The sequence below is a fragment of the Miscanthus floridulus genome, chromosome 6 (assembly GCF_019320115.1).
Source record: "Miscanthus floridulus cultivar M001 chromosome 6, ASM1932011v1, whole genome shotgun sequence".
In the NCBI taxonomy this organism is placed as follows: domain Eukaryota; kingdom Viridiplantae; phylum Streptophyta; class Magnoliopsida; order Poales; family Poaceae; genus Miscanthus; species Miscanthus floridulus.
The window spans coordinates 22,134,201-22,206,289 of record NC_089585.1 but is presented as its reverse complement, the minus strand read 5'-3'; the positions used below and the strand labels follow the sequence as shown (position 1 = coordinate 22,206,289).

Below are 72,089 nucleotides of genomic sequence, written 5' to 3'. Positions count from 1 at the left end.
AAATACGAAAATACCCGTCAAGCCCTCAACGCACACGCCCTCAATATTTAGTCATCACCAACACCCACTATTCCATCTATTTTTCCTTTCTCCCCATACTTTCGTCGCCGAGGGCCGAGGACGCACCTCCCTCTTGTCTCGTCTTCGTCTCCTCGCCTCCTCCCTTCCCCTCGCCACGTCCCACACGCTCCTCTCTACGCCGCCGCCAAGGGTTGCTCCCGCATCGGAGCGCGTCGCAGCCACGTCGCCCACGGCCATGGTAATCTCGGCCGAGCCGCCCCCGCCGCCTCCCCCGGATCCCGTCGCCGACGCCGCGGCGGCGGCCACGGCCACGTCGAACGCCAGCCAGGCCGCCGCGTTCTCCTCGTTCCCGTCGCTCAAGGCGTGGGGGAGCCACCGGGCCCTGCGCTGCGCCCACGTCAACCGCGCTGGTGACGCCACCGCCACCGCCAGGCGCTCCCCGGGTAAGCTCGCCGTGGTCGAGGAGAAGGCGCTGAGCCATCTCCACGAGGTGGAAGCAGAGAGCAGCGACGCGGACCACGTGGCGGCGGCGGAGGAGGCCCCCGCCCCCGCCTTGCCACCGTGGAAGCTGCGCACCCGGCGGCGCTCCAAGGTGGCGGCGCCGTCCGCGAGCATGTCGCCGCCGCCGCCGCACGAGCGGAGGCCGTCGCGGGCCTGCGCGGAGGCCCTGGACCGGGCGCGGTTCTCCGTGACGCTCACGAGCGAGGAGATCGAGGAGGACATCTACTCCGTGACGGGCGCGCGGCCGCGCCGCCGCCCTAGGCGGCGGCCTCGCCGCGTGCAGAAGCAGCTCGATGTGAGTCCCCGCTCCCTCCCTCCGGCCTCCTCCGCTCCGTCCCTTTGCCCTGTTCCAGGGACCCGTTTGTAATTTCGTAAAACCTTGCGTCCCCAGATGCTATTCCCTGGCTCGTGGCTGTCGGAGATCACCGCCGAGACCTACCGGGTGCCGGATGACCAGTGAGAGACTGCGTCGCCAACCCATGAATCAAGCACCGTGGAACCGCCGTCCTCCCGTCGACGAGGGCGCAGGAACCTGAAGAAAGGCAAAATGGCCAATCACAATCCGGTGCTGTTGATTCTTTCTTTAACTCGTCTTCTGCTGGTGATGTTACCATGAGCTAATCAGCAACTAGTAGCTGTAATTAATTGTTATTAATTGATTGGATAGGATGCTAGCAGCAGTCGCAGGAAGCAGCAAGTGACTGTAGTACCAGCTTGGTAACTTTTGTATGGTGCGCGCTGCTATTGCCCTCGATGGTACGGTACCTTTGTTACCATCTGGATTCTAGTAAAATGCTAATGCTAATCTTTCTCCTCACACATCGCTGTTTCGTGCCCATGAAATTGCAACGTTGCATGCGCGAAAACTGACTCATACTTGCTATATATGTTCATCAGTGATGTTGATGCTCCTACATTGATTCATAGTTTTCTGTAGTTTTGCTGGAGATGATTAATATGACAGTGGCGGTTTTTGGTCATATACCGGGTGAGCTTTTACCGGCAACGGCTAGGGTGGTATGGGTACAGCTTTCGTTTCGTCGTAAACGATCGTAGATTATTTATTGTTGACTAGTTTGGTGTGAGAAAAAATACTATTTTAATTTATAATTCACGATCGTATACGAGCAAGCGATCAGGCTGTACGTTGTTGACGGGCCAGCCACATGGTCATGGACTACTCAAGGCACGGCCCCTTTGAGAGTTTGAGCACGAGGAGTTAACGGCCGTTCGGCTGACACGCGGGCCCGACCAGCGCCGGGAACCGAACAGTTTGGTGAAAATCCTGGCGCCGCTCGCCCAGTGGGCAGGGCCTTTTCGTTGGCTGTTTGTTTTTAGCCACCGGGGAGGGCCCGCGCGTCAGGGAGCCAGAGTTAGTTGACACATAGTGGTCCCGGCCGTGGACCGTCCAAGCCTCCCCGGTTTGTACGCTTGCTCTCGGCCGTGCGGTGGCCTGGGCCCCCCCTGGCCAGTCCGGTCCATGGACCCGGTCCACGCGCCCCCCATGCGGTTGCGGTTGAGGTTACGTCGTGCGGGTGGGGCTGTCATGTGTTAAACGAGCTGTTAATGGTAAGATAAGAAATTGTTTTGGGCTGGGCGTCTTTTTTGTCAAGAAGAAAAGAAGTTTTTTCTTGGGGGTTGGGTGGCCACGGTTTTGGACCAAACTGTTCGTGAACTTGCTGGATCACTGACAGTGAGGGCTGGTATATTGGTATTGTCTCGTAGTTAGTCTTATGCAGTGCCACATAATTATGAGATGATTTAAAAGGCAACAAGTACAATGGATTGTCTTTTAAGTTGTCTCGTAGTAATTATAGAGTCCTTAATTTGTGGAAACAACAATAGAATATTTGTGAGTTGCATGGCAACGACAACTCATACAATGGTGTGTAAGCTGTCTCATGGTCCTAAAATTTAGCTCATGAGATGGTTGTTTCGCGAAATAACGACCTCTTTCTCTCACACCTCTATCTTTCCTCCGCATAAGCAAAAATCCTATGTGACACTGCATAAGACAGCATACGAGACAACTGACATGTAGCAATGTACCTGCCCTCGAATTCCATGTACGTACCCTTAAATGATGGACCGTGATCGATCCTCCGTCGCCGTCCGATCAGGGCTTGTTTGGATTGAAGGAATCTCACAGAAAAATTGAAGGAATTAGAAACGGAGGAAAGGAAACTGATTCGAGCGTTTGGAACAAAGGATTCGCTCAAACCCTTTCCTCTAGAGTACTGTAGCCAGCAAGCAACTCCACAGGAAAGAAAAAATCTAATCCAATCCATTGTTTTGTTTTCCTTTGCAGAAGCCCGAGGCAGCGCGTGTGAGAAGAGGAGGAAAAAAACGAGTTGTAGTCAGTACTCATATTTGCCTAAATCTTATGATTCAAATTCCTGCGTTCTAAACAGTCTAAACTTTCTAATCCTGTGTTTTGAAATCCTGTAGTTTTTCGCTTTTCATTCTACCTTATTCCTGTGTTTTTTTTTTCAATTCCTCTATTTTGAATTCCTTTGTTCCAAAGGACATCGCCTGTGCACGCACGGCTCCGGTCGTAAGGTGCACCTACCTGGTCTGAAAGCTCTGGACCACTTGCACGCAGATGTGGTTGGACCTTGGGACATCCGGCTGTTCGGCTGGACTAAAAAAATTATTGTTCATGCTGGTTTTTTTATGAGAGAAAAACACTGTTTCAGCTAAAAAAAACGATCAGCCAGCCGATCTATGCCAACCGAACATCTTGATCATGCCTGATGCCTAGGCGTATATATAGTGCGTGATTGGTTGCACGCAGGAGGACATCCTGAGCCCCATCCAAGCACCGCTCGGTGCACTTGGCCGTGTTTGGATGCCTGCCTCGCATCATTTTCCTACTCTGTCTCATTCATCTTCACCCCTCCGCCCCGCATGAATCTATCTTCTCGATTCCCACTTCTCTCGCGATACAGGACGACGCGATGCACCCATAATACAGAGGCCCATGTGTCATACACTCAAAACTCTCATCCATGCATGCAACCAAACAAGATCTCATCTTGTACTGGACCAACAACAAAGACAACCAAATATGACTGGGTGCACGGTTTAAACATGCATCTCACCATTCTGGACCGGCTCTCCATCCTGGTTCCCCATCACCAAAGCAACCAATCACCCCCATAGAAGAGGAGGATCCATGTTACCCGCTCTGCACAGCAACCGCTTGATCCCTTTCGGCCTCTCGGGAGTGCTGTGCGTCACAAGCCTCCCTTACTTGCTGCCTTGGCCAGAGTACGAACAGAAGTCTATCGCTGTCAGGTTAAAGTTTACTCCGTGTTTGACACATGTATAAAAAATTAAATATAGATTAAAAAAATAACTAATTACACAGATTGCGACTAATTTACGATACGAATTTTTAAGCCTAATTAGTTCATGATTTGATAATGTTGTGCTACAGTACCATGTGCTAATGACGGTAAATTCGTCTCGCGGATTACTGAAGACTTCTGTAATTTATTTTTTTATTATTATCCAAACACTCGCACGTAGCATCCTGATGTGATATTCCTAAATTTTACTCTTTGAATTTAAACACCACCGGGCAAGGCAATTTACAGCGGTGAATACCACTTGGGTCTTGTAGTAGCAGTACGACCGCAGGGTGCGTGGTTGACTTTGACATCCACAGTTCTACTGTTGCGCGTTTTTTTTAATATATACAGACAGAAAAGACTGCTTCTATGCAAAACCTTTTTTGTGCTATAATCCAGCTGAAGGAAAGGAAGGCCAAGATGGTTGAGTATGCACGGCAAAGTTCATACATCTTTTTTGTAACCCAAATCTCTTGTTTTAATTGGCTCAGAGACAGACAGTCAGACTGCGACCGAGATGACCATAAGACTGTCTCCAACGGCTTATCCGTACTTAAACCTAAAATGGATATTGGGTGGTAATGTTTCAGTCTCCAACAGATTATCTATATGCGAAATGTATTTTGGGTTGCAGCAGACTCACAATTTAAATACGAGTATTCTAAGACTTATTTGCAGAAATAATTCTCTTTTAGGTTCTGTTGTTAGAGAAAATAAAAAATAAATATTAAACCTTTTATCTGTAGCGCTACTCAAATATGAAATGAGTCTGTATTTTGGGTGACGATGATGGACGGTCTATGGATTTCGGAGACGACGGCACGTGCTAAACTCCGTCTCGTTCCATGTTGTACCGACGGTACCGTGGCGGCGGGCTGACAGATTTATATATTACTATTACACGTTGATTGGAGAGAGAGCGATTAATCAAGCGGACATGGTCAACACGCTGGATCGGGTCGGGTCGGAGGGCAGGCATGCTCGCGTCGGTCTCGTCGCTCGTCAACCAGCCATGGTTCGGGCAGCTCGGCTATTCCTAATTCCTGGCCCGCTCGCCGCGTGTGGAAATTTGGAAAATACCGGACTGTCCTGTCGTGTAGAGTAGAAAACAGTACGTACGTGCTGACCTTATACTTTCCCTTCTCGGCCTGGCCGGCAGGGCCGCAAGGGTGTCGTCGTCTTTATATGTTGGGTCGTCCATGAACGATGAATCAGTCGTTTGCAGCAAGCATCATCAAACCTACTGTACGGGGCTTCTGGCATCCCCGAATCGGCATATGGCTCAGCACCTCTCCCCGTACGTCGGCGTCCTTCCCACCAGGAGCCGTTAATGCCGGTAGATCTGACGACCATGATGCTCCCCGCGCTAGACTCTCTCTCTTAGTATTTTTAAACGTACATCTAGATAAATCTATAAGCGTACGAATACCGATATAGCTTTTATCCGGGAGTATTTTAGAGTATCGTATTTATCCATAGGGAAACAATGGTTAAGTAAGTCGATAGCTCACCATCATGTATCTACTAACTAGTTTACCAACTAAACTAAAGTGAGAGTAAGTGATGATAATGATAAGAGTTATGAATAACACACACATAAGAGAATTCCATGATAAAGTAAATGAGCAGTCTAGCTAAGTTGAGAGGACAATATGTGAGTTCAAGGTTTCTAAGTACTTCTCTATTACTTTGATTCTATAGGGTATAATTAATTCATGGATAGATATAGCAATCACACACAATAACACTTTAGAGCAATAGTACCTTTTCAAATCTCGATGGGTGAGAAAGCGTAGTTGGCGGAAGGCTGCCTAAAGCTCTACGAACACCAATCCTAACATGGTGGATTACAATGGCCTGATAGAGCTGTCACCCCTAAGGCTACCACAACTAACCATAGGATTGAGCGTAATCTCAGGTAACCTATAGTGTAGACACCACGTCTACATTATTGATTACTACTTTAGTCACATATAATAACTAAAGGACTCGATGTGAGTGGAGATCACATGCTAAGGTATGATAACTATACTAACCATACACATGAAAGACATAAAAGTAGATAGAGAAGATAACTATACTAAATCATAAGTCTTGCAAAGATAAGATACAAAGATATACCCAACCTCCAAAGATTTCTCCAGAACCTGAGCATGGCTCAACTCTCCCTTACTCTCAACCAGAGCTATTCTACTTCTACATCTTGAGAGCTGGCTCTGATCCTAATGAGGAGGATATGAATTAGAGTTTTTAGGATGCCCCTAGGGAGAGGGTAGGGGCTGCTATATATAGGCCGAGGTGGAGTAGGGGCAAGGAATCGAGGTGGAGTAGGGGGCAAGGAATCGTCACATCATCGATCCGCATCAACTCCCTCGATCACCGTTGAATGAACCGACTTAAAAGGACGGTGTAGATGCAATCTAGGAGGTGGTGAAGAACCGGCATTCGAATGGGAGGCTGACCAGGGGGCCATAGGCCGGCCGGCCTAGTGGTAGGGCCAGCCAGCCCCACCTGGCAGCCCCTCGACCTCCGCTTCGGTGGTTTGTGTCGACAAAATCTGGTCAGTAGTCTACCGAGGGATATGTCCATGATAATAGATGAATCAGTGGAGGTGCGCAGAATGAACCGGACGGTGACACATAACGCAAGAGACAACGATTAGGCAGGTTCAGACCGCCAACTTGGCGTAATACCCTACGTCATGTGTCTTTCGGTAGGTTGTATTTCGTATGATCAGATGAAAACAAGGGGGTCCCTACCCGCCTTATATAGCCCAGGGGTAGGATTATAGGTCGGTTGTTTCTATCCTGATCGATTTATAAGATAGGAAGTTACAGATATTATGAGATCTAGCATAGTCAAGCAGGTTTCCTAGATCACCGAGGATCTTCATGCAGTCTTGTGAGACACGTCGACCTACGCTGCGCTTCACACGGTGTTGTCTTGTAAGCTAGGCCTCTAGCAGTGGTGCGGCCCATGCGCGGTCTTGTGGGCTGGGCCTCCCCTAGCAGCTCGGCCCATGTATAGCCCTATGGGTATCGAGGGTCATACCCCCACAGCTAGTTCCCGAGCACCTTGCATCCTCTGAGCAACATCGTCCTGAGCTTGTCTGAGCTGACCAACACGCCGCTAATTATCAGGGACAGGCTTTCGACTTGTCTGACTAGGAGCCAAGCTGTTGAAGAAGATGTTCGAGCAATCAGTCAAGCGTTCGAGCTGTTGGAGCGAGCGTCCGAGCTGTTCAACCGAGAGCCGAGCTCAGACTTTTGCGAAGCCGAGGTTTGTTAGAAGGATGTAAGGAGCTCAAGTGGAAAAAATTTTGGAATCTCCATCTTGGATGAAGTGTGCCTGCTTAGGTTCTAGGCGCCGAAGTTGGTCGCGTGGCATCCTTGACTTAGTTATGGTGGAGGAACTTAACCGCTTTGAAGAAATCTGAGCCAAAGAAATAAGCACATTCACCGTAAGGTGAAGTGTGCCCACTTAGTCCCCGAGCCTAGCACTAGGTGAGGTAGTCTCGTAGTGCCAGGGTCCAACATAGTAGTCTTTAGGTGTTGAACTAGTTCCCAGCTTAGCTGAAAAAAATAGTATAGTCACCGCTAGATGACGTGTACACACATAGTCCCCAGGTCTGCTGGAAGATTGTGAAGGTATCTTGTAGCAGGGTCAGAGAAAGAAAAATATCTTGTCGTAAATGCCTAAAAACTCCATCGAAGCAAAGCTTAGCATTGAATTCTATTTCATCATTCCACGTTCAACGTGGTTTAACGCGGCGGCCCACCAGGCCCATTTGGCGGCCCAGCGGTGCATGGATATTTCAGGAGGGAATGCGGCTGATCAGGCGCGGTTTCCCAAAAACCCTAGAAGGCAGAAGGGCAGGGGTCGAACTGTTACAAGAGCATCGTGTCCCTGGCACACATTCCCCACTTTCTCCCTACCACTTCATCTTCTTCCTTGTGCCCACGCCATTGAAACCGACAACTGCTTCGCCGCTAGAATAGATCCAAGCAGCGAGCAACCACCGTCTCTAGATCTGTTTGATGACGCCGAAGAGGAATCACAGCAGCTCAAGGTGAATGCCGTGTGAGGTCAACTACGCCAAGGATTGGGTGCAGTCCACCAGTGATGAGAGGGCACTCAACAATTTTGTGGTGCTCAGGATTCTACCAGACAGGGCGATGGTGAGATGGCGCCCAGTAGTTGGTGAGAATTTCCCCATGCCCCATTCTAATGAACTGGTTGTTTTTGAAGATTATTTCATCCTCGGATTTGGCGTCCTGATTCATCCTTTCCTCGGTGGGCTGATTGACCATTATGGCTTCAGTCTTTGCCACCTTGGTCCGAACTCCATCCTCCACATTGCTATTTTCATCAATCTTTGTGAGTCATATCTGGGATTTTGCCCCACTTCTCAAGATGAGGGGGGGCTAGATCCAAGGTAGTAGGCAATGCTTATCTGTAGCTATGGGATGGGATGGTGAGTCAGTACATCACTGTCCTGCTAAACATGAATGTGAAGTATTAGGCCTGTAGATGGTTCTACATTAGGCAGGTGGAGCCATATGTCTAGTGTGACATTGATCAGGCACTGGTGGCCAACACAAAGTGGTCAGAGAGACCTAGCCTAGACGGAATGGAGCAAGTAAGGGAGCTCCTACGGTTGATAAATTGCAAGAGGTTTGACAGAGTCGTTGTGGCGATGAACTTCACTTTCTATTGGATCCAACCTTACAAGGAGAGGGCACACCTAGTGTTTGAGTTCCAAGGAGATACTGACGGGACCTAAGAGGTGCCCGAGGAGATTGACCAAGATGAAGTAATGCGGCGGATCAGGATGTTGTTCAATCTCACGGGTCGGCTGTCCATCAAAGACCAGCAACAACCTTTAGCATCAGGAATCTCCCCCAGCGGTGAGAGCTTTTTCTATGGTATTTTACTTGATTGTCCTCGCTTTATAATGTATTCATTTGTTTTGTTGAAGATTCATGGACAGGATCGGGCGGTATTCATTTCGGCAATCCCATCAGAGGAGTTGCCAAGGGCTGTGGACGCTTGGCCAAGTAGTCCTCAGTGTTAGCCGAGCACTGATGCGGATGAAGGGGGATCTGAGAGCCAAGAAGCTAGAGGTAATGTCATGAGGATGGAGTATGTCCGTGAAAAGCTCCATGAAAAGCAGCCGGTTGACGAGGAGCCATCCATGAAGCGGAGAAAAATAGCTCGGCCCTCTCGAGGTGAGGAGGGCCCAGTGAACATTAGGGTGCCAAATCAGCCCCGGAGGCGACAAATGGTTTTGTCGAACACTTCTTCTGAAGATGAGCCGACGGCTCCAACACCTCCGAGGGCGGCGAGGCCTCCATCGACAGTCCTAGCCGGGGTGGAGATGCAGGAGAGGTAGCGAGCTTGGGAGGTGGCAGCAGCAGTCCCTAGTAGCGCTCGGTGGACTACAACGGCTATGACTAGGGCTGGCAGGCGAGTCCTCGAGCAGTCATGAGAAATTCTGACCATGACCCCCGAGCCTACTCGAATGGCGACGCCGGCAGCGACAGAGATGAGAAGCCCAAAGACGGTAGACGGGCCAGATGCCTCTACCACATGTCAGGGGGGCTTAAGAAGGACACACCGGTTTAGGACCACTTGGCAGGAGTCTTAATTGTAAGTTCCTTTATTGTGTGCAGTATTCCATTAGTACATAGTCTTGATTTTGATGAGCTCTTTCTTTGTGGTAGTGCAGAAATGATTGAAGACCTATAGCATTTGGCTGCTAATGATGGAGGCCATGTGGTATAGATGGAAACTCCCCATGTCAATTAGGAACAAGGGAGGGTAGATCTAGTTGCTCCTACCATGGAGCAGCCGGTGGCCACGAAACTAGCCGTCCTTGCAATAGAGGAGCCATCGATTATCGGACTGACCTCGCCTGGAGGTGGGGCACATGACGAGGGTGACGTAGGCGACAAGGGGTTGTGGAGCGCAGCGGTGATGTCGGTTGATTCTACCAGAGCAGGAGCAGGGGCCATAGGGGATGCACCAAGGAACGCAGTGTAGGATCCGCCCATGGCTGCTGAGCAGGCGCTAGCGCCGGCGGCATCGAAGGTGGAGATAAGGCTTAGACAACCCATTTAAGCACAACTACGACCAAGGAGGGTAGCTCTACAGGTGTCCACTGTGGAGGTTGAAAAGATTACGTGGGAGCCCACTCCGCCCCCTAGTTCCTCCGCATAGTTATCCAGCGCGGTGAGGAGTTTGAAATGCTAGAGAAGGGGAAGCGAGTGCAGAAACTAAGAGGTTGAGGACCGACCTGACGACAATGATGGGCCCTATTGAGGTAAGGCTGGATACATCCTTTGTTGTGTCTTTTGGAGATTGCAGTCTTTTAATCCTTTGCTCTTTGCAGAATGTCATGAAGGTGTTCGAGCAGTGTCGGCGGTAGCTGGAGGAGATGACCCTAGTGCTAGAAGAAAACAAGAGTCTACAGGCAACGGTAAATGACCTCCAGGCATGCCTGCTCCAGGAGCACCACCATAGGGAGGATCTAGATGTGAAAGTGCTGGCGCTGGAAAAGGACAAGTATCTGCTAGAAGTGGAAAACTATTTGCTTAGCGAACTGCTCGACCGTAGTGGTGACCAGCAGAAAGGTATGACTCTGGGTCATGCTTTGTTAGTGTTCAATGTTTTGAGATATCTGACTATGACATACAACACTGGAGATGGAGCTTGGCCTTTCCTGGAAGGCCATCAGCCAGGTAATTGAGGAGAAGGAGAAGACCGAGAAGGCCACTAAAGATCTTCAACGTGAGTGCCTCTCATGGGTTATGACTTGTGTAGCGTTTAGGCGCATGCTTAGCATACGACTACATTGTTTGTAGAGTACCGGCACCAGGCGAAAATGTAGTTCAAGGTCTTTGGAGACCAAGTGAAGGCATGAGACGAGAAGCTTGAATTGATTACGGTGGGAATCCAACCCATGCTTGATTGCATTGGGCTTGAGCTGCCCGTGGGGTCATCTCAGCTGCTCGGCGATATGCCATATCGGTCAGTCATCGATTGTTGCCGAGTAGCCTAGTTGGACTTCAAGGAGTTCACGCGTAGTGCTGCACATGGAGCCATCGTCCACGCCCTCGCATAGCTAGGGTTGCACTACCCTTTAGTGGACCTTGAAAGGTGGTGACTAGGTATGTGCGAGGCATGGATGCAAACAAGATCGCCAGGCTGGAAGACGTGGTGGAGGAACTGGCGAAGAGGTTGGCCAAAGATATTGAACTATTTGGTGAAAGGGGGAGCAGTGCTCCGTAGATTAGACAAAACTCATATTGAATCGTTGTATAATAGCGCTTAGCAACTTTTGTTGAACACTTGTTGTTATGGTATGTTTGTGTTTATATTTGATATAAACCATCCGACCAGTAGTGTATAGCTGAGTCCCTAGCCCTAGCTAGCCTATTTACCATAACGCAGGGCACAGGGGCCGTGTGCATGTGGGAAAAATAGGGCGTCGCTAAGGAACCGTTACCGACCACCCATGACGCATTGTTTACACTAAAATTTGGGAGAAGAGTGTGGAAAAATCATAGGCTTTAAGATTGTGCCAATCAAGGAGTCGATTGAGTAAGGATTGATATCTACCGGGTCAAATACGACACTGGGATTGGTTCTCTCCAAATAACATCAGCAGATTACGATGACGAGATATGATTAGCATCGAGAATATACATATCGGACTCTACAAAAGGGAAAATATTAGAGTCCAAGTTATCTTAAAGTATGAATATTTTCTTCATACCAAAAATTGTACTAAGTCGTACTCTAGTAGGATTCGTTTTTAGGCTCCAGGTATAAATATCAAACCCCGGTTATTATAAAAGACACAATCAATCCAATATACAAGTCATTTACTTTTTCGGCTCCGGCCACCCCTTAGGAGTAGGAGTAGAGTAGATCTTGGTGAGTTCTTCAGTAAGTACAGCTGCATCGATCTGGTCGACCTCCACTACTTGTTGTAAGTACCATCATGGCTTATACCTCTATTCGTACGGCTGCATCGATCCGGTCGACCTCCACTACGACTCTGGTATAAGTTAGTTGTCGATTCTTGCCTAGTTCAAGTATGGCTGCATCGATCTGGTTGACCCCCACTGCATGAACTAGATCAAGGTCAAGTTATCGGCTCTATCTAAGAGTGGCGTTCCTTTAGATAGATTCATTAAGTTACCGATATTACTTATTGCTTCCATTATTTATTTAATTACAGCAATATCACTTCGCTCGATTAGGATTGATCTAGATCGGCCTTATATTCTTTTTAACCTATTGTTTGCTAATCTAAAACTGATCTGATATGTACTTTAAACGATGGGTTATGTTTTATCGACTGTTTTACATCAATCTTGATCGTGCATATTGTGTGGTTAAGGCATGTTTGATCTTGAGTAGATCTATTGGTTAGCAAAAACTATTCCATGGCCTGTTATCATGGCCTGTGTGATTTTGCCTCACACCCTACTGTTAGCACCGTGGAGTAGGGATTGTTATTTAGTAGATCTATTCTTGAGAGGGCATGACCTTAACTGTGCGCTTTGCCTGAATCGACAGTTTTAGCCAATATCGAGCGCTTTCACGAATAGTTCGCATCACGAGATCGTTGAAGTAGCGATATGTTGAAGGATGTGTTAGCCCATGATCTTATTATTGTATTATGGCCTGCATGATTCTGCCTCATGCCCCACTAGTCATAGCGATAGATGAGATCTAATATGTTCATTAGATTTATTTCTATTAAATGGTTGAATGATGATGAACTGTTTCGGTTACTTGTAGTCATTGGCTTAGCATGAACTAATTACTGTTGATATCTTTTTGCCAGTGACCAGTATTTGTTTAAACAACGACATTCATAATGATAACTGATTCTTCTTACACAACCCCATGAGCTTTAACCGATTTATTCTTATGAATATGCTGGAATCGGCTATTTAGTCGATCTCCTTTCATATCGGCTCTCAGAGCCACACATTCAGGACTATCTGGCAACACCGGCATGTTTTGCCCTTAATTACTGATAAGCTTTCTCTCCTTGTCTATTGCAAGGTCAAATTGACTGACATGTCTCGGGAGGAGTGCGAAGGATCGACCACCCTTGCACTGAAGCTAGGTGGATCTCTAGCTCCATTGAGCAGACCCTTTCGGCTTGCTACGTGTGTCCTCGGCACGAGACAAAATTCTATGTTGACATGCATAGAGCGGACGCTCATGCATATGCAGAGAGAAGTCAGAGACAGGGTCATCTCTGGAGGTATCCGAGCGTCAACGTGTCTGTTCAGGCATTTGCCTTAGGCGTAGTTGGCGTGTCATCTTTAAGATGTTGTACGTAGAAATAGAATCGCTTATTAGAAAAGGCACAAAGATAACAATATGGAGAAACATTAGAACAAAAACTTTATTGAATATTCGAATATGAAAGGTTCATATCTTGGAAAGGAGACCCTTCAATGGTAGAAATGCCTAAGAAGATCAATGTGCCAAGAATTTGGGACATCTCTTTCATCCATGTCACATAGCCTGTGGGAACCTAGTTAGGTGACCACCATGACGATCAAGGGGCCCTCCCAGGGTGAAGATAGCTTGTGCATTCCGTCGGTCTTCTACTTCTTACGGAGCACTATGTCTTTGACCATGAAGAATCGATTGTTGACATTGCAGTTGTAGTATCTTCGTATGCTGTCAAGGTACTTTGCTGTCCGAACACACAAAACCATGCGCTCCTCCTCTAGGCCATCCAACTCAATGAGCCAGGCTTGGTCAGAGTTTTCTTCGTTGTAGTTCTCCACTCTGGGTGCTCAGAAAGCGATGTCGGCTGGTAAAACGTCCTCGGAGCCAAAAACCATGAAGTATGGAGAGACGCCGGTGTTGTGGCTGGGCTAGGTTCTTAGTCCCCAGACCACAGCTGGCAATTCCTTGAGCCACTTTATAGGGTGTTTCTGCTCATTCATGTAGAGCCTCTTCTTCAACGCGCCGGGAATCATGCCATTGGTGCGCTGAACTTGGCCATTAGCCCTAGGTGCGTTACCGAGACATACTTAACTAAGATGCACCTTTCGTCGTAGAACTCTTAGAAATTGGCATCAGTGAACATGGACCCTAGGTCGGTGATGATGCTGTTCGGTGGGCCGAACCGGTGAATTATGTCGTCAAGCAACTTGGCTGCCTTCTTCGCTGTAGCTTGTACTAGGGGTTTATATTCGATCTACTTGGAGAATTTATCGATGCAGACGTAGACCCAGCAAAAACCTCCCTGTGCGGGTTTGAAGGGCCCGATCATATCTAGTCCCTAGCATGTGAAGGGCCAAGACACAGAAATCGTTTGCAAGGCCTAAGCCAGGACGTGGATTTGCTTAGCAAAAAACTAACAATGCTCACACCGGCTAAGGAATTCCTAAGCATCAGCAACAGCTGAAGGCCAATAAAAACCAGCTCAAAAGGCTTTGTCGACTAGTGTTCTAGAGACTGTGTGATTGCCACAAGTGCCAACATGGATCTCCTTGAGTATCTTCTCACCCTCTTCCACGGAGGCACACTTCTAGAGTAGCTCTCCCTTGGCGTTCTTGCGATATAACTTTCCTTCAACTAGGACGTAATGCTTGCTATGGTGGGCGAGGCATTATCTCTATGTGTTGTTAGTCGAGACATCTGTAGTGGTGAGGTATTTGATGAAAGGTTTCCTCCAATCACTATTTGGGCCAGAGATTGCTACGACTAACGGCTCGGCAGGTGGCTTTTCTTCAACACCTTCTTGCCCTTGCTTGATGGATGGCGTCACGAGGTCCTGGACGAACACTCCCACTAGAACTTTGGCCTAGGTCGACCCTAACTTTGATAGCTCATCGGCTGCCTAGTTGTCAGCCCGAACCACATGGTGGTACTCGATGCCATAGAACTTCTTTTCTAACTTTCTTATTGCGGTGCAGTAAGCGTCCATCTTCTCATTGGTGCGATTCCAATCCTTGTTGAGCTGATTGATCATGAATGTGGAGTCACCGTACACCTAGAGGCATTTAACGCCGAGCTTGACAGCTATACGGAGACCATGAAATGTCGCCTCGTATTCAGTGGTATTTATTGGATGCTCAGAAGTGTAGGCGGAGAACATAGCAAAGCTTATCACTCGATGGCAAGATAAAATATACATCTACCCCAGCACCATCATGGTTGAGAGATCCATCGAAGTACATGGTCTAGTGCATAGGGTGGTCGACCAAGATAGGTGTCTACATATCCGTCCACTCGGCAATGAAGTCGATGAGCACCTATGACTTGATCGTGTGGTGAGGCCTAAAATCGATGGTATAGGTGCCAAGCTCGACCACCCATTTAATGATGTGGCCACTGGCTTCCTTGTTGCAAAGGATGTCGCCGAGTGGGTACTCAGTGACTACTGCTATGTGGTAGGCATCAAAATAGTGGCGGAGCTTCTGAGATGTGATCAGGATGGCATACAGTAGCTTCTGTACCTAGGGGTAGTGAGTGTTAGACTCATTTAGGACCTTGCTGATGAAGTAGACTAGGCGTTGGACTTTGTATGCGTGTCTAGCCTCTTCTCGTTCAACAATGATGGTGGTGCTGACTACTCGATTGGTCGCTGCGATGTAGATTAGCAAGGTTTCATCCTTTTGGGGGGCGATCATGATCGGAGCTGAAGTAAGGATCCGCTTGAGCTCAGTGAATGCCTTGTCAGTGTCCTCTGACCAGACAAATTTCTCTTGAGCCTTGAGTAGCTTGAAGAAGGGGAGTCCCTTTTTGCCTAGACAGGATATGACACGGCTTCAAGCCGCCATGCATCCCATTAGTGTCGGTGTTTCGAGTAAGCACCAACTAGTAAATTTATATTTGTTGCGTGTTAGACCTAGATGGTGTGCTAAAAGACACAAGGTTTATACTAGTTCAGGAAGAATGTCCGTACGTCCAGTTTGCTGCTGCTGCTCATGGAATAGCACTAAAAGGTTCGTAGTAGGGGGTACAAATGGTTGAGAGAGGGATAGGTCCCAAGTCTTTGATGGAAAGGTCAAACGGGTGCTAAGAGCTTGGATGCTGCTTAGTTGTGTGGTGTGATATGTCTAGAATCGATCCGCCCCCTTAATGGGGTGCCCTACCCTCCCTTTTATAAACCAAGGGAGAGCAGGAATTACAGATGAGAGAAAGAGAAAAAAACTAGAGGCAGAAAAGGTCCTTCAAAGGTGCTGGGTCTTCCTTCTCCTTTAAGCCTACCCTACTAACATGGTAGACGGTGCCAGGGATGGCACGTTCGCTGATCCTGATAGGACTATGTTCTGGCTTCGTTTGGCAAGTGGTCACATCCCATCCCACTCTGATGGGCAGCGCGGCGCACTAGGGTGCCAAGCCATGACCCTATGGGGAGCAGACGGCATAGAACCCCCATGCTCCTTACTGTAGATGACATGAGTTTCCTTCTTGGACCATAGTGGTTGTCATATGTTTCCAGATGACATGAGTTTCCTTCTTGGACCATAGCAGTTGTCATATGTTTCCATCAGGATTCATGTCCGAGGGCAAATGCCAGCGCCCATAACACTGTAGGACAAATATCGGCGCCCACAACACTGTTTGGGCTCTGACATGCCTAGAAGGGCTTAAAGCGCTTGTCTGGTCATATCCTGATGGAACTTCCCTATAGGCGTGTAGGGTATGGTCCTCAATATTGCAGTTGACTTGAGTGTCCTGCCTTATCTACATGCATATTTATGAAGGAGTAGAGTATAGGCGTTGGCCGAGGCGGAGCCAGCCCTTAGACATCAGACAAGGTGGAGCTAGCCCTCAGTCATTGAGCGAGGCAGAGCCAGCCCTTAGTCGTTGGGTGAGGCGGAGCCAGCCCTCAGACATCGAGCGAGGCGGAGCCTGCCCTTAGACATCGAGTGAGGCGGAGCCAGCCCTTAGATGTCGGGTGAGGTAGAGCTAGCCTTGGACGTCGAGCGAGGTGGAACCCAGCCCTAAAATGTTGGGCGAAGCAGAGTCTGCCCCCAGACATCGGGTGAGGCAGAGTCTAGCCCTTAGGGGTCGGGCGAGGTGGAGCCAACCCTCAGGGATTGGGCGAGGCGAAGCCAATCTTCAGTCATTTGGGAAAGAGGTGTAGCTACGTTCTTATCTGTTCAAAACCATTAACATTTGACGGTTATTAACTCCTTCTTGGGTACCCCAGTATTAGGTCCCCGACAGTTAGCTTCTGGTCATCCTTAATGCAGGTCGGTGGCTTCATGTTGGTCACCGCCGCTATCTTCTCTATGTTGGCTTCAATGATGTGGCAATTGACGATGTTGCCTAGCAGGATACCAGATGGAACACCGAAAATGCACTTAGTGGGATTCAGCTTCCATTAGTATACTTTTAGGGCTTTGAAAACTTTGGTGAGGTCGGTGATGAGGGTGTCAGCAGTCTTAGACTTAACCACCATGTCATCGACATAAGCCTCGACATTCTTCTTGATCTGGTCTTTGAGGCAGCGCTGGATGGCTCTTTGATAAGTCACACCCACATTCTTGAGCCCAAAGGACATGGTCGTGTAGCAGTAGGCACCATAGGGCGTAATGAATGACATCTTGATCTAGTCTTCTTCCTTTAGCGCGATCTGGTGATAACAAAAGTAGCAATCTAAAAAGCACAGGAGCTCACAACTGGCTGTGAAATCTATGACCTCGTCAATGTGAGGTAGGTTGAAGGGGTCTTTAGGGTAGTGTTTGTTGAGATTGATGTAATCAATGCACATTCTCCATTTTTTATTCTTATAAGGACCAAGTTGGCTAACCACTCCGGATGATACACCTCTTTAATAAAACCAGTGACTAAGAGCCAGGTTATTTCTACCCTAATGGCCTCCTTTTTGTCCTATGTGAATCATCAAAGCTTCTGCTTAATTGGCTTGGCGATCGTTGAGACGTTTAAGGAGTGCTCGATCAGCTCCCGAGGCATGCCAGTCATGTTCGTAGGTTTCCACACGAACACATCGACATGCTCCCTTAGGAAGCTGATGAGCACATCTTCCTATTTAGGTTCAAGGCTGGCCCTAATCCAAGCAGTCTTAGACTGGTCGCCGAGGATGAGGGCCACTTCCTTCACCTCCTTGGACTTGGTTGATGCTCGGGCGGCCTCCATGGTTAGGATCTCTAGGTCCTTCGGAGAGATCTGCTGTGAAGTCGTGATGTAGTCCTGCATGTAGATGGAGATGTTAGTAGCCTCAATGAGCATGAAACTTTTCTTCTCGTAGGAGTAGGCGACATTGAGGTTGGCACATAGGTAGAGGACCCCTGCTCCGTCGACATCTTCAGTACTAAGTACGTGTAGTGCGGCATGACCATGAACTTGACGAGAGTTGGTCGGCCAAGGATGGCATGGTACGTCGTGTTGAAGTCAGCAACTAGGAAGTTGATGTAGTCAACATGGAATTGCTTGGCAGTGCCGAACTATACCGGTAGTGTGATCTATCCTAGAGGCAGGGACACTTTTCTAGGAAGAATCCCCAGAACGGAGATTCCATGGGGGTGAGATCTTCCTTCTTGAGCCCTAGCTCCTCTAGGTACTTGATGAATAGAATGTTGAGGACGCTGCCACCATCAATGAGGATCTTCTAGAAGTGCACGTCCTTGATGATGGGATCTAGGATGAGCGGTAAATGCCCTGGATATGGGATGTCCGACCACTGATCGGCCCTAGAGAAGGAGATTGGGTGCTCCGACCAGTTGAGATACTTGGGATCAACAACGGGGCCATCATATGTAGCGACCAACATGACACGTTAGGCAACAAGTGTGGCAGAACTGACCAATTTATAAGAGTACAAGTACAATGGTAGCCCGTAAGCAGTCACACTGTCATACTTGAGCCCATATAAACCCGATAGTCTGTCGAGTACCACGATGGGTCTCAATAAACGATCCACACACAACCAAGATCGTACATGAGTCAACATACATGTCACATATTACATAAAGTTCACAGATACATTTTCATAATCAAAGTATGAAAGAAAGTTATTACAAACCAAGTTTGATAGATAGTAGCGGAAGCAAATTAAAGTTCAAAAGTAGTATTTGCCAACAGAGTTCAAATACAGTGCCAACATATGATCACCATCCAAAAAAGCATATAGAAGGATTATTAAAGATGCCTGTCCAAGGCTTACTCCTCATCCACGGTGGGATAGAAATAAATGACTCCAAGGATTATGCAAGGCTTTATAAGTGGAGGTAGCTCGACAACATTTTGCATAAAAAGCGATTAACACAATTATACAATTATACTTTGGTCATCAAGTTAATTATAGCTATTCATCTCTAGATTAGCAACTATCCTATGCCAAACATGTGGCATATCATTTTAAGAGCATACAATAGTAACCATAGCCGGTGTAGTAATTCCATCTTTATCCAAACCATCACATTCTATAATACAATTACTACGATGTTGGAGCTAGCCAAGTTTCACACTATTCGGAAGAGATGGTGATTCGAATCAATTTCAATCAGCTAGGAATTTATTCCTAATACAAATCCATACTTATCCCATCGGGGTTGCGTCGGGTCAGCTTTGGTACAACTCAGGTCCACATTTCGTGGGTTCGCCCAGTGCCGCACAATCAGGGACTGACGGTAGCCAGGTCGCTCAAGCCATGCCTGCCCACGGTCCTAGACCAGGTCGCTCAGGTCATGATTGACCACGGTCTATTGATCCGCTCCCCGCACATCCTTACTACCATCCAGAGTGCGCACTTTGATAGAGCGGGGCCCAACATAAGTTGAGCTACTCGGCTTCATGGTAGAAACGAGTTATCCGGCCAGCTAAGTGATAGGCATGCGTTCAATCTTGTCAAAAGGTCCAACAATGATACGGTCCTTAATCGAGACAGACGGAGATAGATCTACACCCAAGACCTCCATGTCTTGTTGCTTCTCAATCAACATCCCGCCCAGTCTTCATTTACATTACCCCATGGTTCTTTTCCACGATAGCAAGTATAACTAACCATGCTTCGGTATCCACATATATCTCGTAGGTGATAGGAAATCACCTGACTTCTATCAGTCTAAGCATGGCTAAGCATATATTTGATCCTGGACCTACACAGGGTTAAAGGTATATATATCTGGACAAGGTAGTTCCATACATCAAGTGTTTTCAATCAACTCTTATAACCTAATGCATCAAACATAAAGGACTCAAGTAGTATTTTATAAAACACTAGGAGACTTAAAATGCTCCGGGGCTTGCCTTTCAGAAAAGCGGTGGGGCAGTGATCAGGGCACTCCAGGAGCTCTTCTAGATTCTGCTCCTCTTCTTCAAGAGCTACGGCTTGAGGAATCTCTTGCTGGTCCCCTTCCTCTTCTTTGTTGAATTCCAACAACGTTATCTCCTAGGTCGACCCTATATGCATGATCATGGAATAAGATATTGTGAATTCATGTGTGACAACACGCATAATATGATAAGAAGTGGTGAATGCATCCTTGTAAGTATTTTCAACAACATGGGATCAAAGTAACAACAAGTGCATCCTATTTTACTGAGTAGGTGCATATCCCTTCTTGATTACTTAATCAAACACTTCTACGATTCATTTACCGAACTACAAAACACCAGCTACTTGTTTTAACCATAACTAGAGTTATATACATTAAAATCATATTATTGTGGATATTCTATAAAGCTTGTGAAATTGTCTACAACTTTCTTTTAATACTCTCAAGGTTATTCAATAGTTATATAGGTCAAATAAATTAGTCAATCAAATCTATTCGGAAAGTAAACATCGCGGACAGCAAACTTGTAACAGCTAAAACTCTTAAACCCTAAAGCCTATGACTGTGAACATTTAACAAAAGGTGTATTAGTAAGTTATCTACAACTTTGTTATTAACTAGTTTTACATATAAGACCATTATCAACATGAAATCATCCACACAATCAAAACTATACATGCAACCAACTATTTGAATTAGAAAGCAACAATTAATTAATTGCATACAATCACTTGCTTCTAAGCCTCACCATTAACACCAACAGTTCATATGAATCACAAGTACCATAGAAAACATCATGGTTAATCATAATTTAATTACTTAAATGCCTTTATTAATTTAATTAGATAATTAGGGTAAATAACAAACATACATCAAATGTACATAATAAATCCTCATAAAATTACAGTGGCTTCCTAGTGCTTACAATAGGCTACTGTGAAAATTGTATAATATTTAGTCATGTATAACATCCTATGCAAAAATGACAAGCTAGCGATGGTTATTTTAGTGAAAATAGTAAACCCTATAGAAAAGTGTCAAACAACAGATTATATATTTTTTCTAGCTTTATATTAGTGTCATTCTACTGTACAAAAATTTGCATAGCAATATGTTACACATTTTTACCCCTATATTTTTCCTCAAAAAATGCCATTTATTAATAGATAAATAGAAAGATCATATTTCAATCAAGTTTAATGCAAGCTTAATATTTTTCCTAGCTAGATCATATCAATACAAGACTAACAAAATTGGAATCATAATTTTATCACATTTCTAGATCAAGATATATAATTTACAAGATTGTAAACATTTAAAAAGCATTTATCTAAATACATTTTAATCACTATGAAAAATACAAGAAACTATATATTTCATATTTTTATAAAAAAAACTACACTTCATGAGGAACACAACAAAATTTGGTTCACAAGAATTGGACCTCTTGAACTCCACTTATGATTTTTCAAATTTGCATGCAAATCTAGAAATAAATGAGCTATCTTTCGAAACTGAGTCGCTGACAACCGGGGTCCACGAAACAGATGGGCCCACATGTCAGTGAAAGCAAAAATAGAGCACGACGCTACCCACAAAGGTTTACCGTGCGCGTAAGCAAGCTAGGTGGGTACGGTGTGGTAGTGGGGTCACGAAGGAACGGCGGCGGTGGCAGAGGAACATCACGAGCGCAAGGTGGAGTTGGGTAGCTGGCAATGGCGTCGGCGAAGCTACGCTGAGCTACGCTGAGCTACTGCAGCTGCTGTGGGAAGGCAAAGGAGAAAGCCAGGCGAGGAAATGAGAGTCCAGGAGGGTCACGGGCGAGTGCGGGCGTGAAGTGGAGCGTTGAAGCCCAACATGGCCTGACCAAGCAGGACATCGACGACACGTGTCTCCACGCGGCGTTCAAACGCTGGAGCCGGTCGGCCATGATGGCTAGGCCGATTCAGACATTAGTGTTCGCGATCCGAGCCTGACAGCGTGATTTAGCGTTGTTCAAACTCCTAATCCGTAGCTCCTTAGTGCAAACTGCCTTAACAAAGTTGGTAGCCCTACATACCATCTACCATTCTTCTTAAAGGATCCAGTTCTAATTCTCAATGAATAAAGAGTAAAATGATCCCAAAGTCGACCCAATCAAACTGGAAATCAGAAATACTTAGAAAAAATTCTAAGTGTTGCCAAACAGTGAATTGTTGATTTTTGTGAGCTAATTTCAAGCATGTTAGGAGATGAACTAGGCTATGGCCCAGAAATAAAAATTGTTCCTCTCATCAAATACTACAACTTTGCTTTAGTGAACACATCAATGCAAAGTCTTTATGACATAGTTCAAACTAGGTCAAACATACTACATTTAAATGATGACTAACACTTGAACTATGACTTAGTGACCAAACTAGCCCTAGTCATGAATACCAAAGTTGTTCATAATGATATTATAAACATGTTTAAGCTATTCCTAAGGTCACACAAGCATTTCATACATTGGTTACACATAAAACTCCCCAGGTCAACTTGCATATCATCACTTAGAAACTTAATTAGACAATGCGACCTACATGAACAATGTTCCACTAGTCATCCTAAGTGTAGCTAAGATGTTTTAGTAACTAACATCAACCACTTACACTCATTCACACATGATCATAAGCATACATACAAGAAAACATAAAATAACAAGCATGTTTCATATGTTTCAATCATGTGTTTCATATGTAAAAGCTCATATATGAATGCTTGATGCTTATGCTCATGCAATGCGAGTTAGATTATGCAAGCCTAACACTTAGGGTGTTACAGCCCCTCCCCCTTATAAAAATCTCATCTTGAGATTTGCAAGACCTACCATTCTTTGAAAAAGGTGGGATAAACCTCACGTAAGTAATCCTCTCGTTTCCACGTGGCATCTTGTTCATTGTGATTATTCCACACCACCTTATAGAACTTAATGATCTTACTCCGTGTTACTCTTTCCATCTCTTCTAACACTCGGATTGGTTTCTCTTCATAGGTCAAATCCGATTGGAGCTTAATGTTGGTGGGTGCAACGGCTTCCTCAAGTATGCGAAGACATCTCTTCAACTGAGAAACATGGAAGACATCAAATATGGCACTCATCTCTAGGGGAAGTTGTAACTTATAAGCGATATTCCCCTTCTGTTTAGTGATCTTGTATGGCCCTACATATCTAGGCGCAAGCTTTCTTTTCACTCCAAATCTTTATACTCCTTTCATGGGTGACACTTTCAAGTATACATAGTGTCCCATGTCAAAAGTCAGTGGTCTTCTTCTTTTATCAGCATAACTCTTTTGTCTTGATTGAGCTACTTTCATATGTTGTTGGATAATGCACACTTGCTCTTTAGCTTCAGTGACAAAGTTAATACCAAAGTATCTTCTTTCGTCGGGCTCAACCCAATTCAATGGAGTTCTACATTTTCTAGCATACAAGGCTTCAAAAGGAGCCATCTTGATGCTAGCCTGATAACTATTGTTGTAGGAGAACTCGGCTAAAGGTAGCCATTTCTCCCATGAACCCTTGGAAGATATAACACAAGCTCTTAGCAAATCTTCTAAGATCTGGTTCACTTGCTTAGTCTGTCTGGAAGTCTGTGGATGGTATGCTGAACTTCTAATTAGCTTAGTCCCTAAAGCCTAGTGCAAGTGTTCCTAGAAACGGGCTATAAACTGCAGCCCTCGATCTGAGATTATAGTCCTAGGTATTCCATGTAGTCTCACGATGTGAGAAACATATAGTTCGGCGTATTTCACTATGCGATCTATTGTTTTAACCGATATGAAATATGCTAACTTGGTGAGAGGATCTACAATGACCCATATGGAATCATGACCTTGTTGTGTCATTGGAAGGCCTATGATAAAGTCCATACTGATTTCTTCCCATTTCCAACCTGGAATAGACAAAGATTGATGTAATTCGGCAGATTTCAAATGAACGGCCTTTACTCTACTACAATTATCGCACCTAGCGACATAGGCGGCGATTTCCTTCTTCATCTTAGTCCACCAAAAATGGGTTTTTAAATCTTGATACATTTTACTACTACCCAGATGGATAGACAACTTGGAAGAGTGAGCTTCATCTAAAATTTGATTTATAAGCTCATGGTCCTTCGGTACCACAAGTCGGTCCTCAAACCATAGCATACCTCTTTCATCTAATCTAAAATGCTTTGTTTCTTGCCCTTGCATCTTTCTCTTGATGTGAAATATTCCTACATCTGTCTTCTGTAGTTCTATGATTTTGCTCTTAAGTGAAAAACTGATAGTGATATTATGTAGTACGACAGGATGTAACAAATTAAATCCATCTTCCAACAATGCTTCCATAGTGTTACAATGAGATTTTTGACTAAGTGCATCTGCTACAACATTGACTTTCCCTAGATGGTAGAGCACTTCTAAATTGTAGTCCTTAATCAACTCTAGCCATCTTCGTTGTCTCATATTCAGCTCAGGTTGGGTAAAGATATATTTGAGACTTTTGTGGTTAGTATATATGTGACATACATTGCCCAACAAATAATGTCTCTATATCTTTAATGCATGAACCACTGCTGCAAGATCTAAATCATACGTAGGGTAGTTGACTTCATGTCTCCTCAACTGCCAAGAAGCATAAGCAATAACTCTTCCTTCTTGCATAAGCACACACACCAAACCTATACACGATGAATCATAGAACACATCAAAAGGCTTTTCATTGTCGGGCTACATTAAAACAAGAGCTATTGTTAACAGAGTCCTTAGGGTGTGAAAAGCTGCTTCACATTCTAGTGTAAAATTGAACTTCTCATCTTTCTACAGTAGTCTAGTCATGGGCTTAGCTATCTTGGACAAATCCGAAATGAAACGACGATAATATCCTGCTAACCCCATAAAACTCCAAACTTCATGAACTAAAGTCGGGGCCTTCCAATCCATGACCTCTTGTACTTTAGATGGGTCGATAGAAATTCCATCTTTCTATAGGATGTGACACAAGAAAGGTACTTTACTCAACCAGAATTCACATTTACTAAACTTGGCATATAACTTATGTTCCCTCAATTTGGATAAAACAATTCTCAGATGGTCTACATGATCTGCCTCATTCTCCAAAGAGAGCCCTCATTAGTGAAAGCAAGAGTAGCAAAGTGTGCATCCACCCTTCTCATTAGGCTTGTCATGGTCAAGTGAGAGTTCGTGCTTGTTACTCTTGGTGATCGCCATCACCTAGACAGCTTGGTGGTGATTGGGAGTTGGTGATCATCCGGCAGAGCTTGTGGATGACCCAACTTAAGTTGTGAGCGGTTGTGGGTGATTCACCATGATGGAGTGTTAAAGAATCAACCCATAGAGAGCACTTGATCCTTGCGCAGATCAAGGGGGAGCTACACCCTTGCGCGGGTGCTCCAACGAGGATTAGTGGGGAGTGGCGACTCTCCGATACCTCGGCAAAACATCACCGCATTTCTCATTCTCTCTTTACTATGAGCATTTACTTTGAGCAATTCAATTCTTGTCATTTGCATTCATAGAATTGCCATGCTAGAGTAGGATTAGAACATAGGTTGCTAAACTTGTGTGGTAGATCAATATAAACACTTTCTAGGCATAAGGGGTTAATTGGGCTAACCGTAGGGTTTAATTATTGCAAAGAATTTTAGAATTAGCCCAATTCACCCCCCCTCTTGGACATCTTGATCCTTTCAAGAACAATTGAGGGGGAGCTGACCATAGCCAAACTGACGGGCTACAAAAGATGGATTGTAGAACTCATAAGTTGGGAGATTGCCTAGAAGGGAGGAGCCTATAGCTATTTTGCCACGACTGTGACAAAATTCGGGGGGGGGGGAGAATGCAGGGCTTGATGAAGGAATTAAAAATTGCAGCCACCGCCTCATCCGAACAACTTGACTCAAATCGAAACTTGAATGGGAAGGTCAGCTCATCATTCTCATCATCATCGTATGGTAATCAAGTCAGGATGCCAACATCAAACCCCCTATAAAACTTTTTGAAGAGATGGCCAATGTCAAAATCAATTATTATGGTTGATGCAGCCTCACCATAGCTCATGCACTGTCGAGTTCTTCCTTCTTCATCTCTATATTCCTTATCAAAATTAGAGGAAGGGAAACTCAGGCTTCTAAGATTAGGCCTTGCGATCTTATGCGTATATAGGTTGAGCCACATTTGTATCAACCACCAAGGGCCAATGATGGTATGCACTGGTTCATTCTTCAATAATTGTGTGGCTACCTGGTACATCAGATGATAAGCAGCTCCTAGCAGATACTTTCTAAGAGGGATGTCCTTGCCTACTGCTAGATGCTCTGCCATGAGTTTGTGATTATAAGTCGGACCACAAGACGACCCACAAAAGACGAATCTCTCCAACCACATATTTAGAAAGGCCACAAATTTCCTTTCACCAATAGTCGATTCGTCTCCGATATGGTTTAGAATATAACTTGCCCATCCTGTGTAGTCTGATATTTTGGCTAATTTCTTGGAACCAGCACTCAAGTATTCATAAGGATGCATTGGCCCAGTTATCCTAAGGCCAGTCAACATGTAAACATCAACCAGGGTAATAGTCATCGGGCCATGACCAAAGACAAAAGCATTTAGGGCATTGGACCAAAAATAGGATGCAGAAATCAAGAGTGAATCATTCCTCTCTATCCTAGACAATGAATGTGTCAAACATTGATTCAAATCATACACCTCCCAATTCCACCCTTTTTCTCAGATACCCTACGAATCCAATTTCTCCACCCCTGGGCATTTTAGAACAGTTTCTGAAGGGGATTTTGATAGTCCAGGAAGACAAATCCACTACAGATCGTTTGAAGGAGATTTGGTTGGTTTCTTGATGGATGAAATCAGATGGATTAGGGTCACCAATAGGCCTAATAAAATAAACATTGGAAGTAATAGCTGATGGAATCAAAATTTCGTTGCTCATTTCCTAGAAATCAGATAAAATAAATTTGAGGACAAAGGAAATGCAGGGTAGCCACCAATATTTTGAGAATGGGGATTTCAAGGCATACCTTGGGGACATGGTCGATGGTTGCCATTATCGCTGAAAAAGATGTGAATCTGAGGGACACCGCTTGAACAAAAGCTTGACGGGGCAGAAGATTTGCTACGGTTGGAGCTTTGAAGATGGCGGCGATGGCTGTCGAGATTTGCTCGAGCAAGAAGGGGAAAGCAAATAGGCCGAGTGAATCGAAAAAGATGTTATTGGGATATTATATAAGACTCGACCCGGGAACTCAGGACTCACGCGTATATCTCGGAGCAAAACGGTTGCGTCGTGGTAAACGGATAAATAGGAATTTTGGAATCAAATTACTTTTATCCCAAAATTAGGGGGCTTGTGTTTACACCAAAATTTGGAGAGAAGAACACGGGAGTTCAAAGGCTTCAAAAATCATGCCCATCAAGGAATTGATTGCATGAGGATCAATATTAGCTGATTCAAATACGACTCCAGGATCGGGTCTCATTGGATGACGTCAGTAGGTAGCAATGATGAACTACGGTTGGCGCCAGGAAACTACATATCGGACTCTACAAAAGGGAAAGATTGGGGTCTAAGTTATCTTAAATTAGGAATATTTTCTTCTATGCTGAAGATTATAATGAGTTGTGCTCGAGTAGGATTCATGTTTAGGCCCCGAGTATAAATATCAAACCCTGGCTATTGTAAAGGACACACAATCAATCAAATACAAGTTACTTACTTTTTTGGCTCGGGACATCCCTTAGGAGTAGAAGTAGAGTAGATCTCGATGAGTTCTTTAGCAAGTACGGCTGCATCGATCCGGTCGACCTCCACTACTTGCCTATAAGTACCATCATGGCTTATACTTCTGTTTGTATGGCTGCATCGATCCGGTCCACCTCCACTGCGACTCTGGTATAAGCTAGTTATCAACTCTTATCTAGTTCAAGTACGGATGCATTGATCCAGTTGACCTTCACTGCTCGAACTAGATTAAGATCAAGTTATCGGCTCTATCTAAGGGTGGCGTTCCTTCGGATAGATTCATTAAGTTATCGATATTGCTTATTGCTTCCATTATTTATTTAATCATAGTAATATCACTTCGCCCAATTGGGATTGATCTAGATTGGACTTATATCCTGTTTAACCCATTGTTTGTTAATCTAAACAGATCTAATCTACATCTTAAATGATGAGTTATGTTTTATCGATCGTTTTATGTCAATCTTGATCGCGCATAGTATGCGGTTAATGCATGTTTAGTCTTGAATAGATCTGTTGGCTAACGAAAACCATTTCATTGCCCGTTATTACGGCCTATGTGATTCTGCCTCACACCCCACTGTTAGCACCGTGGAGTGGGGATCGTTACTTGGTAGATTTGTTCCTGATAGGGTATGACCTTAACTATGCGCTATGCCTGAATCGGCTGTTTTAGCCGATATCGAGTGCTTTCACGAACAGTTCACGTCACGAGACCATTGAAGTAAAGATAGGTTGAAAGATATGTTAGCCCCATGATCTTATTATTGTATTACGGCCTACATGATTCTGCCTCATGCCCCACTGATATTAGTAATAAGTTAGGGACATCGAATCTATTGTTGTTTCTACAGCCTGCATGATTCTACCTCATGCCCCACTAGTTATAGCGGTAGATGAGATCTAATATATTTATTAGATTTATCTTTATTAAATGGTTAAATGATGATGAGCTATTTCATTTATATAAAAGGGATTCGGTTACTTATAGTCATTGGCTTAGCATAAATTAATTATTGTTGACATCCTCGTGCCATTGACTAATGTTTGTCTAGCATAAATTAATTATTGTTGACATCCTCGTGCCATTGACTAATATTTGTCTAAATAACGAGATCTATCCTGAGCAACAACCGATTTACCTTCCATAATTTTATGAGCTTTAATTGATTTATCTTTATGAGTATGTTGAAATTGACTCCTTCTATATCGGCTCTCAGAGCCACAGATTCAGGACTGTCTGGCAACACCGGCATGTTTCGCCTTAAATTACTGATTAGCTTTCTCTCCTTGTCAATTGTAGGGTTAAATTGACTAGCATGTCTCGGGAGGAGTACGCAGGATCGACCATCCCTACGCTGAAGCTAGGTGGATCTCCAGCTCCATCGAGCGGACCCTTTTGGCTTGCTCGTGTGCCCTCGGCACGGGACAAAATTTCATGCCAACAGTAGGCTAGGACCAGCCAGGATCTTCCCACATGCACCAGCCTGAACAAGCTGGTTGGGAATCCTCCCACATGCATTAGCCCAAGCATGCTGGTTGGGAGCAACCTGCTCCTCAGTAGGGCTCAAGTGCGCAATGGCAGGATGGCAACTTCGACTACTATCAGCAGTAGCAATATGAAGAAGTCTCGAGTGGCCATCAGGGATGGCGTATGTCCTTCTCTACCTATGGTTACCATGACCAGCCCATGGGCTATCATGAGCAGTAGATGGAGCGCCCTCGCTTTGACAACAGGCTCACGACCATCGAAGAGAACCAGCATAACATCCAAAACCAACTTCACCAACACACTCAGTGGCAAGCGGAGGTAGGAGAACGCCTCGCCGCCATTCAGCAACACCAGGAGTAGGAAAACGAGATTTGGCGATACTTGTTCCAGGGTCTCCATATCGACCTACCTTTCTGAGAGACCGTAGCAACACCCAACTTGGGGGAGGAGTCCCCGTTTACCAAAGGTAAGTTTTCTCTTCCTAGCATTTTATTATTTTCTTTAGTTTAATTTTGAGTTTAAAAATGCATAACCAAAAACAAAATAAATTTAGCTTTTATATATATTATTATAACGTGCTCTAAAAATGAAAACCAAATAAAAAGAGTGTGTATATAGTTTAAGTTTCAGGTGTGTTTTAGTTTCTTTTCTTGTTTTTAAGAGCTAGGTAAATAAAAAGAACTTGAAGATCTCACATGATGGAAATAATGAATAGTTTCTCTGTTATAATTCCTTTTAAGTACCTAGTTTTCAGCCTTGAATTCTTCTGAGTTTTAGATGAAATTGATTTGACATGAGAATTTGCTCTGAACTTGAAACTTGTGGGTAGCATATACTTGATCTAAGTCTAGGTAATTGACGGATATGATATGAGAATGTCTGAGCTACTATTTATCTTGTTCTAAGTGACACTTGAATTCTAGAGATTTATCTTTTGAAAATATAAAAATGCAACATGATGGGATCTTGTATGACAAAGCTTGAATTCCTATCAGCGCCAAATATGATATTTAGACTAGGAAAACTTCCACTCATATATGTTGCTTGAGTTGCATTGAATTTGGTCAAGCTTTGTTGATGCCTTGTGAGAGTTTTGTCATGCTCTTAAAATCAAGATCACATACACACCACCCCAGATATACATTACTCCTACACTAGGGGTAGCCGCAAAAACATGCCTTCCATCTAGATCCACCCAAAAATGTTTTACTCCTACACTGGGAATGAACGCCAAAAACATGTTTAATAGGTTTTCCACCAAATAAATGCTCCAAGTTCTTGTTGCTATCTCTCAAAAGTTTTGTTTCAGAAAAAGAGACATGGGGATATGCAAAAGTTATTCATAAAAGAAAGAAATAGAACTGAGAAAAAAATAGATAAGTGTCCAAGATATTAAAACAATGGCTACTCAGATGCCCGCCTGAAAAAAAGTGAGTATGATGAATAAGATAGCCCATGTTTTCTTGCAAATGTTTCCAATTTTTAAAGGAGTGATATGTTTTCGAGGAGCATAGTAGAATTAGTAGCCACCATATATATTCACCATATTCCACACACATACACATCTTGATTTGATTGTATGATTCAACTCTCTTTGGATCCATTGTTTGACTTTACAATATATGTATTGCAAGTATGCTCTCTCATACATTTACCACTCCTATGAGCTCCATATAAGCTTTAGTTGTAGGAGAAGAAAAGGCAAAACATCATCATTGCCTTGGTAAGGATCCATAGTTTTAGATATCTTGGACACTTGTCCATTTTTTTCAACTCTTTTTTTCTTCTCTTTTTTTATGAATAACTTTTGCATAGCCCATGCCTCTTTTCTGCAATAAAACTTTTGAGAGATAGTAGCAAGAACTTGGAGCATTAATTTGGTGGATGGAAAAACCTATAAAGCATGTTTTTGTGTTCACCCCCAGTGTAGGAGTAAAACATTTTTATGTGGATCTAAATGGAATGGCATGTTTTTTTGCACCTACTCCCAGTGTAGGAGTAGTGCATATTTGGTGGTGTGTACGTGATCTTGATTTTAAGAGCGTGACAAACCTCTCATAAGGGTCAACAAAGCTTGACAAAACTTAATGCAAAACAAGCAGCATATAAGTAGAAGTTTTCCTAGCCTAAATAACATGTTTGGCTCTAGTAGGAATTCAAGCTTTGTCAGAACTCATCATGTAGTATTTTTATGTTTATTAAAAAGATAAATCTCCAGAACTTTAGTGTCACTTGGAACAAGATAAACAATAGCTCAGACCTTCTCGTATCATATCCGTCAATTACCTAGACTTAGATCAAGCATATGCTACCCACGAGTTTTAAGTTCAGGGTAAATCCTTATATCAAAACAATCTTATCCAAAACTCAAGAGAATTCAAGGCTAAAAACTAGGTACTTTAAAGGAATTATAACAGAGCAACTATTCATCATTTCCATTTTAAGAGATTATCTTTAGAGACCTTTTTATTTTATTTAGTTCTTAAAAACAAACTAAAGCAAACTAGACACACCTTTTTATTTTGTTTCATTCATCATTTTTTAACTTTTTAAAAGAAACGAAATCTAAAACAAAGGGGAAAGAATACTTACCTGGATACATGGGAGATACCTTCTCCCCCAAGCTGGTTATTGTCGTGGTTGCTCAACAAGGTGGCCGGATGTGGAGGTGCTGGAACAGATCCTCCTAGTTTTGATTTTGTTGTTGCTGTCAAAGGCTAGCCATATTGTGTCCCATGTTTAACTGTCATTGTGCATGATTATGTACTGTACCTTGTATGGCAGCATTTGTCTTGCGAGTCTATTGTCGAAGCGGTGATAGGCCTCCTAAGAGTCATGATACCCTCAGCCAGAGAAAGACATGCGTCCTCCCTGATGCCCTTGAGGTTGCTTCATAATCTTGCCCTTGATAGTCGTGGAAGTTCATTGATCGAGTACCTCGATTCGCTCTTGAAGATGAGGATTCTTGAGGTGGCACCTCCAGTAATGGCGCTTCCAATGATGATGTCACTTTATTTTGCCAAACCTGTCTTGGTTTTGAGTTTGATTTAGGTTTGATAGGTGCTTCCTTACTTGACTTGTTCCTCCTCCTTGGTTAATGTTTTGAAGTCAACCATTAGTAGTAGAAACTAATGACATCTTGTGTGCATCATTATTGCTAGTTCAGAACTTTCACTTATAGAATTTGGGGGATTAACTCCCCTACACTTTGCTTGAAGTGTGTTCTGCTCATAAAGACAAGGTAGAGATCAAGTGCATGGGCTCTGTTTGTAGGAAAACACCAACAGAACCAAAAATTTATTTATTTATTTTTCCCTAGTCTTAGGCACATTGGATCATGATAAGTGTTGATGTTATGTGCATTGTTCATTCTTACAACATGGGTGATAAGATCAGAGGGATGAGTATTAATGTGGCATTTGAATACATTTGTCAAAAAGAGTGGAGTTGCTTAACCTATAGAATGACTGTCTATAATATATCAAACCTTACATGATTATGATATCATCTTCCAAAGATAAGATATACAATATTTTAGCTCATTTAGTTAAGACTATGGGATCAAGAAAGTGGTGCTATGAACAAGCTTAAGGAACACGACATATTGAGTTAATCAGGTTGGATCAAGCAAAGTTGTAACTCAAACATGTTTGTTTCTTTCATTTATGTGAATACCAAGATCAAAAGAAAGCTTTTTTTTAAATAATGACCACTTACCTTAAGATGTTACCTTCATTATTGGAGCTTGATGGCACCATGTGATGAAAGGTAGATGTCGTGTGGTGATCCTTTTCTTTTTGCTTGAAGCTTTCCTTCCTTGAGCTGTTCATGAGCGTCTTGTCTCCTATATCGCACTCCTTCTTTCTCATTCTTTTATCATGTCATCCTTCTATCATTTCTTTTGTGGATCTTGACACTTTCTTTGGACCTTTTGCTCCTCTCATTCCTGCAAAAGATTAGTGGACAACACATACCCGAAGGAGTATACAAAAATAATTCAAAGCAAGGGTAGTGTTATCGTAGAGCTAAAGGTCATCCTCTATGCTATAACAGAGTTGTTTAACATTTTAATTAGCATAGAACTTTTATCCCATATTTTAAATAATGTGCCTCAATTGTTGTAAAAACTTCTTCTTGCAAGGATTGATTTTACTTTACATCTTAAGTGTGATTTTGATGTATGAAATTTGTAAACATATTCAAACTTTAAACTTATAGAAACAAAGCGATATTGAGCAGAGGGATTGCAAACCAGCGTGTTAGAGTGACAGGAGCATGGGAAGAAGAAGAGCAGGGTTGTATCAACTATAGAAAAGTCAGCCTTCCTCCCCCACACATGGACTTTTATGTCACTCGATATTGTCGGTGAGGACTCATGGTTTTTAGGTCCATTGAGCAGGACCTCTCCCTTGCTTTTAGCTTTTCTTTGCACCATCCAATCTTAGAGATGAGGATACAAACAATTGCATATCCTCCTTCCATCAACCTTTCTTGATTTCTGTTGATTCTTGGTTGACGAGTTGGGGTTCATTGGGGCTACGAACTCAAGTTCCTCCTTGATTGTCTTTGTCCTCTAATGGCGTGGCAGAGAGTTGTTCTTCTTTGTTTGTCAGCAAAATGTCAGCCGTCTTATGAGACACCATCGACAGACCTCCCTTGATTATTGACGTCTGTTGATATGAGGATGCATGCCATGATGTAGTGGCATCTCGTTGTCTTGTCCTCGCTGTCAGCATGCGAGATGGTGTCTTCAAAGATGATGAAAGCAGACATATTCTGACTAATATGAGGTCGGTTGCACCCTGCTTCTCATCAGCATCCTAGCTTGAGTCTTAGAAAAGCTCAATGCTAGGTTGTCTTTGACATTGCTTGTAGCCTGTTGATTTGTCCGTCCACTTCTATAAGTGAGTGCTTTTATTGTAGATCCGTTTTATGGCACTTATCTTCTTTCTCTTTGTTCTAAAACTGAAGTGGTGGTTTGGCTTGGGTATGTAGGTTCAAAGCAAACCATGAACATGCATAGCTTATATTTATTCATCCCTACAAAATATTAGTGGACACATACTCGAGGGAATACAACAAATTTGCAATACGGGTTGTTGTCCATAATTCGAGGGATTTTCATCTATGCTAATGAAAGGATAGTTTTAGGATTACTTTAGTATAAATTTTATTTACCATGTTTCATGTGTTCGCTGCATTCTAGCATGGTTCAAGGCAAAGATAACTTGCAACAAAAGATAAGTGAATAAATCTTGATACTCACAGTTCTTCATTCATGAAGAATGAGCTGGGTCTTCTTTGTGCAAAGTTATTGGAGTTCATCATATGCCTTGACTCATCTCTGATGTGAATTTATCTCTTGACTTACCTAGATTGACTTTGAGAATTTTCTATAGGGGTTAGTCCAACAAAATATCCAGTGTCTACACAAGCAATTTTTAGTTCAATAACCAAACTAAACTCTATGTCTAATTTCATTAAGAAAGACTATTAAACCTAAGCACCATGCTTAATTTAAAAAGCCTTTAGAAGTATGTCTAGTACTTCCAAACCAAAGCATACTATGGCAGACAAAGGGAGCGTGAAAGAACTTTTAGAGATTTACGTAGATGGAGATGAAAGAGTATGATCATTGTGGGTGATTTTTTAAGATAAAGGATGCAAGTGGTATGGATATATGCATGGAACTAAACATGTTGTGGATTTGATATGAGAGAATTCAAACTAAACGGAGTGGATGCATGAATCATTTAAAGTAAACAAGCAATGATATGCAAAAAATAAAAGATAACTACTCATCAAGTTTAAAGTCCATGAGCAAGACTATCTCAACTTTCTTGATCATACTTAACATGGCTCACATGATGGAATTTGTGAGTAGTTTAGTGTCTATTTTCATCACTTGAGATGTGATTTGAATCTTGTGACGATGACCTTTTTCTCCAATCTACACATGGTTAGAGGATATATATATATATATATATATATATAGGGAGAGTATATTCAGTAGCCAGCTACAAAATAAGTTATTCTGTAGCCACCTCCATTTACGATAATTTTATATACTAATTTACGATAATGTCAATACATATTTACGATAGTTGGGTTACTATAACACATGGGGATATTTACCATAACATTATAGTAAATCACTTAGTAAGGAGTTACTATAATCTTGTAAATTAACATAGTAATTATCGTAACTCAAAGTGGCTACGGAATAAGTTATTTTATAGCCAGCTACAGGGTAGTAGTTCTATATATATATATATATATATATATATATATATATATATATATATATATATATATATATATACAAACCTGTGAGATGGTAGAGTTCCGGTATTGGTGGATCATGAATGTTCCAGGCTCCTTGGGGTTCTTCGATGTTTCTTTCTTTCTTGTGGAAGCTTGCCGGAAGGTCGAAACATCGTCTGTTGTCCTGTCTTATTCCACAATTCAACAGAACAGGGATAATCCTACTAAAGCTAGTGGTATGTTAATGATCTAAATCTTTACGCCAATTGTTTCCCCGGCAATGATGCTAGAAAGCTTGTTGGTATTTTTAAATGTACACAGATAAATCCGCAAGCGCATGGATACCACTATAGCTTTCACCTGGGAGTATTCCAGAGTATCGTATTTATCCACAGGGAAACAATGGTTAAAGAAGTCGATAGCTCACCATCATGTATCTACTAACTAGTTTACCAACTAAACTAAAGTGAGAGTAAGTGATGATAATGATAAGAGTTATGAATAACACACACATAAGAGAATTTCATGGTAAAGTAAATGAGCAGTCTAGCTAAGTTGAGAGGACAATGGGTGAGTTCAAGGTTCCTAAGTACTTCTCTATTACTTTGGTTCTATAGGATATAACTAATTCATGGATAGATATAGCGATCACACACAATAACACTTTAGAGCAACAGTACCTTTCCAACTCTCGAGGGTGAGAAAGCGTAGTTGGGGGATGGCTGCCTAAAGCTCTACGAACACCAATCCTAACATGGTGAATTACAATGGCCTGACAGAGATGTCACCTCTGGGGCTACCACAACTAACTATAGGATTGAGCGCAATCTCAGGTAACCTATAGTCTAGACACCATGTCTACACTATTGATTAGTACTTTAGTCACATATAATAACTAAAGCACTCGATGCGAGTGGAGATCCCATGCTAAGGTATGATAACTATACTAACCTTACACATGAAAGGCATAAAAGTAGATAGAGAAGATAACTATATTAAAGCATAAGTCTTGCAAAGATGAGATACAAAGATATACCTGACCTCTGAAGATTTCTCCAGAACCTGAGCATGGCTCAACTCTCCCTAACTCTCAACTAGAGCTATTCTACTTCTACATCTTGAGAGCTAGCTCTGATCCTGATGAGGAGGATATGAATTAGGGTTTTTAGGATGCCCCTAGGGAGGGGGTAGGGGCTGCTATATATAGGCCGAGGTGGAGTAGGGGGCAAGGAATTGAGGTGGAGTAGAGGGCAAGGAATCGCCACATCATCGATCCACGTCAACTCTCTCGATCACTGTTGGATGAACCAACTTAAAAGAATAGTGTAGATGCAATCTAGGAGGCGGTGGAGAACCGACATTCGAAGAGAAGGCTGGCCAGGGGGCCCAAAGGCTGGCCAGCCTGGTGGTGGGGCCGATCGACCCCACCTAGCAGCCCCTCAGCCTCCGCTTCGGTGGTTTGCCTCCTAGAGTCTTCTGCAACCTTCTGAAGTTGTTTTCGTCGTGGATAATTGCAATTAAATCTAACATTTAGGTCCACCTTGACGATTTTCTGGATAAACCCTCCTGCAAACACAGATTCAACAAAACTCATAGAATTTATTAGTTTAAACCCCTAGACCTATGTTTGGTGATGAAATTAGGTGTATATGTAGGATATATTAACGGTTTATGATTGACATTAACAACCGTCAACACCCCCTATGTTGCAATTGTATGTTTCAATTGTTTTTTATGGTTCAGATGTATGTTGTAGTTGAATCATATGGATGTTGCAAAAGTAGATCGGGGGATGTTGCACATGTTACATATGTTGTAGTTGTTTTCAGAGGCATGTTGCAAACGTGTTTTAGATGTTTTTAGAGTTATGTTTTATCTGTGTTTTCCGGACGCATGTTGCAAGTATGTTTATGTGAATGTTGCATATGTTTTCACACATACGTTGCATGTGTTTTATTTGGATGTTGTGTATGGTTGAAATGGTTTTCAATTGTGTTTTTAGGTGTTTTTTTGAGTGTTTCAGATGTTTTTAGAGTTATGTTTTATCTGTGTTTTCTGGACGCATGTTGCAAGTGTGTTTATGTAAATATTGCATATGTTTTCACACATACGTTGCATGTGTTTTATTTGGATGTTGTGTATGGTTGAAATGGTTTTCAATTGTGTTTTCAGGTGTTTTTTTGAGTGTTTCAGATGTTTTTAGAGTTATGTTTTATCTGTGTTTTCCGGACGCATGTTGCAAGTGTGTTTATGTGAATGTTCCATATGTTTTCACACATACGTTGCATGTGTTTTATTTGGACGTTGTGTATGGTTGAAATGGTTTCAATTGTGTTTTTAGGTATTTTTTCAAGTATTTCAGAAGCATGTTTTAAGTGTTTCAACTGCCTTCAGACGTATGTTGCAACTGTTGTTTTTTATGTCTTAAAAGTAGATCGGGTGTTGCATCTCTCCTCCCCACCTTCTGCTGCATCATCTCTCCCGGGGCCGACAGGGCCTCCATACAACGTCGCGGCTGGGTCCTTCCGAATCGGAGGCGCCGTGTGCGCCTTCCCCTCTTGTCACTCGGGCGGCGCAGGCCCCGTGTGCATCGTGAAACGGGGTGCGGTGCTGCAGGGGCTGCGGAGGGGGCGCGATGTGGGGCTTGCAGTGCCTAAGATGGCAGCACGATGGCGAGATGGGGGTGTGGAGGAGATAGGCCGTGGATGGGGACGCGCGCGCATGAATGCTGGCATGTTTTCTGTACGTGGGTGCCAGAGCGTCCGGACGCGTCCTGGCGCCGGATGTCCGAGCGCTAGGTGTCCGACAAAAAATCACATGCAAACAACCTTTTGCTCCACCGCACACATGTTTCTTCAACCTCGGTCATGCGTGTGCCTGTTCGAGGCGGAGCCGCGGAGATGCGCATCTTGCTCACGGACTGTGCATCTCATCTGTTGAGGGGCGTGCCTCCATCATCGCTGCCAGGGGCCGCGTCCGCGAGTACCGCCGCACAGCCCACTGCCTCCGCGCATCTCGCCCACACATCTATCCCTGGTCGCTTGCGGTGGTGTGTGCCTTCCTCAGCGTCGGGGCTGATAGGTACCTCCGCGCAGCCGTCGCCGCTCATCTCGTTCCATCCCCGCCCGACTCGCTCCACTGCCGCCGTTGCCGCCCGATTCGCTCCGCCACCGCTCGATTGCTCCACCGCCGCCGTGCGAGTGGCAGATAAGGCAAGCCAAAATCATTCTTTATTCAGAAAGAGTCGACTCTGAATCGTGAGTCAACTTTTCTCTCTCCTACCCATGATTCGATTGCTCCGGTTGTTGAGTAAGATTCATGTGGCTTCCACGTCAGAGGGTGAGTCGCTTTGCCATTCCCGCTGGAGAAGCCCTAAGGGCATGGCCACCATGTCCGAGTAGGTAAGGACGATAAAATGTTTCAGCAACCGTTCTTTTGCGCGAGGGATGAGAAGCTGGTAGGACCGGAACGGTTTAAGTGCAAATGGGCACCCAATTCTATAGATTCTATACCACCATTTTAATTCACTGACGTTCCTTTTTTTTATGTTTTGACATCTGAATTTGTTTGATTGGATACACTTGAGTCGAGTCAATCACCTGGAGAAATCAAAACCTTACACACCCTCCCTCTAGTCGACCAAGTACCCCAATTCCCCAAGGCCTAAGGTACCACGATCACAGAGCATTATCCTATCATTTCCTTCCTTTCTTCACTACGTCAGCAAGAAGCTTTGCTCGAGTGACGATATCTGCGTCGCACGTTTCTGACTGAAGAGAAAGAAGGCGTGAAAAAAAAAATCGCGTTGCATCCACAAACACAGGCCACGGACCATGCAGATCTCGAGCCAGGTACACTAGCCAGGTGAGCTCGAGCTGGAGCAGGGGATGAAAACAGATCGGATACGGACAGATATCACTGATATTATATTTGTTTTTATATTTCTGTTCGGATTCAGATTCGAATACGGATAGTGTTAACTATGTCGGATAGGATACGATTGGATATCGACATCATAAATATGCGATTTGAGTATTCGGATACGGATACGGTATCAGATGTTGGATATCCGGACTCGGATATGAACAGATCTCAACCCCTCTAAACGGATTCGGTTTCGAATACGATCGAAAAATATCCGTAACATTTTAATCCCTAAGCTGGAGGCACTCGGCAGAAGTCATGGTGTGCGGTGTGCCTCGGGTTCCACACGCGGACTATGTCTGCATCTGCTACATAAGATTCCGCTTAAATGCCAGCGGAGCGGTTTCCAGCCCCGTTGCATCCCGTCGGACGAGACACTCGAGAGCAGCATAGCATAGCATAGCTGATCAGTGATCACTGATCTGATCACCTAAGCGGCTGAACGTGCAGGCTGCAGCCACCACGGGAATTTAGGGCGTACAAGAAACAAGGGTTGGAAGATGATGGAGTATTATCAGGCAGCAACTATGTGTTCTTGGAGTAGTGGCGTGTGGAATCAAGGGAAATGCTTCTACTAGTACTAGTAGTTGAAGATGGATGGATGAGTTCACTTTCCCCTTTTCGTTTCCTTCGCTTGCTCTGCTTTCTGTGTAAGCAAGGCTTGTTGCCTTCTCAAGGCTGCGCCATAGTGGAGCTTTTCAACCAGGGGCGAAGGTATGTGCTATGCAGTGAGTAGGGGATGCAAATGCACCCCCAAAAAAAGCAAAAACAATATATTTGATTAAAATTCCACCATATACGTGTCTCTATGCACATATCTAATTTTCTCTACTATCGCCATTGTTTTCAACAGTGCGAATTGACGTGTGGTCAGAGTTCAATGCTTTTTATTATAGTTGAGATGCACGTGCGGCACCCACGTGTCTAAAAAAATCTTTCATAGTAGAAGAATAATAATCAAAATTATAAATCCAATTGTTTGTTGGATGGGCGCTTGTTGCACTGCCAGGTTTGATGAAGGTCCTGTAGCTGCTTCCTGTTCTCCCTTCGCAGATGAAGCTGCTGCTGGTGTTGTTTCTAGTTCTAGTTCTCATAGGTGTCACCTTGTGAGAACCTATTAGCTCTCAGTGGGCTATGGTTCACATCCCTGTCGCATGGTGAAGGTGATGAGGTCGAATTCTTTCTTGCCTCAACTTCACTGGGAAATAAGAGCTGAACGGTGTTCCAGATTACAATGTTGATGGTGCACGATCTTCAGCTGCTGCAGAGTGGCAATCATTTAGTCAAAGCCTTTAGAGTTTATATTGATCAAACCCATGTGTTGTCGAGATTGCACAGCTTTGAAGAAAGACTTACCTGATTAATTGCCTACATTTTGCACACCGTTTTCCGCACTTGGCTGCAGCATGTCTTAAGCATTTATGCAGAAGCTGTTTAAAAGAGTAGCAGTAATATGAGTTTCAGAAAAGTTTTCAGATCAGAGCAATGATGAAACAGATTTAAAATATTCAATAACATAATTACATCAAAGAATGTTCAATTCAAAAAAGTTATAGGTAACACCATAATGAGCAAAACATTAGGTTGGTTGAGATTGAGAAAAGGTTAATTTGAAATGATAAACCTCAGGATTAAAAAAAAACCTTTAGTACAATAATAATTTATTTCCACTCTAGCCTAACAATATTTGTGAACTAAACACCATATTTGCCGTGGAACTGACAGACTAATCTTTGTTTGAATCAAGAATGTATGCTGGTCAGCAAGAATGTACACTTCAAATAGTTGGAGCAATCGTCTATTGGCATTCCTTAGCAGAATAGCAGGCAGCAACCAAAATGAACTAAATATGTTGAGAAAGCAACTGCATTGTACGGTTAAAGCAACTAAACTGGACTATACAGTGATTCTTGCTATGTTCCCTGTCGGATGCAAACTTTCTAAATTCAAGTAACCTTTTTTACTTGAAGCACAGCCAAAGTAATGATGAAAATCATAGGACTCCAGTCTTGTATATATAAACAAAATCATGAAAGAAAAAGGAATTGGAAATGCGCTAGAACAGCGCGAATACATTGCAGACAAGCTTTTGTGGTCCATTTGCCTGGGGATAATTAGCAGGTTTCTCTGACACTAACCAACAAAATTTTACCAAAATCCAGGATCATTCGTTAAACTTCACTTTCGCTAGAAGCGCACAAGTACATGGCAAACAAGTTTTCGTGGTCCATTTGCCTGGGGATAATTAGCAGCCTTCTCCCACACTAACCAACAAAATGTTACCAAAATCGAGCATCATTCATTAAACTGCACTTTCGATAGTTGTCAGCATAGAAAATGAATTATGCAAGTCACCGGAAGCAACTGACATTGCGGTTGCACACAGTACTAACAAAATGAGCCATGGAAAGTTTTCAATTTCTTCTCTTTTGCATATAGATTTTCAGAATACAAGCAACTACTTCTCCAAAAACACAGCTAGAAATTACCTGTGCCCACAAGGCGTGGTGCTCGGCTCAAAGCAAATGTCCAGGCAAAACTGCAGAATATGCAACTCCCAAATCAATCGCCAATACCATCTACTATGAAATCAGAAATGTAACTCATATACAAAAGAAGCATCCTTACCGCTCAAGAGATCTGCTCCCGGAGGCGACCCATACACGGCAGCCTTCTCGCCAGATCCGTACACCTCCTTGTCGCCCACAACGACAACCTTCTCTTTCTCCTTTCCTTCGCTTCCGATTTGCCATCTAGGGGATTTCCAAATCAACGCCAGATAGAGAATGCCCAAGAAGATTGTACTCCTACTACGAATTTACCCAAGAAAATCAAATCAATCTGAGGAACACACCTGTGGCAGTGTCTGTCTTGTCGTCTTCGTCGTCGAGAGCGAGAACCACCGGCAGGATCTTGGCCAGCGGCGGTGCGGCAGAAGTGGGAGGAATCAGGAATGGCGTTGGCCTCGGTGGAGCACGAAAGGGTCGCAAACGGATCGTGAGGGAGGTGCAGCGCGGATCGGGATTGCCAGAGGAGTGGAGACGGATGGCCGACGCGGGCGATGCGGGCGTGATCGTGATTGACGGGATTTTTTTTCCCGCTCGTGCGTGATTTCGGGGAGGGGTTGCGCCCTTGCAGGGAGGGGAGCGGAGACACGTGCGAGGGTGATTTTGTTTTCCATCTGACTGTGCGTTAAAGCTTGTAGTGTGGGAAGATCCGAATAACGTTCGTCATCGGATGGAGTTGAAATCTGTGTGGGAGGATTAGGAGCCATAGATTTTAATGATGTTAAAATTTTAGGTGTAATTTTATTGGTGCACAATAATTTACTTCCTCAGCGGAAAACGTATTATTTGATGTATCTAAAATAGTTTGGATTAGTCCCTTATAGTAGAGATACACTCCAAAGACATCCCAAACCCGTGCGGGCTGTGCAACGAAACAGGGTCCCCAAAATCACGAGGGCCCAATTACTAAGTACCCTAAGAATGTATAGTAATTATGGGCTTTCTTTTAATTAATAAATCAGCAACAATTGTCTTTTTTTTGGCCCATAAACGTGGCCTGTTGCAGCATATGAGTTCACATCTCCGTTGTGACTAGAAACACGGGCGCGGCTTTGCCACGTCTTCCCTTTCGATTAGGCTAGTGGCAATAAGAATATAAGTGTAATTTATGATTTTTATGTATTTTCGAGACTTTGTCATCATGAAGGTATAATTTTATTTACCCCTAAAAAACATAGATAAAAGTTTATGTGAAAAAATTCTTACTAAAACATGTGATATTATGGATGCACTGTACTACTGGTTAGGATTTCAGATGAACTTGATTTTCTAATTTATAATTTTTCTGTGATTTACTATGCAATTTTAAAGTTTCAGTTTTTTTTTTAAAAAAAAAGATATAATCAAAGGTGACATGTACGTTGATTTGAGAAAATCTGAGGAGGTTTTCGCAAAAATTGCTGAGAGGGTCTCTGGAGCGCGGGTTTTATTTTTGATAAAGAGAAGGTCTTTTTGCAAAAAAAAAACCCACGCCCATCCGATTTGGAGTGCGGGTTGATTTTGAAATAATCTGATGTGTTTTTTGCAAAATATACTGAGAGGACCTCTGGAGCGCGGGTTGATTTTTGAAAAATCGAAGGAGTTTTTCAAAAAAATAACCACGGCTCGCCCGATCTGGGCTGTCCGCACGTTCGATCGAACAGCCATGAAAAGTTCGTGATGTGGCACGCTGACTGGTCAGCTTTTGAAGGCAGGATTCATATGTAAAGATGTGCTACTTCATTCGGGAGACAAACCGACCGCAACGATGCCATCAGTGCCGCCGTTTACTGCCGCTCATGACCCAGTCCCAATTCGGCAATCCTAGATCGGAGACATTGAGATGGAAGCCACGACTCGTCGAGGCTCTAGAGCAGTCCCCATTTTACCACGCAGCCGCAGGTCGGAACATATGAATCGGGAAATCCAAAGCGTACAATCCTTGTATACCACTATACTTTGCAATATAAGTAATACATTGACATATATCATTATTTTCATGTTTCGTCACTAGAGATTAGGCCTCCACTTTTTTTCGTACATGGTCTCCCATTTTGCTCAGACGGCCCTGATACACTTGTACATTAATCTCACTTGTGCACAAAATTGACATGATTTTGTATATCGGTGGATGAACATAGTTGACGTCAAGCGCAACCTTTAGCACTTCCCTTAAATTAGCAAGGAGTGGCAGGCACGGTTTTTGCACTTCCCTTAGATTAGGGAGGGAGTGGCAAGAGCACCGCAAACACAAGGTCGAAGAAGACGAGCACAACATAGGGGGCCAAAGGCAAGTATGAGAATGGATGGAGATACGGAATATACACACACACCACACACATACACACATATATATATAGGCCGAGGTATCTTGGTACAAGAGGCTAGCGCGAAATTATAGGAACAAGAGGCTAGCGCGAGGTATCTTGGTACTCTATCACTTCTAAAATATAGGCCGTTTTAATTTTGTCACAATCCAAATTTCTATAACTGCAACTATGAAAAATTCACCGTCTACAATTTCAAGTTAGTTTCATTTAATTTGTATGGATAGTTCTTTTACATGGTATTGCATATGTTAATGTATTTTTTTTAGTAAAATGCTTGGGTGGTTCCCAAAATCTTGTCCCGTGGTGTTATGCAGCTACTAAATTTTCAAAATGTATTTTTAGGTCTCTGAACTCATGTGGAGGTGTTATCTAGGTAATATGATTTTCAGGTTGCCGAACTTGTCACATAGTGTCATCCATGTCCAAATGGTGTCCGACTTCTTTTGCACCTTAACGTGGTATGCCATGATGGATCTGTAACACCCGCCGTCCAAAAACTGCTTATATGGCCCAGCTCCGCACGTGGAATAGGCCTGCATACGCGTAGTACCTCGCTTACACTTTCGTCCTCACTTCGTGTAAAAGGGTTAACCCGGAGGTGCTACGTTTGGAACGACAAGGCACCGAGGGTGCTACGTTTGGAACGACAAGGCATATAAGTTGGCCCTCACCCTCCTAAACTTCCAAGGTGGTACTAAACCCACCAACAACAACTTCACATGTGCCACTTGGGCTACATGGGCCAACTTCACAACAACAATAGGCTACTAATGGGTTGGGGTGTTACAAGATCTCTCATAGCTTAGGTCTTGACTAGTGGATCTTACACAAGGATAGGGCACTCATATGAGTATATGACCCTCTAAGATGACATGGTGGATAGGTGCCCATGTCAAGGATGATGAGTGATTATTAATATGAGATGATCAAGCTTTGATTGAGTTGGTCTGGCTAAGTTGAATTAACCAGTGAGTCTAGTTGGTGTGTATAGAGCAACGATCATGCACAAGTGTTTAGTGCATCAAGGTCGACGAAATGGCTGATAAATCAATGAAGAACGAAAAAAGGCTTGGATCAAGGGACTTGGCCAGACGGCAAACCATGGATAGCTAGAACTTGGACATCACGACAAGCAGGAGTACATGTGCAAGATGGAGGTCCAAGATGGTATTGACTAAAGTCGAGGCAGGAACTTGACCAAGTCAAGTTGGAGTGCAAGAGAACTTGGAGGGTTGGCCAAGCCGGTGACTTACAGTCGATGCATAGAGACGGATAGACAGTGGAGGTTGGAGTTACAATAGCTATATTCTCTAGTTCGGCATCTCGCCATACCTTAATTTAATTCCTTCCCCTGCCACTAGAGACGGCAGAGGTTGGACTAACCGTCGATGCATAGAGATGGTGGAGGTTGGCCCCTGATTTGGTTTCGATGATTAATGACGACACAATCATTGTGACTAACATGTGTTTTGCAGCGACATTACTTAAGTGAGGCCACAATAATGATGATTGATTGGGCAATCACGGTTTTTCATGCCCCTAGTTGATGTTCTTTTGGTTTTCAAAGGATGAGCATGAAGATTAAGGATTGACTAGTTCTAAGTGTCAATGGTGTTGAGAGACACTTAGATTAGTTCTATCATCTTTATTTTTCCTTTGGTCATACTATAAAGAGGTGCATGAACGAGTAGCTTGACCTAGTTGAGTCCAGTGAGTGGATGTGACACACACTTGTGAAAACTAGAGCTAGGTAGGTCGGTTAAAGCCCAAGATCAGTTAAAGAAAAAGCCAACTCAAAGAGTGTGTGAAATGGATGAGTTGGTGGTTGAAAGGACCTAGGATGCCACCTAGAGGGGGTGAATAGGTATTTCTAAAAATTAACACCTTTAAATGCGGAATCGATTAGAAAAGGGAGTTTCCAAAATGGAAACTCCAAATTAAGAGTAATATCACCCCTCACAAGTTAGCCATAGAGTAAGCAAGGTATAAAGAACATATCTAGAAGCTACAACCCTGCAACACAAAGTTAGAACAGAGAATAAATATTTTTAGCACAAGTACAAAATACCGGACGTGTCTGGTATGTATACCGGACGTGTCCGGTTTGCACGGTTTCTGCAGAGCAGCCCCAAACTTGCTCCTATCAATTTCTATCTTCAAACCAAATTGCAAGCACCTACTAGAGATGACAATATACACAGAGAGCCTGCACAAAAGCTAGAGCAACACAAATATCAAATGAAATGCGAATAGAGATATGATATTTGTTTTACCGAAGTTCGGACTCGTTCGAGTCCTACCCTCCGTTGAGGGGGCTACGGGCGATCCAGCGAAGGTTAGACCTAGAGGGTACCACGAAGGTCACTCTAGCCAGAGTCTTTTCCAACTCCTTTTCCTCCTTCTACTAGTTGATTCCAAGGTTGCGAAATCGACCGTTACAAACTTTTTAAGGCACACCACAATCTCTCGGGTGCTCTCCGGCGACGCCTAACCGTCTAGGACTGAAGAGTCCAAGTGTAACAAATGCAAATCACGAGATTAACAATATGCACAAGTGCTTAAGTGGTTGGATTGCTCTTTTTTTGAATTTCACTCAACCCACAATTTGATTTGGCAAATTTGATCAAACACTTACTAAGAGAGGGTTGGGAGAGTTGGCAAAGCTCAAAAACATGCTAGAGGATCAATAGAATCAGCAGCCTCCAAAGGTGGAGGCTTAGGGATATTAATACCCCCCATGGAAAAACTAGCCGTTTATAGCCGTTGCCATACCGGACATGTCTGAGTTACAGTAATGTTGTGAGGCGTCGGAACTCCTGATGAATGTCGGAACTTCCGACCATCGGAACTCCCGACTTACGTCAGAACTCTTGACCCTCAAATCACGAGATTGACAATATGCACAAGTGCTCAAGTGGTTGGATTGCTCTCTTTTTGAATTTCACTCAACCCATAATTTGATTTGGCAAATTTGATCAAACACTCACTAAGAGAGGGTTGGGAGAGTTGGCAAAGCTCAAAAACATGCTAGAGGATCAGCAGAATTAGCAGCCTCCAAAGGTGGAGGCTTGGGGATATTTATATCCCCATGGAAAAACTAGCCGTTTTATAGCCGTTGCCATACCGGACACGTCTGAGTTACAGTAACGTTGTGAGGCATTGAAACTCCCGATGAATGCTGGAACTTTCGACCGTCGGAACTCCCGACTTACATCGGAACTCCCTACCCTCAACACATTTTAAAACTAAGGTAACTGAGTTAAAGTATGTGAGGTGTCTGAACTCCCGACTCATGCCAAAACTTCCGACCCTCAAGGCATTTGAAAACTAGCCATTGGCTTTTGGCCATCCATACGGACACGTCTGGTATAAATACCGGACATGTCCGGTATAACCACCACAGTGAACTCTCCAAGTCAGTTAAGCACGAGATGTCAGAACTCCCGACCATTGTCGAAACTTTAGACCGTCGAAACTTCTGACTCACGTCGAAACTCCCAACGAACCAACCCGAGATCAACAATATTATCATTGCTAGGCAAATACCGGACACGTCTGGTATTGCCAGACCAGCAAAAATCAGTTAGCTCTTTTGTCTCTCAAACACTCTAAAAACTCACATGGGTTGGCTTGAGTACTTATGAAACATTATCTATCAACATGATGCATCCCTCTTAATAGTACGATATTCCTATTAACTCAAATTTAAAAGTATAACGAATTTAAACCTTTTGAGTTGATCTCTTTCAACCGAAGCAGTGTATTCCACTCTTCATCAAGTGAGGGTGCCAACATGTTGATATTGATCTTTTCACTTGAGCATAGCCATCTTGAGCACGTGACTTGATTCCATTCATCAAATTTGAATAATCCCAAATATATCAAGTCACTTCCATCAAACACTCTAATAGTGATTTGATCCTCCACATAGACATGATCATCATAGCTTGATTAGTACCTCAACTAAATGCAAGTACTTCCTTCTTTACCCTAGCTAGGTTCTTCGGCCGCCAAGCCGTCGCTTGCCCTTCACCCTTGCTTAGTACCTCAAAGCCTTTCCTTGCTATCTTCACCATCTTAAGCCATCAAGTTAAATCTTGTGTTGAATCATCCATTCATTTGTATTGTTATCCTTTTCATTTCAATTTAGCAAACTTCAAATATAAGACCATTCCATATGCAATCCCTCATGTCTCATTAATTAATTCTTACGAGCTTGCTTTCACATAGTACATGAAAATCCTACAATAAATAAGTCTTTGTATGAATTCTATTTGTATTATTGTCTTATGCTTGAACTAGATTGTTTATACAACAACACATCATTTTGGCTTTCACTAAGTACCTATGAGATAACATATTACCTGTCCACACTTAGCAAACAAGTTAGACCTTTAATCACGTTGTCATTCAATCATCCAAAACCCATTAAAGGGCTAGATGCACTTTCAATCTATCCTTTTTGGTGATTGATGACAACTTGATTAAATCTTATAAAAGAATATAAACATTTAAGCTTTTGGGTTCAATGATTTATGAGAGGCTCCCCCTTAATATGTGCTTATGATTTGAATTCACAAAATGACCTCAAATGCCAATTGCACATACTAAAACATATAGGAGACCCCCTCTAAATCATTTTATCCGTGGGGTGCATGTGTGTGTGACAAAGTAAAACCGTGATGCATATGATAAGATATATCACACAAGAATAAATATAAAGGTATCACATCAAATATTTTTATTCTATCATGCATAGTCCTTATGAAAATAAATATAACACATGTATTTCACACATAGCACTCATTACACATTTTCTCAAGTCCACAAGCCACTAATATATAAATATGTCTCAAGAGATATATAGATAAAGCATAAGTAAGTCTCATCTCACACATGATACAATCTATCTCAAACTTCAGATACATCAATGAAGTTTAAAAACTGAAATGAAGCTCAAGAAACTACAGCCTGTAGTACATATCTTCAGGTACAAAGATAAGCAACAAATGTCCTAAAGCTTTAATCAGTCTCTCTCTCCCTTTGTCACTTATCACCACAAAGGTCCAATAATGACATACGAAGCACAAAAGGGGTTGTAAGCTGTATCTGATCTCTGACATCACTCATCACCATCACCATTGCCCTCGTAGTCTGAGCGTGAAGCACCAGGTGGGCGAGAAGAACTCTGTCCTAGAGCACCAATACCCCCGTAGAGATCCTAGCCACCAAAGTCGTAGTCACTAGTAGAGTACCTAGGGTCACTACCGAAGACCTAGAGTCATCGCCAAAGATGTCCTGCTAGAAAGTAGAACCCATCTCATCTCCCACACTAGGGTGTGGCTACTGCTGTGCCTGCTCCTGCAGAGGCTGTTGTCGCTGAAAGAACTCAACAAACTATCTGTCATATCTGGTCTGCTGCTACTCCTCAGTCTCTGGCTCACTAGCTGCTAAGACTGCTCTATCTGACAGAGGAGACCTAGGAGGATCAAGCTCAAGTCTGGTAGCTAACTGCTTTAGAGTCCTAATGTCCTTCCTCCTAGCCTCCCTCTCCTTTCTCTACCTAGACTCAATGCCCCGCTACCTAACCTGAATGTCCCGGCACATCCCAAAGATGGAACTAAAAAACTTATAGATAGGCGAGGGAGGACTACCATGGCCTGAGGAAGAACGTGAGTGAGAACCACGTGGTGGAAGGGAAGCTCCTCCTACTAGTGCATCACTAGTAGGTGCATCTGCCATAGCTGCAGCTGCTGCTTCCCCTAGACCTGCTGGAGGTATCCCTGTCTCAGGCAAGTCTACAACGATCTTTAGGGCCTTGTAAATCTTGTCATACTAATGTGTGCCCTGTGACCTACTCAATCATATACATGATATAAGGAGCAAATCCACAGCCCTTGAGGGGCCTCTCACCTACACCTCGGATCTCACACCAGATAAAGTCAAAAACGCTGAAGGGCCGAGCATTAGGTGTCATCCTATGGAGAAGGTTTCTGGAGTAATCTACAATGTTTCCCTTATCTCCACCCTTACAATCAATGGTCTTCCTGAACATCCTATCTAGGTATCTATAAGTAGGGTGAAGACCTAGAACCTTGCCCACTACTCCTCTCTCACCTCCTGGTGGGTACATGTAGGCTAGCTGCTCTAGAGGAAGTACCTGTTCTATGTGAATCTTATCCCTCTAGAGATCATCCTCTGAGAAGCCAAGCTAAGCGACGAATACATCATAATCAAAACTATACCACTGGCCCTCAAGCATCTAGTGCATCCACCTCTCATCCTCCTCAACGAACAGAGTAGCATAAAACTAAGCTACCACCTCTATGTTCTAGTCTTGCTAGAACTCCATGATCTCATAAACTCTTGTATGCTGGCAAATGGCAATAGCATGATCAACTAAGGCCTTCTACAACTCTCTAACGTACTACCAGTCTATCCACTAAGATTTGGCTACCATAGGGTTCTTGGTGAGAATCACACAGGAGTAGAAGTTCATGTGAAAGGTTGTCTAGAAGCAGTGATCATATTGAACCATAGGTAAGCCTCTCGAATTTACTCTTCTCTCATCTCTGGCTTTCCTGGTCATGCCCTTTTCCCTATAGTCAACTCTAGAAACATAAGAGGGCACATTAGGCAGACGTGTCTCAAGAAGACCATAATGCATACCCTGACCAGGTTGGTGCTGAAATGGAGGTACTGGCTCCTCCTCCTCATCTGAGCTGTCACCATCTGATCCTCTGTCAGTGCTCTTTCTCTTTCTATCTTCTCTGGGCTCCACTCTGAACTTATCAGAATTAGTGTCAAAAGAAGAGCTCCCTAACCCTTCTACATACTAAGGTGCTACACTAGAGGCAGCTCTGGTAGACTTCCTACTGGTCGGCTCAAATCCAGAATGCATGTTCTGCCTTACTTTCTTGTATCTGTCCATAGCCGGATCATGACTATGCTTGGATCTGGGTTCCCTTCTTCCACTCATAGCTGCTGCCCTATATCCAAAAGATTTTCAAAGAATTTTAGATGCATGCCCATAGCTTAATCTCAAATTGCAATTAGACATAGATTCTTTTATCCATGGTTTTATAATCACTTCGACATACCACAATCACTAGGTTTGCAAAACATAGATACAAAAGAAACTAAGCCTAATATACAACTAATGAATTGGATTCAATCAAAGGGAAGCAGTGGCCTGCTTTGCTGGCTCATGTTGGACGTGTTTGGTAGGCATACCAGACACGTCCGGTATGCGTGCTCAGCAACCCTAACTAGGATCCCTAGATTCAACCCATCACAGATCAATTCCAAACTTTGGGCATTGCTTATATATCACCAATGCAGCATATTGACCAAAGGAATTTCACAACCATGCTTTAACCACATAGATTAGATGAGGTCCGAGATTAGGGTACCATGAGAGAAGAGACAAGAAAGCGATGTGAAATCCAAATCCTTAGGCCTTCAACCTTGATGAAAGCCTTCTCCAATGCAATCTCCCTCTCTCCCTTTTCTTGGTGCAAGTCTCGGTCGCCCTAGGTGAGGAGGAGGGCATCGGCTGGGTTGGTTGGAAAGAGATAAAACTAAATTGGCCAAAGGGGTATGCTCTGTCTTTTAGCCCCACTCATACCGGACACGTCCGGTATACACGGGCTAGCCCAAGTTGTTCCAAAAGGTGTTTTCTCTCTTCCAATCCCCTTCTATGTTATTTCTGAGTCCAAAAAGGTACATAATCTTGATCCAAATTGAGTATCATCACTTTTCTTATCCAATGCCATGAATTGATTTTCTCTTTTCCAAATATTTGGCATAAACATGATTTTGCTTACTTGAGAGAGATATAGTGAGACATAGTAGAATGTGGACTTAAGAAAGTCATGTCATGTGTAATTAGCCAATCAAACTATCAAGGAGAGCTATAATTATCACATGACAAGGCTAGGTCACAAAGACCAAGATCCAAATAGATTTTCCAAAATCACACTTCCTATGCATGCTAGTTAGGGATTTTTTTTGAAAAACTTCTAACCTATCTCACACAAATACACATTCTAACATATAAAGGGCCTTAGATGTACTTACAATGCATGTGTGTAAAAACATACCTTTGCCTTGAGCCCATAAGAATACCACTAAGAAGATACATAGCATGGTAATCTTTTTGTTGACCTTAATTGCCAAATAATCATGCTAGATACGAAATCAATTTTTTATCCAAAGGACTACAAAGAATGCTAGATAAATTTGTTAGTCCACAAGGTGCAAAATAAGTGCTTTAAGTACTTTGAATGACTTTCAACTAGCACTTTATTCTATTAAGAATTTTGGGAGTCAATTTTCTATTTTGAACCACAACCAAACAATTTTCCATATTTAAATTTGAGTTCAAGAGATGCTCACAATCCCCTTATATTTGGTAAACCACAAGCTTCTGAGTAAATTGAGGGTACATGAAAATATGTGGATCAAAGACTCAGTTGCAATCCTATCAGTGTTCTAGTTCCTATAATACCAGACATGTTCGGTAGGTATACCGGACACGTCCGGAATACGCAGAACAGAAACACTTGCTTTCTGTCCCTATCCATACCGGACATGTCCGATAGTAATACCGAACACGTCCGATAGGTGTAGGATAGAAACAAATAACCCACTGCTTGTGATTCTTCATTTTAGCGATAGTATTTATTTTATGCCCTGCATCTCAACAAATAAATTGCTCCACTAGAGAGCCATTAAAAGCATCATATGGCAAAATAAAATACTTTTTAGTTGAATCTAATTAGCCACTTTCAATATTTCACAAATATGCCTATTTGTGAACTATTGAACACAAAATGAACAAGGTGGCTATCCTATAAGATTTAGGTATTTGTTACCAATAGTGAGGATGAAATATATGATATATTCATTGAATTATCTTCGGGTCAACCATATAAGAGATTATGATAAGAATTGGTTGATAGATTGAGTGAATATTATCAAATTACTTGCTCAACCACCCCGATGCCTTCATCTCATCATCAAGTACCTACATCATTAACCTAAGCACACTTTGGTACCCAACTCTTGTTGGGTCCTTATGAGTTAGTCAATAAGTGCTTAGGTACCCAAATGGTTTTAGTACTAGTTTGTGGTGAACACATCACCTTGCTAGTGCTAACTCCATTTGTGGCCTTCCTAAGCATATCATTATAAACAAATGTGTTCGGCTTAGGAGTGTTACCATTTGGGCATTCATAGCTTAAATGCCCCTTTCTCTTACAAGCATAGCATATGCGGCCTTTATTTGCTCTATGCTTGTTTTGCTTGTGTGGACATCTATCAACCTTGTGGCCCGTCTCATTGCATCCGTAGCATCTTCTTGTTGCAACTTGGGCTTCTTTTCTTACCATTTGGTACATTGGGCATTTCTTGGTAGGATGCTCTAATTTCTTGTTGATGAGACAAGTGCTTTGTCTATCACTTTTCTTTTGGTTGGCCAACTTGTTTGAGGCCTTTTGTTCGGTCACTTCACACTTGTTGCCCCAACTCTTATATGGACACATGGCCCACTCATGTCCATATAATCCACAACCATAGCATAACCTTTTTCCATGTTTCTTGCTCTTGGTTGTGTTGGCCTTGCTTAAGATGTGATTCTTTTGTTGAGTTTTGGAGGAAGCAAGGTTTGAACCCTTCAACCAAATCACATCTTTCTTTAATCTTTCCACCTCTTCTTTGAGCTCTATGTTTTCTATGAGATTTAGCTCAATCGAAGATTGGCTTGCTTGAGGAGCACATTCATTAGTACAAGAAATATTTAATTGAGATGGTGTACTAGTGAGTGAATGTGTGAGAGGTTGAGAAAATTTTACCGATGTGATCACAACCTCATGAGCCACCTCTAGCATGATGCTTGATTCTACTACTTCATCATGACAGCACTTTAGATGAACATAGTTTGCTTGTAGCATATTATACTTGCTTGATAGTTCATCTAGCCTTGCCTTAAGCTCCAAGTTTTCCTTCTCTAGTTGTGAAGCACTAGAAGAGTTAGTAACTAAAGCATGCTCAATTGACAAATTTTCATATCTTTCACTTAGAGCCTTTAGTTCTTCCATCTTGGAGATGAGAAACAATTCTTGCTTTTGAAGTGATTGCTCTTGCTTCTCAATCTCTTCTTCAAGCTCATCATTCTTTTCAACTATCTTCATGATGATGAACTTGTCTTTGTGGTTGAGATGATCAAAGTTGTAGTTGTCTTCAACTTCAACATCACTCTTATCTTGATAATCTACTTGTGCTTTCTCCTTTTCTTGATCTGTCTTGTTACTCTTCTTCTTGCTTTTCTTGGCCATAAGACACAAGTGATGAGTATCATGAGATACTAAGGTTGACTCATCACTTGGTTGCCACCGGGCTCGAGCATCGTTGCAAATAGCTGCTTGCTGCTCTACTGCCTCGGCCATACCGGACACGTCCGGTAGGCATACCGGACACGTCCGATATGTGTAGGTAGACAACAGGTCATGCGCTGCTTGCACTTCTTGCTCTGGCTCGGTGCTCTTGAGGTCTTGTGAGGCTTCTTCGCTGTATGAAGACATAATGGACACATTTTCCATTGACTTGATCTCAAGTGCATCATCATATTTGGATTTTCCATATAAATCAAAAAGTCCAGTCCAAATGAGATGAGCACTCTCTGGAGATGGTTGCTACACTCAATGTACTCAACATGACATTAATAGCTTGAGCATTGAGTTGCACGCATATCTCTTCCTCTTTTGACAAGTTTTTGTAGTTGCTCCAATCAACTATAGGAAGAGGTATGCTTGCATCCACAATATACTCAACAAGAGGACTAATATCCCTAAAAGCATTGAGTACATGAATTTACCAAGGCAGAAAGTTTAAACCATCATTTTGGAGAAGCACCGACTCCAACTCGATAGGCATCGACATCCTTTTCTCATGGCGGTGAAGCTTTAGGTGAGAACCTCGCTCTGATATTAATTGAAAGGACCTAGGATGCCGCCTAGAGGAGGTGAATAGGTGATTCTAAAAATTAACACCTTTAAATGTAGAAACGATTAGAAAAGACTCCGAATTAAGAGTAATACCACCCCTCACAAGTTAGCCACAGAGTAAGCAAGGTATAAAGAATATATCTAGAAGCTACAACCCTGCAACACAAAGTTAGAACAGAGAATAAATATTTTCAGCACAAGTACAAAAATACTGGACATGTCTGGTATGTATACCGGACGTGACCAGTATGCATGATTTCTGCAGAGCAGCCCCAAACTTGCTCCTATCGATTTCTATCTTCAAACCAAACTGCAGGCACCTACTAAAGATGACAACATATACAGAGAGTCTGCACAAAAGCTAGAGCAACACAAATATCAAATGAAATACGAACAGAGACACGATACTTGTTTTATCGAAGTTCAGACTCGTTCGAGTCCTACTCTTCGTTGAGGGGTCTATGGGCGACCCAATGAAGGTCAGCCCTAGAGGGTACCACGAAGGTCACTCTAGCCAGAGTCTTTTCCAGCTCCTTTTCCTCCGTCCACTAGTTGATTCTGAGGCGGCGAAATCGACCGTTACAAACTTTCTAAGGCACACCACAATCTCTCGGGTGCTCTCCGGCGACGCCTAACCGTCTAGGACTGAAGAGTCCAAGTGTAACAAATGCAAATCACGAGATTGACAATATGCACAAGTACTTAAGTGGTTGGATTGCTCTTTTTTTGAATTTCACTCAACCCACAATTTGATTTGGCAAATTTGATCAAACACTTACTAAGAGAGGGTTGGGAGAGTTGGCAAAGCTAAAAAACGTGCTAGAGGATCAACAGAATCAGCAGCCTCCAAAGGTGGAGACTTAGGGATATTAATACCCCCATGGAAAAACTAGCCGTTTATAGCCGTTGCCATACCGGACATGTCTGAGTTACAGTAATGTTGTGAGGCATCGGAACTCCTGATGAATGTCGGAACTTCCGACCGTCGGAACTCCCGACTTACGTCAGAACTCCTGACCCTCAACACATTTGAAAACTAAGGTAACTAAGGTAACTGAGTTAAAGTATGTGAGGTGTCAAAACTCCTAACTCATGCCGGAACTTCCGACCGTCGAAACTCCCGACACACGTCAAAACTCCCGACCCTCAAGGCATTTGAAAACTAGCCATTGGCTTCTGGCCATCAAATACCGTACACGTCCGGTATGACCACCACAGTGAACTCTCCAAGTCAGTTAAGCACGAGACGTCGGAACTCCTGACCATTGTTGGAACTCCCGACCGTCGGAACTCCCGACGAACCAACCCGAGATCAACAATATTATCATTGCTAGGCAAATACCAGACACGTCCGGTATTGCCAGACCAGCAAAAATTAGTTAGCTCTTTTGTCTCTCAAACACTCTAAAAACTCACATGGGTTAGCTTGAGCACTTATGAAACATTATCTATCAATATGATGCATCCCTCTTAATAGTACGACATTCCTATTAACTTAAATTTAAAAGTATAACGAATTTAAACCTTTTGAGTTGATATCTTCCAACCGAAGCCGTGTATTCTACTCTTCATCAAGTGAGGGTGCCAACATGTTGATATTGATCTTTTCACTTGAGCATAGCCACCTTGAGCACGTGACTTGATTCCATTCATCAAATTTGAATAATCCTAAATGTATCAAGTCACTTCCATCAAACACTCCAATAGTGATTTGATCCTCCACATAGATATGACCATCATAGCTTGATTAGTACCTCAACTAAATACAAGTACTTCCTTCTTCACCCTAGCTAGGTTCTTCGGCCACCAAGCCGTCGCTTGCCCTTCACCCTTGCTTGGTACCTCGAAGCCTTTCCTTGCTATCTTCACCATCTCAAGCCATCAAGTCACATCTTGTGTTGAATCATCCATTCATTTGTATTGTTATCTTTTTCATTTCAATTTAGCAAGCTTCAAATATGAGACCATTCCATATGCAATCCCTCATGTCTCATTAATTAATTCTTATAAGCTTGCTTTCACATAGTACATGAAAATCCCACAATAAATAAGCATTTGTATAAATTCCATTTGCATTGTTGTCTTGTGCTTGAACTAGATTGTTTATACAACAACACATCATTTTGGTTTTCACTAAGTACCTATAAGATAACCTATTACCTGTCTACACTTAGTAAACGGGTTAGACCTTTAATCATGTTGTCATTCAATCATCAAAAACCCACTAAAGGGCTAGATGCACTTTCAGTGGTCCTATGCATGCACCGGACGTGTCTGAGGTGCACCAGACCAATGAAATGGATGAGTTGAGGAACATGAGTAGCACCTTGGTATCCGATGTGCATCGGACCTCCTTGCAGTGGACATGAGTCACAATAGGAGTTGCAGTAGTGTTTGGGAGCTCGTGAATTCACTGGGTGTGTCCGGCGACGCACAGAGCTCCCACCGGACTAGAGTTCCAGTGAAGTCTGCAACATGGACTTTGAGGCAAAAGTATTCATTGGAGGTATCTATTGAGCAGCGGACTGGTCGTACTGTTAACGGCTAGTTCAAGCAGTGTTTCCGGCTGCTGAACAAAGGGAGTGCATGTCCCATCTGGTGACCAACTTCAAGAAAAGGTATTGAGGAAAGGTGTTTGATGACCACTTATGGGCAATGACCTATTCATGATCTCCATATTTTTTAGAAGCATTGGCATGCAATGGATGTAGCTAGACCAAATGCAATGAATTACATAAGGGAATGCCATGAAAGGATATGGACAAGAAGCCAATTCTTAACTTATTGCAAGGTTGACTATGTGCAATCTAGTTGGGAATTTCAATAACTAGATTGAGAATTGTAAGACAATGAACTTGGATGATTTGATGGATAAGATGAGACAACTCCTAACGGGAAGTGGGATACAAGGATGACAATAGCAAAAAAATTGAAGGATTAATTTTGCCACGCATCAAGAAGAGGTTTAAGGAGAGTTTCAAATTGGAGACGAATGCGACTAGATGCTCAGGTACATACGGTTGAAGTTTGTGGGAAGGGGAATAATGACTTCAAGTGTGTGGTCAATCTAAGAGAGGAAGGTGATTTCGTGCAATAAAATATAAACAATCAAACATAATTTTATCAAATGGGATTTACCTGTGTAGAATAACCAAAACATCAAGATAATGCATATGCTTACGCTGATTTATAAGGTTTATAATGTAGTTAAGACTAATGCAAACGTAAAACCAGCTGAAACCAGCCCGCTGTGCTGACCACACGCGTTGGGTTGAAAATCCGTACTAAACCGCAACCACCGCCTCACCGGACCACAATTCAGAGACGCGCGGATACTCTGCCGCAACCAAAAGGAGCCCAACTCAACATGACTCACCTCCTTGAGGCCCATTGGCAATCTACTTCTTCCAGTCCGACCCGTACTTCTGTGATTCCGGCTCGGGCTCGCTGATCGATTTTTTTTTTTTTCCCATGTTCCTCCTTCCAAATTTTTCCTCAGAGAAAAAGAAAAAAAAAAAGCTAAAATCCTCTGGCCTCCGCGTTTCCTATCGTTTCGGTCCGGCGCCGGCTCCGCCACCGCCTCCTCTCGACCGCTCGCCCGCCCCTTCGCCATGTCGTTGCTCGCCACGGCCACTCCCACCACTTCCTCCCACTTCTCCGCACCCCTCCTCCCCTTCCACATGCCCCGCAGGAACCTCACCGCCCAAGTCCACCGCATCCGCCGTTCGCGGCTGGTGACCGTCGTCGCCTCCGTCCCCGACCCCGCGGCGGGGCCGGTGGAATACACGCCTTGGCTCATCGCCGGTCTCGGCAACCCAGGCAACAAGTACTACGGCACGCGGCACAATGTTAGAACCGTTGCCACCCTTGTTCGTTCGTATTCCCATTTCCCGCAACTTCGGTATGGTGGTTCTCACTTCTCGCTCTCCTCCGTTCCCTTGTGCGCGTGCTCGTGTCATTGATTAGGTGGGGTTTGAGATGGTGGATCGCATCGCGGGGGAGGAGGGGATCACGATGAACACAATCCAGTCCAAGTCGCTGCTGGGAATTGGTAACTAAAACCCTTTTCACCTGGATTGTGTGTGCTTAGGTTGTACGTTCCTTCTTTATGCTGGTGTTCTATCTTTAGTTTCCTTACTGCATAATTTGGGGATTGACAGTGATGAAGGAAACATATGTATTGCAATCATTTTGCCATGCTGGTGTGCATTGTATTGGTATAATTGGACATCAATCTCGGTTGTACTCTTTGTGTAGTTGTCTATTTCAGTTGCTGCAAGTCAGCAACTTTAACTTAGATTTGAGCTGGAGTGTGGTGGTTGGAGGGATGAATCTGTGGAGATTTCTCCATGTACCTCTACTCAGCCAACCATTAGGTTGACAAGTTTTATTATTTGATTTCTCTGTAGAAACTTGTTTTGTGCAAGTTTTAGCAAAATGAACTTCAAGTTATTATTATTTGGTTAGATCGTATATAATGAACAAATTGCTTGGCGATATAAACTAAAAGTTTATTAAAAATGACAAATATAATGTTGGTCCAGAGAAAACGAGATATCTTTTTCTCATGTTCATTGCCATTTGGTTTCCATTATTGTTATATTCAATCCAGTGAGAAGCCGTGCAGTTTACTTAGTCCTTATTGTACTGCCAAGACCATCACAGGAAATGCCCTGATGTACAGGTTGAAATTTAAAACTTGGTCTGTCGATCATCCCATCAGAAAAGTACAATATAGAGATTTTAGGTATGCATAATGGCGTCTGTGCGATGTATTTAAAATGAAATAAAGCTATCTTCATAGATGTATGGCCAGTCCCGGAACATTTTCTTGTTGGAAGGATAAGTACAATTTGCAGGCTGTTTGACTGTAACTTTCACAATTTTGTATTCATGTTATTAATTTGTTTAACCCATCATTGGGTTGGATTTTAGTGCAGGTTCAATTGGCGATGTGCCAGTCTTGGTAGTAAAACCGCAATCATACATGAACTACAGTGGAGAGGCAGTGAGTTATTCTTAGTCTTTCTAGATGACATTATTAGCTTGTGAAATGTAAGGGGCAATGATGTTCTTTTTTTGATAAGGGGGCAATGATGTTTTAGTTACTTAAATAAATGCTTCTATGGGAGATTGATTACTTGTGGGGATAGTTGCATTCCTTACTGCTTAAACTTGCAATATATTTACATTCATTTCATTCTTTTTTGGTATTTGTAACCTTTGAGAAAGTAGTGGATACAACATGAGCACAATTGTGAACTTGTTTATTTTTTTGGGTAAAGGAGTGGACATTTGATGCCTGTTGATACGAAATACTGCCTGTTAGGAGTATTAATATGAAGTGCACAACAGGCAAATTGGCTCTTTATATATTGGATTGAAGTTGAGGTTTAGCTTATTCCATTGTATGGATATATTATTCATTAATGAGAAATCATTTGTATCAAATGAGTATAGTTAGTTTGGTTGAATGCACAGTACAGAAAAAGCATGGCTATTATGTTGATAATCTTATGATTTCATCCTGACTTGCCTACACATACAATTTCTCGTTTCCCTCATTCTTGCAATCTTGCTAAAGCATCACACTTCATGTCTTGCAATGTGCTACTAGAAAATGTCAAGACCAGTTGAGATCTATTATCATTTATAATGAGTTTACAGTTAACTATCCTAACCTGATCTGTTGTCATGTGAAGATTGGACCTCTTGCAGCCTATTATCAAGTACCATTGCGACACATCCTCTTGGTACTCATCATCAGTGTTCTTTTGATGGTCTGCAGCTTTCAGTTATTATCATAAATTCAAAAGTTGACTGCTGCAAGTTCCTTTATTTTTCAGATTTATGATGATATGAGCCTGCCCAATGGTGTACTACGGCTTCAAAAGAAAGGTGGTCATGGTCGCCACAACGGGTAGTCTTTAGATTTTCAAATCATTTGACCAATTCATATAGGCTACCTTATTAGTCAAAACTCAAAAGAAACATGCTGTTGTCATTCACATACAGAACACATAAGATTTGGTTAGCCACGTCATTTAGTGACACTCTTTTGTAAGAGATCAAGAAGAACCACTACCGGAAACAGTGGCTTTGCCGTGTGCCACAGGCGCTCGGCAAAAGCCCAAAAAACACTCGGCAAATGATTTGCCGAGTGTAACACTCGGCAAACAGCACACGACATCTACAGTGACGGCAAACGTCTCTCTGCCGAGTGTTTTCTATCGGGCACTCAGCAAATACTTTGCCGAGAGCTGAAACTGACGCTCGGCGAATAAAAGTAACGTGACGGCGCGGAGACGGTCACGGCGCGTTTGCCGAGTGTCCCGGATCTGACATGTGTGGTTTCTGAAGCACTTGGCAAATAGCTTTTTTGCCGAGTGCCAGATGGAATGCACTCGGCAAATCTGCTGTTTCCGGTAGTGAACCAAATTGAGACATAGTTTAATGCACTAATAATTGACCTGATGTATTTGCCGAATGTAACACATAGATTTACTTGCCAAATACTCTAATGTAAGCTGCAATACTTATCTTAATATTAATATTGGAACCTGTATGATCTGATAGATAATTTGTGTAGAGATGTTTATTTGGACTCTGAAGAACTAATAATTCAGTATTGTATCAAACTCTGGTACTTGAATATGTGGGTGCATCGCTTATGTAACAGTCTTGAGTTTCTCTACTCAAGATTAATTTAATTGATTGTCATGGAACTTCATAATTTTGTCATTTTGTGATTGGAATGCTATAATTTACTTATGGACATAATACCTTTGAAGTAGCTGTCTCTATGATCACCATAGTATACATTCATTACCTTCACAAAAACATTTTTTCTTGAAACAGGCTACAGAATGTGATTGAGAATTTGGATGGTCGCAGAGAATTTCCTCGTTTATCTATAGGTACACTACTATATTCGTGTCCTGAGTCTCCTGACTCTTCTATGCTTGATGGAAAGTTCATGACATTTTGTTGCTGGCTGCTGGAGTATAGGCATTGGTAACCCACCTGGAAAAATGGATCCACGAGCTTTCCTTCTGCAGAAGTTCAGTTCAGAGGAACGAGTCCAGGTATTGCCTTTGCTACATTTTTGTTTATTCTAAAGAAGATAGGACAAAATTTAAAACCATCTTCTGTTTATCTTCACTCGGCTCCAGCAAAAGAACTTCCACCATTTGGCTGAGCTATCATAGTTGGTGTATATAAATGTTGGCTATAGGCAATGCTAAACGTTGGCAGTAAATATATCTTCTATACAGAGAACAAGGACTTGGTTCCATGTTGGATAGACTCCACTGTTTGGATTAGTGCTGCAAGAGTCATTAGCGCAGAGGACTATCCTAATTTACATGTGCCAACAATACCAAAAAAAAACGACCTACAGGGGTAAGACAGTGCCGGGACATTTTGCTAAGAACTTCTCCATAGGTCAACAAAACCCTTGAACTCTGGCCCACCCATACACAGCGGCACCATAGCCCATATGAGAACAACCACGACCTTGGGCCGGACCTTATACCTGTGCTTTGGTGTGGGACAGACGAGGAGATTTTTTTTAACCCCAGCCTAAAATTCGCTCGCACGGGGAGTCGAACCCAGGATCTAAGGAGTGCTACTAGAGCCACCTAACCAACTCAGATAGAGGCCTGTCCGCAGCAATACCAAATCAAACTGCTGTTAATAAGTGTGTGTGTGTGTGTGTTGGGGGGGGGGGGGGGGGGGTTTGCAAAGTTGGTTCTGGAAAAGAGAATATTAGGATTCTCAAACTTTACTTTATCACCCTAGGATAAATGTTGTTTGCTTAAGCCTCGAGTAACTCATTCTGTAGTGGTGCACCCTTTTTTAGTATGAACTATGTGATATAGCTGCTCTTGGATAGTTGATTTAAACCTGCTTTATAATTTTGATGAAGGTCGACGCTGCTCTGGAGCAAGGGATGGACGCTGTGAGAACCCTTGTGCTTAAGGGTTTTAGTGGGAGTACTGAAAGATTCAACCTTGTCCAGAAGTACAAGTTCCACAGGGTTTGAATGCTTCAGGATCCGTGAAATGGTTGGGTTTACTTCTGCAAGAAACCTGATACGCACCAATATCATTTGAAGTGTTGGATGTGGTGATTTGCAGTTTTGAACTACGCACGCAAGTGTACTTAGTTTCTTCCAAAAGGCTCCTGCAGTTTTGGGGATATTAAGTACTCATCAGTGTGTACATAAGGTAGTATTTTATCCATATTTTTCCTAACGAGAACATATGATTGACTGAAATTGGAATATATAGTAGGCTAATTGTGATCAAGGCCCTGTAAAAATATTCATTTTTTATGTAAGTTGATGATAAGGCATTTGAGTTTGATGTAAAATATGAAATATAGACCATTTTGATTCTCCCATTTTCTAACTCTGGTTTTATGGAAATACATACCATCTGTCCTTGTTGGTTCGGATAGTTTCCCAGCAAAGAGATAACATATCTATATTTTTTTTATCTCAATCCGTACAACTCGTTTTCATCAACTTGATGTGGTAAAGTTGTTTAGTAGTGTGACATGTTATGGTTAGAGATGTCGAAACCTCTACGTTATCTCGTCCTTTAGAAAACTATTTTAGGAGATCCCCAGAACTTCTTTGATAAGGACATGAAAGTGAAATATAATTATTATTTTCTTATTCTTATTCTGGTATGCCAGTCTGAACTTTTCTGGCAAAGGATTGAAAACTTGTTGTGTTACTATTTAAAAGGCAGTATAACTTCTTGCATCTGTTAACCTGTACTACCATCTAGAAGAACCAGAGTGAAGTGCTGCGGTGATTAGCTTGAATAGGTTTTCTCATGGTTAAACGCTACCTACAACAATCTTGCAATCAATTTATAGATTAACTTTTTAAACTAGGTCTTGAATTGTCTTGGTAATCTAAGGTGGTGAAATCTGTTAGACTTTTATGTCCTCTGACAGAATTGTTGGACTTCCTAGTTGATAGAGCAAATGGTGGAGATAATAATTGGATCACCTTTAGATCTCATGCCTGGTTTACCTATACCTAAACTTATGTATATGGCTATGTGCTTATCTTCTATTAAATGCTAACAGAATATACTGGAAATTAGTTGAGTAGCTCTTGACCTGGGACCATATACTTTTACTGTCATGAGTCATAAACAGGAACATGCTTAGGTGTGAATTAGCACATGATAAGTAGCGTGGAGCAGTGGAGCATACATAATACTAGGTTGTTTTTGTAGGGCATTTGTTAATCATACAGGTTTGGTTTGTATGTTAGATTGCCGGGTCTGATTTTCCTAGTGGTATGTTACCCATTTGAATAACTTTTTACGCTCTTCTAATTGTCACTTTATTTCGTATTGTTATTGAAGTTATATCTTGTTGTCATGTTATGTTAATGCATCTTTTCTTGAACCTTATGAAATGAAATACATGATTTATAATTTCTGTACATGAACTTACAAATTTGTCATTTCTGTACATGAACTTACAAATACAGACGATCAGAAAGTAAAGATGTAATGGGCTAATGGCTATAAACTCTTTGTTGATACTCGATACAGAGATGCAAAATATGTTTGAATCGCTATTATATATTTCTTGGAAAGATCTGCTTTCAGCAACAGTTTGCGAGGTGTTTTTGTCCTGTTCCTCAATCTTCTCCCATACCAGCACTAGGGACTACTATGTATTCGTGGAAGAGCTGTCCATAGGACAACTTCACGAGGGAGGGAGGAGTTTGAGTAAATGATCCACTGTGATCTGTACCCACAGAAGAGTTAACAAAATGAAATGGAAAGTAACTTGCTCTGAGTCTCTGATTAAAGCTTTTCTACTAGACATCCAAGTGCAAATAAGGAAAACTAGTCTGAGTGCTTACTGACTATAATCTGTAAAAGCCAGAGATAACTTGTGCTGTAATGTCCAAATAACAATAAGGTGGCTTGTCTAATACATCAAACCAGATATGATGTTTGTCAAAAGCTTAGTTTTGACTTTAGTTTCAAGACCTAAAAACATCTAATAACCTCACTTCCACTACTTTTTGCTGTTAAAAACTTGTGCCTAGTTCTTTTCAAATTGCCAAGTGGGCTCTAAAGTTTTAAAGATTACATTTATAAAGCTCTTTCTTCCACCATCATGTTATCTAAACTCTTCGCTAATCCCTTTCTTAAAGGCATAACACAATGAGGGCGTGAAGTAATCATACATCTCCATCTGTCGATCACTCGCATACAGAGGTGTAGTAGTTTTTCCAAGTGTCACAATCGTAGCTGTATTAGCTTATTCAATGCTTTATACTGGATCCCTGTGTTCTAAATTATTCTCTGTGCTATTTAGCTTTATACATTCTAGACATGATTTTGGTCTAGGTGTTTCTTTAATCACTTGTTGCATAGTTAAGTATACTGGGGAAAAGAACTTCACATGACTTTAAGTGAAATCCACCCAATCTCAAGTGCTTGTTTTTATGCAGTAGGCAATGTCACTTGGAGTAATAGAATATAGTTTATAGTCCTTGCCCACATTGCTTGGGTTTGTTAACTAGCTTTCAAACTTGTTCTGCAGGAAGACATCAGGCTCAATTATTAAGGCAAGCTATTGTTTATTATCCTATGGTGGCCCAAAAAGCACTTATGGAGAAAATAAAGAGATATGGTTGCTGAATATTGTACATATGTTTCTTCTTAGCAGTGAAATGGGTGTGGTCACCGTGGGGATTAAACTACGCTCTAAACTATTGTCATCATGAGCCAAAAAGAAGGATTTTCCATTGACAGCACAATATTGTGTGGGCCCCTACTGGGATTCGGGTGATCTTAAATGCTGCCTACTTTGTGCTTGCAATCAACTAACAAAAATGTTGTCGATGTGACCAGGATCCTTTCTTGAGGTAATACAACAAACTCAACGCAAACTTGAGACCTTAGTGAGGAGCCTAGCTTTTAATCAAATCCCAAGTGACATGCTCTTGTTGCTTATCAGACCTCCATCAAGGTTACTAAGTAGTGATTTTGTTTTTCTTTTCTGTTGTGATTTAATGGCCGGTCACATGTTTTATTGCATTAGGTACTTAAGGGTTCTGACTAAGAAGCTTTTTAAGTGCGGCACTAAGTTAGCAACATGCTATCTATCTCCTTTTTATTTGCCTTACACACACTAAGAGCATTTGTGAAGGGCGGGCCTGATGCAAGCGGTAGAGTCTTACCGTCTGTGACCGGAAGGTCCTGGGTTCGAGTCGCGGTCTTCTCGCATTGCACATGCGAGGGTAAGGCTTGCCACTGACACCCTTCCCCAGACCCTGCACAGAGCTCTGTGCACTGGGTACGCCCTTTTCACGCTAAGAGCATTTGTGCACTAGTTTCATCAGCATATTCAGAATCGGATCTTCAGAACCAGTTTATCTTGTTTTTACATGGTCACATAATCAACATGAGACATTTTACTTTTCGAATTACAAGATGGTAACACATTGTGTCTAAGAAAAATAAAGTATACAATATGCATAGCTAGTTTGCAGACAGAATATTCTTGACATAAATCGTAGAGTACATATTAAAAATTTCGCATAGAACAACAGTGTGGAAGCAGGTAAGGGTAGATGAGCTGTGTAGCTTTTGCTCTGAGGACTAAAGAATGTCAAGATGAGGTACACTGCTGCGCAAGGTGGAGACCACTGCAGCAAGGAAAAAGTTATTGACCTATGCAACACCCAAATGAGGTTGTCCCTTGGGGACTAGACCCTAATGTTTAATCAGGAGAACACTGGGATGGTTCACTGACCCTATGTTTGTTTTTGGTCATAGACTAGGTAGTGGCTAGTAGAAAGATACAAAAGGAAAACAGATGCACCTAGCATTTGATTCCTACATATTAGAATAGAATCATCATCAAGAAGGGCCATATATATAGCAGCATGGACAGAAAACTGACTAGGGACTTCTATACTACTGGATGGTGGATGCAACGTATCGGATCCAGCATAAATTGCCAATATCTAAACCTAAAGCTCCATGACTAACAAACAATAAAAGCCAAATAATAGTGATTCATTCTTGTATTTGGACTAATTCTGTCATTTTCTTTTCTAGCAATTTCTTATTACAATGATTACTTGCATTTCTAAGGATAAAAGAATAATAATGTGTATATGATTAGCTGGAAGTGTTATTAGTTTATTACAAGAACCCGATTTTTGGATTAGTACAGATTCGTATCCAGGGTACCCATACCATTACTGAATCTATCATGTTGCAAATTGCAATGTTTCAAAAATCCATAAAAGATCGTGTATGTAGTACACATAAATTTAAATATATCTGCAATTAATTCAGTTTGAAATTTGACCTAGATGTTACGAAACAAATCGACAAGCAGTCAATCTGACACTATTCGTATGTGTTGTCAGTAACAACTCGTGTCTTTTTTAATGTCAATATCAGAGATATATTTGAGATTTGATTTTTGCTGGTTTATTTAACTTTATGTGCACAACATACATGATTTTGTGACGAGTTTTCGGAATTCACAACTTCTTGTGTTAACTATATGTTGGCTAAAGGGGATGCCCAAACCCCAAGGCATCAATGAATTAGTGTTTTGGATTAGGACCATGTGCTTGTGTAGCTTGCTTTGTGACAATTTAATTGGTGTATCAGAATAGCCAAATATGCATATAAATAGTTCAAGAAATTACTTTGCAACTACATGTACTAGTTTTCGTTGCACTGATTCACTTCTTCTAATTAATATCTTTTGAAAAAATTCTGTTAATATCTATGTGGGTTTTTTAGTATTTGATGACTAATTATATATTAAAAGATAATATGCTTGAAACTCAAAAGATAATGCTTGTATATATAATGCTGGCTGGTTAGAGTGCATGTTAGATTCCTGGAGGGCATAAACTAATGAATAACTGTCCTTCAGAACTTGTATATATTAAAAGAAAAGACCATGTGCTTTGCTGCAAATTGCAGCCTGTGAGGAAAGCAAGTGTGATCCCTTAACCGCCAACCACTCAAGCTTCTGTAAGACAATTTCTCCTGGGATCAAAACAAAATATTTTTTCCAAAAGAAGTTGGTATCTTTATGGGGTCCTAGAGTTGCTCATCCTATAAGGAAGCTTAGAATTGGAAGAAAAGGACAAGTAGATGACGACTTTTGAAGCTAAAGAGGACAAATGTTCTTTATAGAACATAGCAACTTGGCTTCTCCATGTTTTGTATTTTGATAGCACAGGGTCACAACTAGCATGTGGCATGGGCTGGAACTGGTTCTAACTAACCATTAGCTTTTACCATGCATTACAAAGGATGAGTTCTTGTACTTTTTTACTGAGAAATAATTGTTTGGCTGATCATATGGAACACTGAATACTGTTACTGAATTAAAAGATAATTTGTTGCAGTTCCCCTTATTTTATTGCACTAAAGGTTTATATAACTTTTTTTGCTACAATTTTACATTGGTGGAAATGCCATTTGTTTTAATTTGATATGAGCCAAATTGATTGAACCTAGATGATTGGACATTTAATTGGGACCAATTCTTGCCAATATTTTGTTGGCCCACAGGATCACCGGCTCAGGTGAGTGAACAACTCACTAGTCTTGTCGAGCACCCGCTAGTGTTATCGAGCATCCACTAGCCGTGCCGACCACGAACAAGCGTTGTCCGTCCCCACACACTATGGCTGGAGCTAGAAGAAGAAGGGAGAACAGAGCAAGCACACACAATACAAGACACCAGCGTTGGCCGAAGCCCTATCTGTGAGATGGTAAATCTAAACTCTCTTTACTGAGTTGCCGTGATAGTCTATTTATACAACTTTATCCATCTAGTCCTAGTACAGTGCACATGCTGTAACAGTAACTAGATAACATATAGGGCTGACTCTGCGTCGGCCACTGCATGTGCCTACAGTGCTGCAGGTGAGCAGTTCGGCGTCTGCACCTGCAGCGCCTACAGTATCATAGCAGGGGACCTTTTCGGCGCCGCCTTTCTCTTGCTGTGTTCACACAAGGTAGCAGTAGATTATATAACGATCTTTCCCTAATCCTACTGCTAAGCCTTGTACCCCCTCCATGTCGATCATCTCCTTCAGCTCCATGAGTCGAAGACGTCCGAGCGGCTTGGTGAGGACGTCCGTGAGTTGCCGACCAGTTTCGACGAACTCGATGACGATCTGCCCTCCATCTACACAGTTCTCTAAGAAAGTGGAACTTCACGTTGATGTGTTTACTCTGGTCGTGCAGAATTGAATTCTTTGCGAGGGCGATGGCGGGCTGGTTATCCACCATTAGTGCTGGTGGGTGAGCTTCCACTCCGGTCAGCTCGCCCAACAGCCGGCGCAGCCACATAACTTGGCACGCCGCTGTGGCCGCCGCTACGTATTCTGCCTCGCACGTAGATAGCACCACCACCTTCTGTTTTAGCGACAACCATAAAATTAGGGCCGACCCGAGGAAGACAAGCACACCAGAGGTGCTCCGTTGCCCGTCGATGTTACCCGCCATGTCTGCATCGCCGAACACAGTGAGCTGCAGCCTACTCCTGTCAGTCTTGGGGAAAATGATCCCTTGATCCACCGTTCCCTTGATGTAGCGCAGTAGCCGCTTCACCGTAGCCCAGTGATCCTCTCTGGGATCGTCCATGAAGCGACTGACGTAGCCCATGACGAACGTAATGTCTAGCCTCGTGTGGACTAGGTAGCGTAGACCGTCGACGATGCTCTGGTAGAGTGTCGCATCCACCTTCGCCGCGGTGCTGGCCTTCGTCAGCTTCAGCCGCTTCTCCATCGGAGTCACATGCAGCTCCTCTCCAATAGCTTGGAGGCATATGCGCTCTGACTGAGCATGAGTTCCTCCTTCCCCTGTCTCACCTCGATGCTGAGATAGTAGGAGAGTGCGTCGAGATCGCTCATTCGAAAACGAGCTGCCATCTCGTGTTTAAAGCCGTTGATATCCTCCGTGCGCGCGCCAGTGATGATTAAGTCATCCACATACACGCCGACGATAAGCTCCTCCTTCCCCTGTCGCTGCGTGTAGAGCGCGTGCTCGGTTGCGCACCTCTAAAACCTAAGTTCGTCCAGCGTGGTGTCAAGCTTGGCGTTCCATGCTGTGGGGCCTGCCGCAGCCCGTAGAGCGCCTTGCGTAGTCAGAGCACCCTGTGCTCCTCTCCCTTAACAGCGAAACCTAGAGGTTACCTGACGAAGACCGTCTCCGCCAGCTCGCCATTGAGGAAGGCCGATTTAACGTCCAAGTGATGGACGCGTCAGTCCTTTGCTGCTGTCAAAGCTAGTAGCAAATGAATCGACTCCATGCGCACTACTGGCGCAAAGACCTCCTCGAAGTCTATGCCCTCGCATTGAACAAAGCCTCGGGCGACGAGGCGCACCTTGTGGTTGACAATGGCATCGAGCTCGTCCCGCTTGACCTTGTACACCCACTTCAGGCTGATCGGACGACATCCTAGAGGTGGATCGATGAGTTGCCAAGTCTCATTTTCCTCGATCGCCTTCATCTCCTCCAGCATCGCCCGTCGCCAGTTTCCATCGCGCTCGGCTAGCGTGAACATGGGTGGTTCCTCAGCACTGATGAGTAGCAGCTCTGCGTCGTTGAGTAGCCTGCCCACCAGACCTGAGGGACCTGTGCCGTCGACGATGTCGTCCAGCCTGTGAAACCGCACCTTCTCACCTTCGTGGAAGACATCCACAAACTCAGTGATGTCACTTGGAGGTGAGGCGAACTCGATCGACATCGATGGAGTTCCTTGTTCTGCCGGAGTGCTTGGCATAGCACCTGGAGTGCTCGGCACCCTGGTTGCCGTGCTCGGCAGTACTTCTAGACAGCTCATCATAACTCCTGCAGTGTTCGGCCACACTGTAGGAGTGTTCTGCCTCAATCTTGGAGCGGTGGACACCATTGTAAGACGTCTTGGCTCCACCACGGGAGTGCTTGGCACCTGTCCTAGAGTGGTCGCCACCACTACAGAACCTCCCGGCACCACTCCTAACGTGCTCGGCATCCCTCCAGAAGTGCTCGGCACTCCTCCCGGAGTGCTCGGCATCCCTCCCGAAGTGCTCGGCACTGCCCCAGGAGTGCTCGGCACTCATCCCGGAGTGCTCGGCACCTCTTCCCCAGCGTCTCCGCCACCGTGGATGACCAAGTGCTCAACAATGAAGGTGTTGGTGAAGTTGCCAGCGTGCTCAGACTACTCTAGTCCCAAGCCGCCTCCTCATCGAACACGACGTCGCGTGAGACAAGCACCTTGTCTTCACGTGGGTCGTAGAGCTGATACACCTTGGTACCCTCCGCGTAGCCTAAGAACACCATGGGTGTGCTCCTGTCCTCTAGCTTGGTGAGGTTCGGCTTCATCTTCCTGACGTGGCCGATGCAGCCGAATGTCCGGAGGAAGGACACGCCCGGCTTGCACCCATACCAAGCTTCGAATGGTGTCTTGCTCGTCAGGGCTTTGGTCGGAGAGCGGTTGAGGATGAACACCGTTGTGGTCACTGCCTCTCCCTAGAACCTTGTCGGCCTACCTTTGGCCTT

At 43.0% G+C, this 72,089-nt stretch overlaps 2 protein-coding genes and 1 long non-coding RNA gene across 8 annotated transcripts; 2 read left to right on the top strand and 1 right to left on the bottom strand.

The window, feature by feature from the left end:
- The first annotated feature begins 99 nt into the window (after positions 1-99).
- Positions 100-2,971, top strand: LOC136457826 (uncharacterized). Of its 2 annotated transcripts, XR_010759822.1 has the most exons (3): positions 100-817; positions 914-1,278; positions 2,831-2,971. XR_010759822.1 is itself a non-coding variant. In XM_066457831.1 (2 exons), exons 1-2 carry the CDS (start codon positions 257-259, stop codon positions 980-982), a joined length of 630 nt encoding a protein of 209 aa, XP_066313928.1. In that variant the 5' UTR covers positions 100-256; the 3' UTR covers positions 983-1,343. The 2 variants fall into 2 exon arrangements, 1 of the variants encoding a protein (XP_066313928.1); XM_066457831.1 differs by lacking the exon at positions 2,831-2,971 and having other exon boundaries at positions 914-1,343.
- Positions 2,972-40,513: 37,542 nt separating this feature from the next.
- On the bottom strand, positions 40,514-42,759 carry LOC136457825 (uncharacterized). The gene is made up of 5 exons (XR_010759821.1): positions 42,491-42,759; positions 42,265-42,389; positions 42,126-42,175; positions 40,993-41,066; positions 40,514-40,897 (listed from the first exon to the last, which is right to left on the bottom strand). It is a non-coding gene; the product is annotated as an uncharacterized lncRNA (long non-coding RNA).
- A 16,274-nt stretch (positions 42,760-59,033) lies between these two features.
- On the top strand, positions 59,034-69,307 carry LOC136461853 (chloroplastic group IIB intron splicing facilitator CRS2, chloroplastic-like). Of its 5 annotated transcripts, XR_010760471.1 has the most exons (12): positions 59,034-59,366; positions 59,485-59,569; positions 60,459-60,526; positions 61,221-61,271; positions 61,365-61,438; positions 62,377-62,435; positions 62,527-62,603; positions 63,446-63,746; positions 65,711-65,774; positions 66,103-66,127; positions 66,229-66,427; positions 69,111-69,301. XR_010760471.1 is itself a non-coding variant. In XM_066461183.1 (8 exons), exons 1-8 carry the CDS (start codon positions 59,130-59,132, stop codon positions 63,560-63,562), a joined length of 768 nt encoding a protein of 255 aa, XP_066317280.1. In that variant the 5' UTR covers positions 59,034-59,129; the 3' UTR covers positions 63,563-63,929. The 5 variants fall into 5 exon arrangements, 1 of the variants encoding a protein (XP_066317280.1); XR_010760469.1 differs by having other exon boundaries at positions 66,103-66,427; positions 69,111-69,307; XR_010760472.1 differs by lacking the exon at positions 65,711-65,774 and having other exon boundaries at positions 66,103-66,427; positions 69,111-69,304.
- The last annotated feature ends 2,782 nt before the right edge of the window (positions 69,308-72,089 follow it).

What these genes read in the sequence shown, in the direction of transcription:
- LOC136457826 (XM_066457831.1), top strand. Translation starts at nt 257, where the DNA reads ATGGTAATCTCGGCCGAGCCGCCCCCGCCGCCTCCCCCGGATCCCGTC. An exon ending in GCGTGCAGAAGCAGCTCGAT is followed by an intron (nt 818 to 913) that starts GTGAGTCCCCGC and finishes TTGCGTCCCCAG; the next exon opens with ATGCTATTCCCTGGCTCGTG.
- LOC136461853 (XM_066461183.1), top strand. Translation starts at nt 59,130, where the DNA reads ATGTCGTTGCTCGCCACGGCCACTCCCACCACTTCCTCCCACTTCTCC. An exon ending in ACTACGGCACGCGGCACAAT is followed by an intron (nt 59,367 to 59,484) that starts GTTAGAACCGTT and finishes GTCATTGATTAG; the next exon opens with GTGGGGTTTGAGATGGTGGA. An exon ending in GGTCATGGTCGCCACAACGG is followed by an intron (nt 61,439 to 62,376) that starts GTAGTCTTTAGA and finishes TTCTTGAAACAG; the next exon opens with GCTACAGAATGTGATTGAGA.